Source organism: Mixophyes fleayi, chromosome 6 (genome assembly GCF_038048845.1).
Source record: "Mixophyes fleayi isolate aMixFle1 chromosome 6, aMixFle1.hap1, whole genome shotgun sequence".
In the NCBI taxonomy this organism is placed as follows: domain Eukaryota; kingdom Metazoa; phylum Chordata; class Amphibia; order Anura; family Limnodynastidae; genus Mixophyes; species Mixophyes fleayi.
In genome coordinates, this window is record NC_134407.1 from 84214407 (window position 1) to 84282511 (window position 68105).

Here is a 68105-nt window from a genome sequence, read left to right on the forward strand (position 1 = left end):
GTGGAAATTTTTATGTGGTAGAGTGACACTACCTGCACTTATATGAGGTTCACCACCGGGTGGCAGTAGAGAGTTAGGCTTGCCTGTATTAAGTCAGGAATCCCTGAGAAGCCTCTTTTCAGGCACGATCAGGAACTGGCCCAAATATGCTATAGTCTGTTAAGTTTAGAGAGTGAGGGGGGGCACACACTGGCCCAGCAACCCTTATACACACACCACTTTCTTGTGTCAGGCTGTGACCGGCGGGGCCCGCAGCCGTGGGTGGAGGGAGGCTGGATACCCCTTATACGGCGGCAAGACCTCTTTCCCAGGGGTCCCCAGGCTTTACTATGGGGATAATGAGAGGGTTGTAGAGGCAGGTCCAGCGCCATGGAGCTCTGCGCTGTCCGGCCGGAAGTCCCTCTGCGGGACCGGAAGTGGCGGGGTCTGCTGGGCAGGTCTAAACTTTACCTTGGGGTCTCAACCGGAAGTAGGCCCAAAGGCCCGGTAAATGCATCCCGGGTGGCTGGGACCTCGGCCGGAGATCAGCGGGGTCAACAGGGCTCCTCCGGAGGCAGAGGGGTCTGACAGCCAGGCGCCAGCAAGCCCAGATGTAAGAGGGCACTCGGCGCCAGAACTTCAGCTGGCTGCAGGAGGGCTCCAAAGGTGGGTGACAGCAGAGGCTCCAGTGATCTTCCCACGTCGCCCAGAGTACTCAGGCAGCGTGGAAGCTGAGTTGCAGGTTGGTTTCAGGAACCGGGAACAGGGAGAGCCCAAAGAACGTGACTGTCCGAGATGGCGTCCTAGCCACGCCCTTATGAGTGTATTTTAATTACATTTGTAGCCAAGTAATAAAACAGAGTGTCAATTTGAGAGGACCAGAACTATGTTTTGTCTGTGCTTATCTCAAATACTGTATATCCTTATTATTTACTCTAATTTCTGGCTTACAAGAACAACCATTAAAAGCTATGAATATAATATTTTGGTGGAGTTCACTATTTTATCATTACACCTGTAAATCGCTGCATACTATGATGGTGATATACATATTATATATAAATAATGTACAAGGTTAACGCTGCTCCTCACCTTTATAGATACACACACAAAACACACAAACAAATTTGCTAAAATGTTTGCAAATGACTTTTTTGTGTACTTGAGTATTCATACTGACTAGATTTCCCCACATCTTGGGCTTACTTTGTTTGGTTTATTTCGTTTTTTTGTGTGGCAGTTACCATTTATAACGACCTTTGTTATTCCAAATTGGCTCAATTTTCTAGCCATTCATTTTATTTGCACTCATTGTTACATGAATAGGAATATACTAATTAATTTAAGCAACAAAGTATAGCTGTGAGGCCACCTAAAAGGTAAATGTCTGCTGTGGGAGTAACTGCACAGCAAGAAGCAGCAAAAAAAGAAGAAGAGCGGAATGGGATAAAGCCCGACGACAAACTATGACTGATGACCAAAGAACGTGATCGTCATCGCCATGCACATCTGACTCCTCAGCAAATTGCCCATCGCAGAGAAAACAATCGAAGAGCGAATAGGACAGAGGTAATATCATGTTAACGCTTATAAAATCAGCGAACAAAATGCCATGCCATTCTTCTTTCTTTTTTTCACAAAATAAATTTTTATTGGGTTTTACATAACAAACAAGTCAACCATAATGGACAATGCAAATCACATTACTGGGTGGCTCCTGATATGTACAATTTGGAATAACACCAGGCCATTATAGGAGCATGTGATCAAGTTAGAAAAATGACAAATCAACAACCGACAACATAAGGACAGCGAAGGGTTAGGAGATGGAAGGGGAGAGAGGTCAGGGGAAGGAGAGAGAGGCAGTTCCATTCTGCAGCACCCAGAAGAAGACTCTCTTACGGCCAGAGGCTCCAAATGATGAGTTCCTTGTGTTTAGAGCTATAGTAAGTCTTATATAAGCTGGAGGAGAGGGAGATCTGGTGGACTATTCAGGGGAATCAATAAAGTCCAGCCAGGGACCCCAAATGGCATAGTACACATCAATTTTATCATCAGGAGAGAGAAGCATGTAATCCATAGACCTGTAGAATCCCAGTCTTCTAAACCAGTGTTTCCTAAACTCAGTCCTCAAGTACCACTAACAGTACAGGTTTTCCAGGACACAAGTGAAATAATTAGTACCACCTGTGGATCTTTCACAATGTGTCAGTGATGAGGTGGATTGCTAAAGGGCTGGGATGATTTTGCCTTAGCTGCTGATATGAGGAACTTCAGGAAGGATTTCTTAAAGTCAGACAGTGGCATGTTTGTTTTACTCAGGAACCAGAAGGAGTGGGAATCAGGGATCGACCTTCCCAGGATATTTCAAGAGACAACTACAACTTGAGTCCACAAGGGACATAGCAGAGAACAGTTCCACCATATATGCAGGGAAGTGTCTGGGGCTCAGTTACAGCAACAGGAACTAGGGACCCCATGATAAATTTTAGCCTAGTGTGTGGAGCATCTGTACAATCTAGTGAGAACTTTATATTTAGTCATCTGAAAATTTGCATGCCAAGGACAATCTTCCAGTCCCTAGTAAACTTCGGTAGGAAACTAAAGAGGTTTTTCACCAGCAACTTAAATATGACAGAGAGGTGGGGGGGTACAAGACGACATAACGCACAATGACTCGTAGTCTGTTAGATCTCTAGTGACGTTCCTCCAAGGGAGCCCAGACGTCAAGAAATGTTTTACTTGGAGATATCTCCAGATCTTTCCATCTGGCAACCCCCATTTAGACTGAACATTACTACAGGAGAGTACACCGGTTGAGCTCATCAGCTGGCCAACACAATAAATGCCCATGGCCACAATTTTAAGGCCATCGGTGGGGGTCACAATATTTGATGTTGGTAACTTTGATGAAATAAATTTTAATGCTCATAACTCTGGTCCCAAGAACAGTATTTGTGAATTTTTCCACACTAAGCATTTTGCAGCTGAGCAGCCTTCTCACAAACTATTCAATCAATGCAGCCGTAAAGTCAAATTGGGTGCAAAAGGTCCAACATGATCATACTCTTATTTTTTGCTGTCATTTTGACGGGCTTTCAACTAGTAAATAAATAAATACAAACAGTAATGCAGCATTCATCTGATCCAGACTCCTCCAACAGTCTTTATGTTAGGATTCTGCTTCTGTTATCTGTTTGTCAGGAACCCCTCCAGCCAGTACAACAACACCCGGAGTCTGCTCTGACAGTCTGGTGTTCACTGGAGCCCCTAGTGGTGGGGACAGACTTGGCCGCAGACTACAGAGGGTCGTGTGATTTGTACCAGCTGTGGAGAACCCAGGAGCAGAGGGTTATGGCAGACAGTGAATCCAGAGAACAGGGCAAGGTCAGGGGTCACTAGATAGAATCGTCAGAAAACACGCCAGGGGTCGGGGTCATGAGCAAATCAGCAGAAACGATGGTACAAGCCAAAAGGTCAAGGGCACAGGCAAAAAGACAAATCCAGAGTACAGGCAGGGGTCATACACGACAAACAGAGGTCCAAAAGGTTTAACACCAAAAGCACACAGCAGGCAGCAGCCAGCAACACAGAGGTCTGGAAGCTATAACCGGCAGGGAGGCTAAGCCCTCCCTGCCTTAAATACAGAAATGGACCAATGAGAGCCTAGCTCTCTAATTACACACAGGCTGCCCCATGATTAAATAAATTAGCCCGCAGGCTTGCCACAGGATTGCGCACGCTCCCGGCTGCCCCATAGTGCCGGGACGTGGCGCTGATCAGAGAAGCGTCCGGCCGTTGGCCCCCAGAAGTGACGTCCCGGTCGTCATATCGACGGCTGGGACGCAGGTAGGAGAGTCGCGGCTCGTAACACTGTTGATGTTGCTGTTTTCCTGTGTGTGAGAGCACCTTGCTTTCAATTAGTTTGAGCTGCAATGCAGGTGTGGTACCTTCATGTGTTAGGATTCTGTTGCTAGATGTCAGGTTATCCTGTGTCTGCTTTCTGGTTCAGATCCCTGACTACATCTGAATATGATTCTGGTTCTGATCCCTTGCAACGTTTAACTATGATTTTGGTTCTGATCTCTGGATACGTCTGACTACAATTCTGGTTCTGTTTCCTGGCTCTGTCTGACCATTTGTGTTCCTATTACCTGCCTGACTGCCAAATACTCAGCACTCCATTCCTGGCTGAGGTGACGGTGTCCTGAAAAAGCCGCAACAGCAGATCCATTACCATTTATATGACCAGTTCTGTTTGCTGACGTGTGGTGGTACATCTATCTGGTGTTCAGCTACTCAAAATCCACTCTGGCCTGCATCCTGACTATCAGTTGTGCAGCTCCACTCAATCCAATTGGAGTGGTAAGAATTTACATTGACTTTTATACTGCTTCAAGTGCCATTGTGGTCAACTGTTCTTAGAGACTCTGGGTCTGTCTTAGAATACTTTGGATACTCTGCACTTTGTTATACACTGCTGATAAGTACACTGTGACTTTCCGCTGTACAATGTCTACTGATTTGGGTTAATCTCTTGCTCTAATATTGAGATGTTCTGTACCTTGCACTATTGCCTGTTAATAGCAAACTCATTGGCATATGATCCTGAACCTGATAATCTGCATATGATCCTGAAAATCTGGATATGAGTCTGAATATAATGTGACACCCCTAGAGGTGGGTGTTGAGAGGATCATACCTGGTGCCTGGATGCTCGTTCTTCAGTCACGGCATGGCAGTGGGACAGAGGCCCCCCGAGTCCCCAATACAAGTAAGACACAGTTAGGAACTCCTCCAGCCAGCACAACACAACCCGGAGTCTACTCTGCCAGTCAGGTGTTCACTGGAGCCCCTGATGATGGGGACAGGCTGGGCTGCAGACTGACAGAGGGTCGTGAAGTGTGTACCAGCTGGGGAGAACCCAGGCAAGCGGAGTGAAGTCCAAGCAGAGGTCAAGGGCCGGCAGCAGATAGCAGATCCGATAAACAAGTTGAGGTCAGGGGTCACGAGCAGACAGGGTGGTCGGTATTCAAGCCAAAGGTCAAGGTCACGAGAAACACAGGCAGGGTCCAAATCCAGGCAAGGGGTCATACACGGGTAGTCAATAGAATTTCCAAGAGACAAGAACAAGGCACAGAGCAGGTCAGCAGACTGGCAAACAGAAGCTATAACCGGCAATGAGGCAGCAGACCTCATTGCCTTAAATACAGCCAACAGCCAATCAGAACCTGCCCCCTAGACAGAGCACACTTGCAGCCTAATTGCTAGATATTAAAACCACCAATCAGGGTTTAGCCCTGGAGTCACACTTGCAGGCCAATGCCTGCTAATTCAGCCACAGGCTGAATCTAATTACCTGCCCCCATGCGCGTGCGCGCCCGGCTGCCGGGACGCGGCGCTGAAGAGGCGTCCGGCCGTTGCCTTGGCAACGGTCGGGAGTTGAGGGGAAATGACGTCCTGGTCGTCATGGTGACGGCCGGGACTCTTGAGCGGACAGGAAGCGAGCCACGGCGGCTGTGAGTACCGCCGCGGCTCGTGACAGACACCAAATGAATGAAGTTATGTCAGATTTATTATGCAGGAATAATACATCACTAAAATATTTCTGGACAAAGAATGATTAGCAACAAGTACAATCTGAATACAGTGTTTACAGGCCTGAGCTAATAGAGATGTCAGTTACTGTACTTTATAGTGCATTTACCTATGGGCAACACTATCACTTTCACTTTCAGAACAAAACTGAAAGTAAGTCTGGTTACAACTATGCTTCACAGTGTGCTGAGTACCTTTTGATAACTGTCACATGACCAGAGACTCAACAGCGTTCTGCGCTTTGGCCCTAATACTCTAACCCTGGAATAATTGAGGTCCCATAAACTGTTTAAGAATACAGTTCTAGCCCATAATATTATAAAGAATATTTCAAACAACACACCACAAGCAAATGATATCGCAGTCAATAAATCCCCTTTAAAGAATTCCATCCTCAGCAGAGCTAATTAACATAAGTGTTTTCACTGGACAGACTTTTATAAGTGTCCCCGTTAGAATTGGACAGAAAGCAATTTTATTATAATGGAGACACACAATTATAATGGCAGTCTTGTAACCTTAGTACAGCAATCAAAAACAGCAGTTACTGTATAAAACAATGTAGTGTGTTGCCAGGGCTATTATCATTGTGCTTTAATCTGATCTTACAGAAGAAAATTCAGAAATGATGTTGCTCCTTTCCTAGCATAATTAAGTTATGATGGGTTAAAGGATGCTACAGATACCAGGTTACTAACAGAGTGGGCACTGGTGTTTAAGTCTGTAATTCAGGTATACCTGGGGGTCATGCTGCGTGTAAGGTCAAGCAGGTGGATGAATACTCAGGACTCCAGCGAATGATCTCTCCTTTCTTCCAATCGATGTGGGGATTATGGCATTGAAGCCAAGGGTGCCCAAGAATCAAAGGAGAGGAAGGACATGGGATCAAGTAGAATGAGAGAACCTCAGAATGGAGGACACCGACAGATAACTGAAAGGGTGGAGTCCTGGCAAGAATCCTGCCTCCAATCAAAGGGTTACAGTCCAATCCACAGACGGTGATACCCGAGTCCAACTTAATCAAGAGTCTGGGCCAACTTGAGGTCAAGGAAATTACCTGCTGCCCCACTGTCGAGAAAGGCTGAAACATCAGTGGACTAAGCACTATAGACAGGATGTGCAGGAATCAACACAGAATTTTCTGAAGCGATTATTTGAACACCTAGATCTGGTCTTTTCCCAGCTTGTTAGGCAAGGTACGGAGTAGGCGGCCCTTGTTGGCACAATACATGCCAAGACCCAGGGAACGTCGCCTGGATCTTTCTTCTGAAGAGAGACTATAGGAGCCTAACTGCATGGGCTCCGAAATGTCAAACAGTGCATAGTAAGAGGTTGGCGGAGAGCCAGAAGTGACGGATGTATCTCTCTCCGCTTTCCTTTCTTTAATCCTACGATCAATCTTGATTACCAACTGCATCAGGTTTTCCAAGGAAGTTGCTATAGGGTACTGCACTACTAAAGAATCTTTATTTTGCTCAGAGAGACCTAGACGGAATTGACTCCGGAGTGCCCGGTCGTTCCACTCACTGTCAGTGGATCATCGCCTAACTCTGCACAATATTCTTCAGCGGTGCGTCGCCCTTGAGGCCGCCCTGTCCGGGTCGTCATAGAAGAGACCAAAGGCATTAAAGAAAGCGTCAATTGATTGCAAAGAGAGACTCGTAGGAGGAAGACTGGACGTTCAGGACTGGGGGTCTCCTTGGAGCAGAGTTATTATAATGCCAACCCGTTGCTGATCAAAACCTGAAGAATGTGGTCTTAAGCAAAAATAGAGCTTACAACGCTCTTTAAATTTGTCAAATAAGGCTCTATCACTAGAGAAATGGTCGGGTAAGTTCAATTTGGTCTCCACTGCGGAGTCTAAAGGAGCTTGCTATGTTTGCAAGGTTCTAGAGGATTCTTCTTGCATAGACAACCAATGCCACAGACCTTGGACCATCTGAGATAAGGTTTGAATCTGACCAGCCAGAGCCTGGGCTGCAGAAGGATTTGTTCCACTTTCATCCATGGAAGTGAATTCTTCCAAATTCTTCACTGGCCGGTTATGATGTTAAGGTTCACAACTACTATCATGAGCTTGTAGAGCAGGATGTAGAGGTCTTCACATATAGCAGCCACCTTTCCCATAGAGCTTATTGCGCTCACAGGTACTTCGATGCCGCCAGGTCTTACACTCAGCGTAGTACAAGCTTATGAATGTAGCACAGCGCGAGATAGCGGGTGATGACAAGCAAAGCGTTGTCAGGAACAGGCCATGGTCTAGGGTCCGAAGGAGGTAATTTGGTGAGGTACAGGCAAAAGGTCAAGGCTGGCAGCAGTCAAAGGGAGTCGTGATAACAAAGCAGAGCTCTAGGCAATCTGAAACCCAGGAAAGCAAGCAGAGGGTCATACACAGAGAATCAATCCAAAGTTTTCAGCAAAACAGACAGAAGCAGGCAAGCTAACAGAAAACCGGACACTATAACCAGTAGGGAGACTCAGTCCTCCCTGCCTTAAATACATAGAGCAGCCAATCACATCTGGGAAGGCACACCCAAAGATATTAGTCCCAGGAGGCTGATAATAAATTACTACTACATACACGACAAACTAATCCCCCCACCGGGACTCAGCGAACAAACATCTCAGCATCACGGCCATTGCCCTAGCAACAGCCGGGCCAAAAACCAGAAGTGACATCCCGGTTGTCAAGGAGACGGCTGGACAAAGGCAGCTGAGGAGAGTGAGTCGCACCGACTAGGAGCACTCTCGTGGCTCGTAGCAATAGGGGCCCCAGCAATACAGGATCCAGACAAGCAGCTAAAGACACCAACAGCCACAGGTAGTGAAAGTCACAAGAACAGGTAGGAGAGAGCAGGAGTCTGCCAACTGTCCAAATTTGTTTGACTGTCTTGTTTAGTCAGGATTTCGTCGATTGTACGAACAGTCTGGAGGTATGTCCCACTTCACACTTTACTGCTTGTGAAGGCAGAAGTAGTGCACACAGTATTCTGTGTATTTGTTGAAAATTCATCTAAAATGACAACATATTACATCATGTCTTACGTGGACCAGCCTTCCCCCCCCCCCCCCCCCCAGTTTTAATCCAGCTCTGCTGACAGGCCTCCTGGCTCCATCTCCAGCCACTTAGATTTCTTGAGGTACTATTCATTAATTCACTATTTGTACACTTGTCTCAATCCTTTCCCCTACTACACTCGGAATTTACCCTGGCAAACTTGTATGTTCCCAGTATGATCTTTAATGCAAAGTATATAATTGCTCAGCAGTTTGGAGGGAGGTTTATTTATTGAATTGGAGTACAATTAATTTAATGCCCATGCCTTAACAAAGGCATGGACCGACTTCCATGATCCACTTGTTCAATGGTATATTGTCAGGGGCCTTAGTTTTTTGTGACTGTTACTCCAGGGTTCCCAAAGCAGTGGGACTCCCGATATGGTTGTGGTCCTGTAATAGCCAGCTGTGGCTGGCATGGTACTCTTCCCTGGGGAGCTCAGTCTCTGTGTCATGCTTCACTGCTGTTCCTGGCTGAAGCAATAGGCTTGCTCTGCAGGCAAGTACACCACAACAATAAAGCCACTGACAAGTGAAGTGAATAACACTGATTATCTTATTACAATGGCAGCTGTCAAGGGGAGGGATATATTAGGCTGCAAGTGAACAGTCATCTCTTGAATTTGATGTGTTGGAAGCAGGGAAATGGCAGGTCTTGTGGGGTGTATGCAGTGGTTAGTACCTAATCCAAATTTGTCCAAAGAAGGACAATCCGTAAACCGGTGACAGAGTCATGGGCGCCCAAGGCTAATTGATGCATATCGGGAGTTGAATACACAGTACATCGCAGTTTGCTGCATATGGGGCTGTGTAGCCGTAGACCGGTCAGAGTGCCCATGCTGACCCCTGTCCACTGCTGAATGCGCCTACAATGGGCACGTAAGCACAAAAACTGGACCATGAAGCAATGTAAGAAGGTGGTGTGACGATTATATATTATTGTTATTTTCCCTTAATAATTAGGTATGACAATGTATATTGTATGTAACCTTGTAATGTAATCTCAACATGTGCTTTGCTAGATGACATGAGTCTGAACCTATGCAAGTGTCAATAATATTTTGAAACTAGCAAGGCCAGGGATTGATAAGGATCTCGGAGGAGTTTGAAGCCCCAAAGTTGTAAACCATATTGCCACTCAAGCAGAGCAGAGGTGAGAGATTCTCTGAGATGCCGAAACATATATCTTTGTGATAATTTACTTGAGAAAGCTCTGTGTCATTTTGGGAATCAATCTGACTTAATTGAAAATGTAATTCCTAAGGTGGGGGTGAAGAGCCTGTAAGAAGGGTTTAAAATCTTTTGCTTTAGACATTACAGTGTTCATTTTCATGAGGGGGTCTATCAAGACTGAAATGTCCAATCTTTCTCAATTGTGTTCCCTCAAACACACCTAGGGCTAGATTTACTATCAGGCGTGTTTGTAAACCCGCCGACTTTCGGCCGGTTTAGCGGCGGTTTAGCCATCGCCGGATTTACTAAGGTTAAACCCGCCGTCCAAACGACCAGAAATGATGTTTTCAAACCCACCTCTGTATAAAGCGCCATGACGGTTTCAACAATGTTCTGTAACAGATTCTGGATACTATATTACTAATCTTGATTAGCGCTGGCTTACCTGAGGTGCGGAGTCTAACGATCTCCCCGGTGTTCACCAAGAACCGCCGCAAGGCGGGGTGGGCTTCGCTGCCAGGAGTCGCAGGTCGCGGTCCCCAGGTTCGCCTCAAGATGTAGTACAGCGGAGTGAAGCGGTGGTAGCGGAGTCAACAAGCCGGTTCGGTACACAGGACTGGAGTCAGGCAGAATCAGAAGGCAACTCGGAGTCAACAAGCCAGGTTCGGTACACGGGTCACAAGAATAGGAGAATAGTCAGCAAGCCGGGTCGGTACACAGGGATTAGAGAGCCAGGGAAGTCAAACAGGCAGAGATCAGCACACAGGAGACACTGGAAACAGGAAGACACTGCAATCCACGAAGAGCAGGAGCCAGGAACAGGTAAGTGTTGCTCTGACACTCAGCGAGTGTCAGAGTGAGGTTTTTATACAGAAGGGGATTCAAAATCCCCGCCTCTAGGTTGTGGTCATGTGACCGCCTCCGGGTGCGGTCACATGGTCCTGAATGCGGAAGTGCGGCTGGACGGAGCGGCGGGGATAAGGTAAGTCCGTAACAGTACCCCCTGCCATAAAGGTGGACTCCGAACACCTAATAGGGTTTCAAAGGAAATTTTTTATGGAAGGATTTAAGTAGACGGGGAGCATGTAGGTCAATGGCTCTTACCCATGAGCGCTCCTCAGGGACTCAGCGAACAAACATCTCAGCATCACGGCCATTGCCCTAGCAACAGCCGGGCCAAAAACCAGAAGTGACATCCCGGTTGTCAAGGAGACGGCTGGACAAAGGCAGCTGAGGAGAGTGAGTCGCACCGACTAGGAGCACTCTCGTGGCTCGTAGCAATAGGGGCCCCAGCAATACAGGATCCAGACAAGCAGCTAAAGACACCAACAGCCACAGGTAGTGAAAGTCACAAGAACAGGTAGGAGAGAGCAGGAGTCTGCCAACTGTCCAAATTTGTTTGACTGTCTTGTTTAGTCAGGATTTCGTCGATTGTACGAACAGTCTGGAGGTATGTCCCACTTCACACTTTACTGCTTGTGAAGGCAGAAGTAGTGCACACAGTATTCTGTGTATTTGTCGAAAATTCATCTAAAATGACAACATATTACATCATGTCTTACGTGGACCAGCCCTCCCCCCCCCCCCCCCAGTTTTAATCCAGCTCTGCTGACAGGCCCATTTTTTCTACCAGCTTGAAGGAAGCCTGCACACAAACACTTATAACACCTGCCACAATCCGTTAAGAACTGTATTGTTAGAAGAATTTAGAAATAAAGAGTTAAGCATGATGTATTTGGATGTGACACTGCTGTCAGGCCTATATTTAGACTGAGCCCTATTTTGCATTATAGTTATATGATCTAAGCTGGTGGAAGTACTTTAATCTACTATTTACAGCTCCTGGCTCCATCTCCAGCCACTTAGATTTCTTGAGGTACTATTCATTAATTCACTATTTGTACACTTGTCTCAATCCTTTCCCCTACTACACTCGGAATTTACCCTGGCAAACTTGTATGTTCCCAGTATGATCTTTAATGCAAAGTATATAATTGCTCAGCAGTTTGGAGGGAGGTTTATTTATTGAATTGGAGTACAATTAATTTAATGCCCATGCCTTAACAAAGGCATGGACCGACTTCCATGATCCACTTGTTCAATGGTATATTGTCAGGGGCCTTAGTTTTTTGTGACTGTTACTCCAGGGTTCCCAAAGCAGTGGGACTCCCGATATGGTTGTGGTCCTGTAATAGCCAGCTGTGGCTGGCATGGTACTCTTCCCTGGGGAGCTCAGTCTCTGTGTCATGCTTTACTGCTGTTCCTGGCTGAAGCAATAGGCTTGCTCTGCAGGCAAGTACACCACAACAATAAAGCCACTGACAAGTGAAGTGAATAACACTGATTATCTTATTACAATGGCAGCTGTCAAGGGGAGGGATATATTAGGCTGCAAGTGAACAGTCATCTCTTGAATTTGATGTGTTGGAAGCAGGGAAATGGCAGGTCTTGTGGGGTGTATGCAGTGGTTAGTACCTAATCCAAATTTGTCCAAAGAAGGACAATCCGTAAACCGGTGACAGAGTCATGGGCGCCCAAGGCTAATTGATGCATATCGGGAGTTGAATACACAGTACATCGCAGTTTGCTGCATATGGGGCTGTGTAGCCGTAGACCGGTCAGAGTGCCCATGCTGACCCCTGTCCACTGCTGAATGCGCCTACAATGGGCACGTAAGCACAAAAACTGGACCATGAAGCAATGTAAGAAGGTGGTGTGACGATTATATATTATTGTTATTTTCCCTTAATAATTAGGTATGACAATGTATATTGTATGTAACCTTGTAATGTAATCTCAACATGTGCTTTGCTAGATGACATGAGTCTGAACCTATGCAAGTGTCAATAATATTTTGAAACTAGCAAGGCCAGGGATTGATAAGGATCTCGGAGGAGTTTGAAGCCCCAAAGTTGTAAACCATATTGCCACTCAAGCAGAGCAGAGGTGAGAGATTCTCTGAGATGCCGAAACATATATCTTTGTGATAATTTACTTGAGAAAGCTCTGTGTCATTTTGGGAATCAATCTGACTTAATTGAAAATGTAATTCCTAAGGTGGGGGTGAAGAGCCTGTAAGAAGGGTTTAAAATCTTTTGCTTTAGACATTACAGTGTTCATTTTCATGAGGGGGTCTATCAAGACTGAAATGTCCAATCTTTCTCAATTGTGTTCCCTCAAACACACCTAGGGCTAGATTTACTATCAGGCGTGTTTGTAAACCCGCCGACTTTCGGCCGGTTTAGCGGCGGTTTAGCCATCGCCGGATTTACTAAGGTTAAACCCGCCGTCCAAACGACCAAAAATGATGTTTTCAAACCCGCCTCTGTATAAAGCGCCATGACGGTTTCAACAATGTTCTGTAACAGATTCTGGATACTATATTACTAATCTTGATTAGCGCTGGCTTACCTGAGGTGCGGAGTCTAACGATCTCCCCGGTGTTCACCAAGAACCGCCGCAAGGCGGGGTGGGCTTCGCTGCCAGGAGTCACAGGTCGCGGTCCCCAGGTTCGCCTCAAGATGTAGTACAGCGGAGTGAAGCGGTGGTAGCGGAGTCAACAAGCCGGTTCGGTACACAGGACTGGAGTCAGGCAGAATCAGAAGGCAACTCGGAGTCAACAAGCCAGGTTCGGTACACGGGTCACAAGAATAGGAGAATAGTCAGCAAGCCGGGTCGGTACACAGGGATTAGAGAGCCAGGGAAGTCAAACAGGCAGAGATCAGCACACAGGAGACACTGGAAACAGGAAGACACTGCAATCCACGAAGAGCAGGAGCCAGGAACAGGTAAGTGTTGCTCTGACACTCAGCGAGTGTCAGAGTGAGGTTTTTATACAGAAGGGGATTCAAAATCCCCGCCTCTAGGTTGTGGTCATGTGACCGCCTCCGGGTGCGGTCACATGGTCCTGAATGCGGAAGTGCGGCTGGACGGAGCGGCGGGGATAAGGTAAGTCCGTAACAGTACCCCCTGCCATAAAGGTGGGCTCCGAACACCTAATAGGGTTTCAAAGGAAATTTTTTATGGAAGGATTTAAGTAGACGGGGAGCATGTAGGTCAATGGCTCTTACCCATGAGCGCTCCTCAGGGCCGTAACCCTTCCAATCCACCAAGAACTGTATGGCACCTTGAACTTTACGAGAATCTAGGATAGTTTTAATCTCGTATTCAACTTGATCCCGATCCACAGCAGGAGGAGGAGTTCTGGATGAGGTGGAGAATCTGTTGGTTACCATCGGTTTTAACAAGGAGACATGGAAGACATTGGGTATGCGTAAGGAGGGAGGCAGACTCAATCTAAAGGCTACGGGATTAATAATCTCAGATATAGCAAATGGGCCAATAAACTTGGGAGCAAATTTTTTACTGGGAACCTTTAAACGAATGTTCTGGGTGGATAGCCATACCCTGTCACCAACTGCAAAACTTGGAGTCATTCTTCTCCTTTTATCGTAGAATTTTTTGGAACGAGTAGTTGCTTGTTTTAAGTTTGTCTTGGTTTGTTCCCAAATATCAGAGAAGTTACGAACCAGAGAGTCCACTGCTGGAACTTCAGAAGATGAGACTTGAGAGAAGGTGGGTAATCTAGGATGGCAGCCATACAAAACAAAAAAGGGGGAGTTAGAGATGGCCTCATGAAAATGGTTGTTATGGGCGAACTCGGCCCAAGGGAGAAGGTCCACCCAGTTGTCTTGGTTACTAGAGATAAATATTCTTAGAAACTTCTCTAATTCTTGGTTGGTTCTCTCAGTAGCCCCATTGGACTGGGGATGATATGCGGAAGAGAAGTCAAGCTTAATCCCGGATTTATTGCAAAAAGACCGCCAAAATTTTGATATGAATTGTGATCCCCTATCGGAGACAATATGTTGAGGACAGCCATGGAGGCGAAATATTTCTTTAATAAAAATATCGGCTAAGGAGGAGGAAGAAGGAAGGCCTTTGAGAGCAATAAAGTGAGCTGTTTTAGAGAAGCGATCCGTGACCACAAGCACTACAGTACAGGATTTGGAAGGGGGAAGGTCCGTGATAAAATCCATGGAGATCTGTGACCAAGGGTAATCAGGAATGGGTAATGGGAGCAAGCATCCATAAGGCTTCTTCCTAGAGGTCTTGTGTTGAGCACATTTGGAACAAGCAGCAACAAATCTCTTCACATCCTCCAGCAAGGAAGGCCACCAGTAGCTTCGGGACAATAAGTCCCAGGTCTTGCGAATGCCGGCATGCCCAGAGAAGAGTGAGTGATGAGCCCAGTGAAGGAGCCGGGTGCGTAGATGTGGCAAGATGAATGTTTTGCCTGGAGGACAGCCCTTTTTCAGGTGTGTAGCTGCCAATACTTGACATGGATTTACAATGAATTTCTTATCTTCCGAGGATTCCATGTCAGCTGGATCAAAAGAGCGAGATAAGGCGTCTGCCTTCGTGTTCTTAGATCCTGAATGAAAAGTGATGTTGAAATCAAAGCGTGAGAAGAATAAGGACCACCTTGCTTGTCGAGGATTTAGACATCGGGCAGTGCGTAAGTAAAGCAAATTCTTATGGTCGGTATATATGGTGATAGGGAATTGCGCTCCTTCTAGTAAATGTCTCCATTCGGAGAGAGCCAATTTGATGGCCAGGAGCTCTTTGTCGCCAATCCCATAATTCCTCTCAGCAGGTAAAAAGCGACGGGAAAAGAATCCGCAGGGATGAAGTTTTCCAGAAGGACCTCGCTGTGATAGTACGGCTCCTGTGCCAACAGAAGAGGCATCTACCTCCAGGACAAAGGGACGAGAACAATCTGGCTGTTGAAGAATGGGTGCGGATGAAAAGAGAGACTTTAATAATATAAAGGCTTGGATAGCCTCAGAGGACCAAATACCAGCATCAGCAGATTTGCGGGTCAATGCTGTGATGGGAGCCACGAGAGAGGAGTACCCCTTGATAAATTGGCGATAATAGTTGGAGAATCCTAGGAAGCGTTGAGTGGCTTTAAGGCCTGAAGGTTGGGGCCAGTCAAGTATGGCTTTCAATTTTGTGGGATCCATCTGTAGACCGGTGCCCGAAATAATATATCCCAGGAAGGGAATTTGTCTCTGCTCGAAGGTGCATTTCTCCAATTTGCAAAATAACTGATTTTTTCGGATACGAGAGAGGACCTCCAATACATAAGTACGATGAGATGCTAGATCTTGAGAAAAGATGAGAATGTCATCCAAGTAGATGACTACAGATTGGTACAAGAGGTCTTGAAACAGCTCATTCATAAAGCTCTGAAATATGGCTGGGGCATTGCATAGCCCGAAAGGCATGACCAGATATTCAAAGTGGCCGTCTCGGGTGTTAAACGGCGTCTTCCATTCATCCCCCTCCTTAATGCGTATAAGGTTATACGCTCCTCTGAGGTCAAGTTTAGAAAAGATGGTGGCACCCTTGATCCGGTCAAATAGTTCAGAAATCAGTGGCAATGGATACCGATTTTTAACGGTAATGGCATTCAGGCCTCTGTAATCAATGCAAGGGCGGAGGCCCCCATCTTTCTTTTTTACGAAGAAGAAGCCAGCCCCAGCTGGGGAGGCAGACTTGCGGATGAAGCCCCTGTTTAGATTTTCTTGGATGTACTCCTCCATAGCCTTAGATTCCGGGAGGGAAAGGGGGTAAACACGGCCCCTGGGAATGGGTTTACCAGGTATCAGATCAATGCCACAGTCCCAGATTCTGTGAGGAGGAAGTCTAGTGGCCTCTTGTTGACAGAAAACATCAGAGAAGGTTTGGTATGGCTCAGGCAGGAGAGTCACAGGAAATTCTTGGGTACGCCTGGGACTATTCGGGGGAACCACTCTCTGTAGACAGCGAGAGAAGCAGGACTGTCCCCAGGACAATATGTGACCAGATTTCCAGTCCAAGGTGGGAGAGTGGGCACGAAACCAAGGAAGTCCTAGGATGACTGGGTTGGTAGATCTCTGTATTACTAGAAAAGAAATCTTCTCCCGATGAAGTGCTCCTATCTGAAGTAGAAGAGGAATAGTACGTACCAAGATGGACCCCTCAGGGATTCTTCCCCCATCAATGGCCATCAGAGAGATGGGTTGTTCCAAGGCTTGTGTGGGAATAGCGAATTGTTTAACTACTGTGGCAGAAATGAAATTTCCTGCGGCTCCGGAATCTAGAAGAGCCGACTGCGGGAAGGTCTTTTGTCCTAACTGAAGGGAAATGGGAATAGACAGGCAATCATTACTATTGGGAACTGACTGACACTGAGAAAAGAGGCCCAACGACACAGCTCCAGAACTCGTTAGGCCCTGTCGTTTCCCGAGCGTTTGGGACAAGAACTCAGAAGATGGCCACTCTCTCCACAATATAAACACAACTTGTTCCGAAATCTCCTCTCCCTCTCTTCGGCTGATAGGCGGGTCCTCCCAAGTTGCATGGGCTCTTCAGGGGGAAGAACAGGGGTTTGGAAGTTGGGGGCCAAGCGAATCATGCTACGCCGCGACTGTTCCTTCTCGGAATTACGTTCCTTGAAACGCAAATCAACTTTGACACAGAGGGAGATAATGTCGTCCAAAGACGTAGGGAGTTCCTGGGATACCAACTCGTCTTTGATTCGGTCTGAAAGGCCCTGCCAGAATGTAGCTACTAGAGCCTCATCGTTCCAGCGAAGTTCAGAGGCCATGGTTCTGAAGTGGACCGCATACTGCCCCACAGACTGATTTCCCTGGCGGAGACGTAGTAAGCCGGAAGCGGCATTAGACACCCTTCCTGGCTCATCAAATATTTTCTTGAAGGTGGACAAGAAGAGGTTGAAGTTATGTAGAATGGGGTCGTCCCTCTCCCATAAGGGGGAAGCCCATGCTAAAGCTTGACCGGACAATAACGAAATCACATAGGCCACTTTCGTTTTTCCGGAGGGGAAGTTCCCAGGTAGAAGCTCGAATTGTATGGAGCATTGATTTAAAAATCCTCTGCAATTTTTAGGGTCTCCATCGAACTTAGGTGGGTTAGGTAACCGTAGCTGCGAGGAAGAAGCTGCTGCTGCTGCCTGAGGTACAGGGGCCACTGCCGGCCCAGGTGATCCACCAGCCACTAGGGTGTTCTGGACAACATCCAAGCGAGTGGATAGACTATTGAGGAATTTTAAAAGTTGCTCTTGGTTAGCTTCTTGTTTATCCATCCTTCCTACTAAATGCTCCAACAGATCTTTAGCTGTGGTATCCATGGTCAGAGCAAACTGTAACAGATTCTGGATACTATATTACTAATCTTGATTAGCGCTGGCTTACCTGAGGTGCGGAGTCTAACGATCTCCCCGGTGTTCACCAAGAACCGCCGCAAGGCGGGGTGGGCTTCGCTGCCAGGAGTCGCAGGTCGCGGTCCCCAGGTTCGCCTCAAGATGTAGTACAGCGGAGTGAAGCGGTGGTAGCGGAGTCAACAAGCCGGTTCGGTACACAGGACTGGAGTCAGGCAGAATCAGAAGGCAACTCGGAGTCAACAAGCCAGGTTCGGTACACGGGTCACAAGAATAGGAGAATAGTCAGCAAGCCGGGTCGGTACACAGGGATTAGAGAGCCAGGGAAGTCAAACAGGCAGAGATCAGCACACAGGAGACACTGGAAACAGGAAGACACTGCAATCCACGAAGAGCAGGAGCCAGGAACAGGTAAGTGTTGCTCTGACACTCAGCGAGTGTCAGAGTGAGGTTTTTATACAGAAGGGGATTCAAAATCCCCGCCTCTAGGTTGTGGTCATGTGACCGCCTCCGGGTGCGGTCACATGGTCCTGAATGCGGAAGTGCGGCTGGACGGAGCGGCGGGGATAAGGTAAGTCCGTAACATGTTCAACATACAAACAGCCGGATTTACTATTAGGGGGTGTATAAAGCCGCCGGAAAACCGCCATTCAAAAGACCAAAATGAAAGCGCTGCTTGTGAGCGCCGTGATGGTTCAAACAGTGTGCTGTTTGAGGTATTTTGCCAATCAGACCATAAGAGAAAGGCCTATTTCATGTCCAATGACCCATTAGGACTGTGTATAGAAAATGGGCAAAGTGTCATGAAATTTCAGGCTACTGTTATTTTTTTTTGCATTATTTTTTCACCCAGTATGATTGCATAGTAAAATCTCATTTCACCTTTCCTTTTTTAGTTGTTTTTTACTTTCCAAAAATCCACTAGAATACTGTTGCCTCAAAGAAATTAGGATGGGCAATGTTGCATTACATAGTTAACCCTTATTTTAATGCTAATGCAATCCACATTTGAAAAATGTTTTTTCTGCCTGAAGCAATCACAGACAATCACCGTCTATTGGCCAGCAGTTAATCATGATGCTTACAAAAAGGGCCCCTCATTATTTGGCAGGTGTGGGTTTGTTGGAGAATGGCTTTTGCAGGTAATGTGGTGCATTCTTGCCAGTGTATGTTTGCAGCTTTTTACCTGATGGAGGCAGAGAGGCGCCAGGAGGAGGATGAACAGCAGTTGGCATCTGTTCCGCAGAGCCTGCAAAGACCCTGCACTCCACGTGCATTTCCAGTGCGTTTGAATCTGGAGTCTTTGGCTGATGTGGAGGTAGTACAAATGTTTCGGCTCAATCGTACTAACCTCATGGCACTGTATGAGCAAGTGAAGGATGATTTGGAGCCTACAACCAGCCGCTCTAATGCAGTGTCAGGACTACTCAAACTACTGTGTGCAGTTCACTTTTTGGCAACAGGTTCCTTTCAATCTGTGTCCTCCAGAGTGATTGGTATAACGCAGCCGACATTTTCCAGGCATTTTGGACAGGTCTTTGGTGCCCTTAAAAGAGTGTGCCCTAGCTATATCAGCTTCCCCAGCCAGGAGTCACAGTGGCATGAGCTCAAGGGAGCTTTCTATAAGGTCGCAGGTATCCCTAATGTAATGGGTGCAATAGATTGCACTCATATTGCCCTGAGACCACCTCACCACAGGGCAGAGGTTTTTGTTAATTGCCATCATCACCACTCCCTGAATGTGCAGGTTGTGTGCGATGCTAACCAGCGTATATTGAGTGTTGTTGCAGGCTATCCTGGGTCATGTCATGATGCCTTTATCCTGAGACAGTCTACCCTTTATGCCAAATTTGAAAGTGGTGAAATGCCGGAAGGATGGCTTTTGGGTATGTACTTTGCATGTTTTATATATCCCTTATCATTGCTCAAATGGCCTCACATATGCTAACTGCTGTACAACATGCTCAAATTAAATGGTAGCTAACATTTTACTTTTATTGCAGGAGATTCAGGATATGGGTGTCGCTCCTGGCTCATGACTCCTCTGCTGCATCCTCAGACTCCTGCACAGCACCAATACAATGAGGCACACATAACCACTAGAGGTGTCATAGAACGTACGTTTGGACCCTTAAAAACCAGGTTCAGGTGCCTTGATAAATCTGGTGGGGTGCTTATGTATGCACCTGAAAAGGTATCCGAGATTGTCCTGGCTTGCTGTCTGCTGCATAACCTGGCTTTACATCAACTTACCCCACCGATTATTGCAGTAGACAGTGAAGAAGAAGGGGTCCGTGTCACATCTGGTGATGTGCAGAGCACAGAGGGCAGAAGGGAGATTAGAGACCGTCTCATTACAAACTACTTTACGTGTAAGTACATAGTATGATAAACATTTATTGCTCTAAAATGTGTTTTATGTGAGTGCAATGTTTGTTTTTTATTTAAAATGTTTTGTAAATTGGAACCTTTAAAAAGAGGATAGTGTGTACTCCTCATGTGGTAAATATGAACATCCCTGGAATGTGACAGTCAGAGGTCAATGTTTAAGTGAAATTAGTGCATAGTTTTTAAAACATCAGTATACTCTTGTTTAATGTGCAGAAAAGAAAGACTGACACTATAGAAATTTAACTGCATTTATTGCAGAACACAATAAATAATAACGTATAATGCTTATAGAAACTTTAGAAAACATTAAGCAATAAAAAAACATTGTACTAGCGACGCCTTTTTGCAGGCATATCGCTATGCTTGGTGCCACTCTCTCCCCTCCCTCGCCCACCCCTGGTGCGAGCACCTCTCCTTGGAGGAGTACTCTGTAGAGATGTGGTAGGCGTACTAGCGGCACTGGTGGTGGCTGAAGACATAGGTGCTGGTAAACGGGCTACAATTTCAGAATGTAGTTGCCCTGCCAGCCGGGTGACATTGGCATTCCCCTCACGTACTGTGAAATGTAAGGCCTCCACAGCCCCAGTCATTTGTGCCAGCTGCACATTAGTTTGTTCCAAAGCATTTGCCAGACGGTTGATTCCAGCAGGGATTTGACTATTTGAGCGGTGTATCCGCCTCAAATGGGCCGCAATTTGTGACATGTGTCTCGTTTGGCTGTCCATAAACTGAGACTGTTGTGCCTGGAAATTTGCAATGGATTGGGCCATTTCTCGCCCTGTATCCATCCGAGGAGCTGCAGCTTGTTGCTCGGATGACTGTTCCGCAGGGGCAGTTGCTTGTTCCTGGCGCATAGACACGGGGACATCTACAATCTCTAAAGTGATGACTGTGTCTTCCTGTGTGTCGTCAGGAGGTGACATCTGCGCAGACTGGCGCTGGCCTTGCAGAGATGATGAGGTTCCTGTGGTGAAATAACCAAGGTAAGTATATAGGAACTAACATGTTTGTCAATTGAATTCTGGACACTGTACCAAAAACAAAAACCTTTAACTACTAAAGAATGGTTAACAATGTCTACCTTCCAGATTAGTTGTCCTCTTGCGACCTGCTGAAGGATGCTCCTTATATGTTTTAGGAGTAAAATCTCATTTTGCCTATGCGTTACAGTGAAGGGATCTAAATGTAAATAATTTAAAATGCAAACATTGAGGGTGCTTGTAGCAAAATGCTGCAAGGCCGTGCTTTGGGGTAAGCGAATACTATTTTACTTCTCCCTCTGTGGAGTACATGATGGGGAACATAGACTAAACTGCATGTTTGAAAATGTGGAGATGTTGACTATAGCAAACAATCAGATTTTAGCTGACATTTTGCAGAATGGCCAAAAAAAAAAAAAATGGAATCTGATAGGTTGCTATAGGCAACATCTCAAGGTTTCCAAACCCTCAGTTTAGTAAATCTAGCCCTATGTTCTCATTGGAAAGCATATAAAAATCACTAAATATAACATGGACACCAACATTTGCACAGAAAAACATCTAACTCCATTATTTCTTCCCCAAACAGAGACCACACACCTGCTTGCTCTTCAGAGCCTGAATCTCTAGCTAAAGGTGGAGGTGTAGACCTCGGACTGGGAGTTACCTGCGGTCCTGGCGAATCTGGATGTATTAGAAAAAGCATACAATGTATTTGCAGCAAAAACCAATTTACAAATATACTGTTAATTTCAAAAATGTGTTTGCGAATAAAAAAAAATATTTTTATGAAAAAAAAAAATCCTTTACAAACTAATAGAGTTAAAAATACACTTTTAAAAACTAAAAAAAAAGCAAAACAAATAAAAAAAACTTTTACAAAGAGAAAAGCCTTTCACAAAAGAGAAAAGCAGTTTAAAAAAGAGAAAAGCAGTTTACAAAAGAGAAAAGCATTTAAAAAAAGAGAAAAGCATTTAAAAAAAGAGAAAAGCATTTAAAAAAAGAGAAAAGCATTTAAAAAAAGAGAAAAGCATTTAAAAAAAGAGAAAAGCAGTTTAAAAAAGAGAAAAACATTTAAAAAACTGTTAGGGTAAAAAAAACAAATCACTCACCAACTACTTGGCCAAAAGAGGGCGAATCTGTGTCCTGCACATTTATGCCCTCTACAATTTCAGCTGGCATTATCTGGCGCAGCTCCTCCTCGTACGTGGTGTACTCCATACGATGTGGGGGGCCACCACCCGTGGGCCTTGTAGACCTCCTTTCCTGGGCCATCTTCTCTTTAAGCTTCCTCTTAATATCAGAGAAGCGCTTGCGGCAGTGCGCCACTGTCCGCTTCAGTGGGCCCACAGCGTTCACGGCATCACAGACACGCCCCCACAATTGGTGACGCCGACTTAGAGGAGTCCGGGCTGCCAGGTTGCCTAGGATGACCTTGTAGCAGGGAATGATATTGTGCACAAACACACAATTCTCATCATGTGAGAAGCGCACATTCCTCCCTGTCTTGGTCTTCCTGCCCTGTCCTGTCTCCTCAACCTCTCCCTCTCCCTCCTCTGACCCCTCAACCTCCATCTCCCTCTCCTCAGCCTGTTCTCCCCTCCTATCTCTGGACATTTTTACACAGAAGACAGAAAAACACAAAGCACTGAAGGACTTACAAACACAAAGAACAAACTACACTACCTACAGACACACTCTCCACACAGTCACACACAAGTAACACAGACAAAGGACAAGTCAAATACAAAAAATACAAGACAGAAAATAAATGTACAAAACAGAAAAAAACCACAGGACTACTCACACTTCAATCAGATATCGCTCCACCAATCTCCAACTCTCACCAACTCTCAGCAAACCACTATCCTCCAAACTCCTCTCACAAAACTCCTCAAAACCCTATCAGAGAAAAAAGTGTCAGGCCAGTGGTTTATATAGGGCTTGTGATGTCAAATCTCCTGAGTTTGAAAATAGCCAATAGTAACAGGCCAGGAGACAGGTGTAATTTTCAAAAAAACCGCCTTCACACAAAAGCGCCGTCATTTAAAGCAAAAGCGCCATGTTCTATTCAAAGCCGCCGGCGGCTTTGAGCATTACATCCCGCCGTTACATCGCCGGCGGCTTCAAATTGAAGCTGAAATGCGCCCATTAGTAAATCCGGCTGCAATGCAAACCCGCCGGAAAAACGCCGCGATGCATGGCGGCTTCAAGCCGCCATGCATCACGCCTGATAGTAAATCTAGCCCCTAGTCTTAATTAGTAAGTAGTGACTCTGGTTTTATTTCCTATTTTATTTCCTGAAACTTATTTGTGCAACGTATTGTATGTCATTATTTTTTTTTTTTGTAACGAAGCCTTGGAAACATTTTTGAATTAAAGTACATTTAATCTAGCATATTCTCTGTGTTTCCAGGGAGGCTCATGCTAAATGTGTATGTGATTTAAGTGGGAAACATTAATAAGTGGTTTTGGTGAACGTAAGGACACCATAGTACATCTTTTGAGGTGGCAGAAAAGGTGTATTCATCGCTAAGTGACCAGCTGTTCAGATTACTTTATCTGGGACCGGTTGGTCATTCGTGACAGGTGGCCTGGTCTAATGAATCATGTTTTCTTTTAAATCATGTGGACTGCTGGGTACGTGTGTGGCATTTACCTGGGGAATAGATGGCACCATGATGCTTTATGGGAAGAAGACAAGCCAGCGGAGGCAGCGTGATGCTCTGGACAACGTTTTCCTGAGAAACTTCGGATTCTGGCATTTATGTGGATGTTACTTTAACACGTACCACCTACCTAAACACTGTTGCAGACCAAGTACACTCCTTCATGACAATGGTAGTTCCTGATAGCAGTGGCCACTATCAGTAGGATAATGCGCACAGCCACACTGCAAAAATTGTTTAGGAATAGTTTGAGGAACATGACAGCGCTCAAGGTGTTGACTTGACCTCCAAATTCCGCAGAATCTCAATCCAATCTGTGGGATGTGCTGGAAAAAGTCAGAGCCATGGAGGCCCAACTTAGCAACCTAAGTACTTAAAGGATCTGCTACTAAGGTCTTGGTGCCAGATATGACTTATAGTGATGACTGTCACGGCAGTCTTTATTTTTAAAAATGACACGTGTGTGTCACTAGCTAGCACAGAACATGTGTCTGCAAAAAAAATCAGTGTTCTCCCCAGAAAATTTTACCATCTGGGTGTGGGTAGTAATACTTTGCAATAATAATGAAAAATGTTGGCGTTTATTTTCCACACCTGCAAGACTGGTAGATCAAACGTACACTGCTGGCTGAAGTGCTCACAAAGGGCTTCTTTTAAAGTCGGACACAATGTGCGTCTAAGACTTACTTAAGAAGGAGTTTGAATGTGCCGTATCTTGGTAGGGTATTACGAGTGGCATGCAACCCTAGTTGTGTCCCACTCGCTATACCCTACCAAGCTGCAACCAGTTCATGCAGCTAGCTAACTACTTGCGCCACCTAATTCCTGCTGCACGTTTCCAGTCTTGTTTGACATGTGTTCCGCCTGTGTCTAGATCTGACTACTAATGTTTGACCTGCCTTCTCCACTCCTGATCTCTGCCTGTCTGACTCTGAGTTCTGCCATATACATTCTGGTTGTTCACTACCCATTACTGTGAGCTGTCCACTTCATCAGACAAGTGCCAGACTTCTCTGCATTAATACTTGCCTTTCTAGCTTAAAGTTCTGCTAATATATTGTGGTTGCTCATTACCTCCTACTGTGTTTTGTCCTCTTCACCGGGCAGGTGCTAGATCAACTGCTACTACACAAATTTATGTCTTGGGAGCAACCGAGTATGGTGGAACATAACAAGTTCCTCAGAAGGTGGGTTGCTAAAGGTGAACATCTCGCTAAGCAGTTCTAGCGTTTTAGGATCTTGCGCTACTCTGCCCTTCACAACTTGTTTAGTATTATATGTGTGTGTTGACCTATCTCATGGAAGTTTAGGAGAAAGGTGTGTTTTACATTTGTTGGAGGTCAGGGGTGGTGCAGAGGCTCACATTGTACCATTTGACATGGTTTTTTAAACTCCCTAAAATTTATGATCAATGATGTCGGGCAAATGTGGAAGTGTGTACACACGCACGACCGGCAGTGGAAGCAGATATCTGTACAGAGTCAAGATCTTTATAGCAGATGGTTATGAGATGAGGATCACAGATTGTGTGTGTGTGTATATATATATATATATATATATATATATATCGGCATGCTCATCGGGGCTTTCAGGCGCTGGTAAAATCGTTACAGCAATTGAATCTAAAGTAAGATTGTATAAATGTGTACCCAGCTTTAGTGTTAATATTGTAATTGCTTAGAAGAATGGGGTTTTCCTGACTGACTTCAGCTTGGTGGGAGTCGGTAAGACTGAACCTGCCAGATTTGCAGCAGTTGTAGTAAGAAGTCAGTGTGTTTCTGTGGCAACGGATTGGGGTCTATTGATGCTGCAGACTGTAGTTGTTTTAGCATAAATGTATCTGTATGCATGTATGTCGATACAAATACTTAAATAACCAGGTAAGCTAAATTTCTAATGGGACTCATAGGAGCCGGTTCAATCCTCCAACATGAACCAACGGACACATGGTGTGATAATGTTAGCAATATAGGCACCAGGAAGGAATAAGAAAATTATTATGCAGTATTTGTATGAAAAGCGTCATAGTATAAAGGCAAAATGAAATATCAACAAATGAAAAAAAAAAAAAGTACTTTTGAACAATGCATCTATCAGACTTGAGTACCTTTGTTTTATTCAATAAAAACGGTACAGAACACATTAGATGACATATAGTTGAATTTGCACAAGTATATGTGCAAAAAAAAGTGCTACAACCCACAGAACGCAACTAAATTCTGTCATGTTGCTGGTAGTTTAGAAAACGAAACCAAACATTTGATCGGTTGCTATGGATTACAGCACCTTTTCTGCTTGTGATGTGTGCAAGGTCCCTGTAACACTTCAATGTACCAAGAACTACTAATGTGTTTTATCCCATGAAAATGTGCACGACGGACGTTTCCATTCTTCTTTTGGTTACATGTGTTTTCTTGCCTAGCAAAATATGGGGCTGATAATGAAAACAACATTTAGCTTTTCCCATATCAACAGATTAAAAGCGGAGTCTTATCTCCAACAACCAAATATTACTAGAAGGTAAAAAACAATCTACATCTACCTTAATGTGTTTGTTTTTTTACCTCTTTCTTTCTCTATGTATAACCGTTATGAATGTATAGCATTATTGTTATAACACTGCTCAAATGCATATTTAGCTTCTGAATTTAACATATCAGCATCAAACTTGATGGTCTTATTTAGAGGCAAATCTAACTAAAGGATGCAAATTTGTATCTAGATGAATCATGTAAATTTTCTGGGCATTTTTGCATGTAATACACATAAATACTGGGCAGCTTTATTTTCATACTATCTATCACAGCACCTCTCAAAGAACAAAACGTAGTGTTCTATTTTGTATTTGCATTAACAAACAGTCCTCATGAGGATGATTTACTGACTGGTACCTGGGTGCATTTATTCAACAATTTTTGCAACCCTTCTCCATGTGACATTGGACAGATCACGAAGAGTAATGTGCAAACCACAGTTCAAATACTGTTTTTGTAAGATTGTTATGCTGGAAGGGGCTGGGCAGATCAGGATACTCCATGCTGAGTGCAGGTTAGCTGTAGTAATCCAACTGATTAAATACTAAGATCGTGTGTTGCAGGACATTGGAATTAACCTCAAAAGGTGGAGCGCACACTTAAGCTTAGAGGTGGAGGGTCCTAATTATTGGGGGTTCGCACAGCCCATTAATTTCAACAAAACTTAGTTTTTTACACATACTTTGAAGTGGTAGAGATAAGAGTCAGGCATTACTTTTAATTACGCAGCTCCTTCACTAGTTCTGCGATCTGATGTGATGCAGCTACTTTGGCACCTTCAAGGAGCATCAGCACATTGATATGCCATAAAACCAATGTAGAGAAAATGTAGATATATATGGTGCACAAAATATAAACTGCACCTATGTCCCTTTTACTCTTCTGACTTATTTCAGATATAAATAATGCTCCAATGAGCAGTAATTTAAGAGAAATAAAATGTAAGTTGCAATTAATTAAAGGGGTGGTCTAGGCGGTCAGAAATTGAATTGACAATACTGTTGCTGACGTGCAGCCTTACCATGGACCACACTCCCGCAAATTGCTGTACCAAGTGGAGAGAAATACTGGAATGGGGATGTGAACCTGAGTAAGGACATACTTGGGGAGAAAACTGTACATTGTGAGGCTGCAATTGACCTTTTTGTCCATGTCTTCCAATCATCAGGGTTTAAACTGTAGGGTCAGTTGAACAAATACATTTTATCTAAAAATTCTCTGCAAATACCTGTAAAATTGTATGTGTTATAATAAATATGCATAAAGGCAATTAAAACTGCAAGAAAATTTTGCTTGTTTTGTAGAAATAAGAAAACTTCATTTAAATAATTATTTAAAGAGTTGGTTAAAAACTTGAATAAATATAGCTTAGGGTAAAGGAAGAACATATGTATGAACTCGACAAAAATAAAATAAAAAAAAAAATAGAAAAACCAACATAAGTCCAGGGGACATTTTTTTTTAAAAAAAGTTCTTTTTGAAGTCAGTGTATCGATGGTTTATATTACAATACAGAGTACTGTATTCTACTTTGATTTAAAGTCATAAATAATAGTTTTACGTTTTTTTGCAGGTCCGTTTAAATTCAGGTGACTGTAGTTATTTAGATAAACGGCTGAATTGCGCTGCTGTACAAATTCGGTGTTTACAAAGCTTCTTTTATTATTAATGGACGATTCTCCATATCTGCTAGTTGATGGGCGGGAGTGAAAACTGCTGGCGGAAGTAAGTGGCTTTTCTTGTGACTGACAAGCCATAGTTGTTTGTAAATTGTTTATAATGATTGGGGCTTTATGCTGCTTTACATCTATGGCAGTGGAATGGTTATTACTGCTGTGCAAATTATACTGCTGTGCAGTTTGCACCATTGATGTGGTGGTTAAGTGGTGTTGGGGCAGCCTTTCAACTAGTCTTTTTTTTGTGATGTAGCTTACTTTCCTTTTCGATTCTGGCAGCGAAGCTCGTATTTTCATAGTCGTCATCATTGCTCTAATTTTTTGTATTCCTATTTTCGTTGAGCGGTACCATTCTGAGAACGCGGGATTATAGTTCACATTAGGCGCCAAGTAAAATGGAGAGTCAGGTGCCATCATAGCACCAGGCCTGAAGCTTCTGTATTTTATGTATGCCGTTATTGGGTCTCTCTCTGGTATGTGTGGAGTCGAGTAGATCCTGGGTTTCATTTGTCTTAGATTTTTGCAATTTTCTACAGTTTCTGTTTGGCGATCAGAATATTCTAGGTACTGATTCCCTCTTGGATCAATTTTTAACTTTAGGTCACCCCACTGAAGGTTGTATTGTTCCTTTGTTCGTAGTGCAAAATGAATGCCGTTGTTGAAGAATACTAAGTTTAGTAAGCTCGTTGGGTTATCTAGGGAAAGCGTTCTGCTCTTGTAAAGATTTTCTATGTCGTCATCTGTTAAAGCCTCTTGTCTGATTGGTGGGTTGCTCTCTGCAATTTTTTTGAGAAATTTGATTTTTGCATTTAGTGACTGTTTTGTTAGTGGAAAGTCTTTGCTGTTTCCATAAATTATTGTGTGCGTGTAGCTGTGTTCTTTTAAGTACCGGTCAATGCTTCCTATCATACACCTAAGGGTGTGGGGTTCATACTCGTTGCCATCTTTTCTTTTCACCACAAGAAGAAATTTGGAGAGCAAGGGATCAAGCGCTGTGTGAGGTATTTCTTCAATTTTACGGTTTTCATTCAGTTCACTCAAAAAACTTTGTAGTGTTTGAATATCTGAAGTCGTTTTTCTGACAGTGTTTACGTTTTTTTGTTGTTGTTGTACTGTTTGGACATGTTCTTGAGCAGTGGGTATTCCAAACTGTGTAATCAGTTCTATTTGACAGGAAGGGAAAGTTCTTTTATTCATATTAATGTTGTTTAGTGTTGTTGATCCATTATTAATGTGGCCTTTCAGTAATGCTTGTGGACTGCTTTTATTTGTTAAAGAACTTGCTTTGACCCCAGGCAGAACGTGGAACTGTCAAGAAAGATACAAAGACATTGGAATATTAGTCAGATTTATTTGTGTGCAAGTTTGATTTAAAGTAGTGCAACACCTTCCCAGAATCATACATGAGAAATATAAATAAGATAAATAGAAAAATGTATACATTTACTATGGAGCTAGGATAACAATTATTGGGGTTATTGCTTCCCTTTTCATTTGTCCGAATAGGTTAAAAAAATGTTTCTAAAAAGAAAGGTAGTTGATCTCCTTCACATCTAAAGGACACCACAACATTGTTAAAATATACAGACAACTTCAAGTGGCAAGAAAACTATTGGCGAGTCATCAGATGTACATTTTGATGTATACAGAAACGGTACATGTGAAGTTTATTTTTGAATTCAGGCCTGACATTAAGCACAGATCATAAACATTTATCTGTGTGTTATATTATTCTTGAACATAATAATTTTTAATATTTAGACACCTTTTATCAACAACTGTGTGAGACTGCAAATGAGCGCTCTTTGCTAATGTTTTATGGGTAGCTGGGATTTTATTTATTTCTTTTACTTTGAGAATAATTTATTATACAAAAAGGTATACAACATTTTAATCATCTTTTTATGCAAAATATTTATAACAATGAGTATAATAATAATGTTACAAATAATATTTGAGTTTTTAGATCTGCTTTTAGAAGGGAAGTCCAATAAAGTGGATACTAAGACTTTTACTAAATCATTAGATAACAATAGCTATTTACATTTTAAAACAGCTGCCTTTTGTAGATATGCAAAACGAATATTCCATTCTCACAATTTCCCCAGATTAAAAGGAATTGCAGGTATATCAACTGTTAACAAAGTATACCCACAGTTTAAACAGACAGAGGGGACACAGAGAAAAGTGTTGGTGATGCCATAAAAAAAAGGAGTAAAACAATGGATAGAAATTTGTTATTCGAATATAAAGATAAAATCCTTAAGAATGAATGAATTCAATTTATTACACAATATAACTGTAGTGAAAATTGTATTTGTGAGATTTTGAAGCATCATTGGGACATTATATTAATGGACCTAATATTGGCCAACTTGCTCCCACAAAAGCCTCATATGGTTTGAAGAAGGCTAGAAGATTCAAGGACATAATAGCATCTAGTACGTTTACAATTACAGCTAGACCAGAAACTAGTGCTCGAGAAACAAATGTTTTGGAATATTTGAAAGGTCGTTAGATCTGCCAATAAATATTTTACAGGTTGCAATTAAACCGGTACATTTCAGGTCAAACTTTTGATGAATTGTCTAGCAACATCAGTGATCCAACTACTATAATGTAATTGTGTGCTGCAATATGTACGCAAGACCAAATTCCCTTCGATATTTAGAATCCAAGAACATATACGATATAGCAGGAATAGATTTGATTCTCGTGCAGTATCCAGGACATAACTCAGATCCATAATTCCTTATTTTTAAAATAGAACATGTTACTCTGGGAGAAAGAGGTGAGATATACAGAAGAAACTATCCCAGAGGATGTTGTTTTGGATCTATACGCTTAAAACTGTTTCCACATGTGGTTTGAATGAAGTTTACAAATAGCATTCAAACCTCTCTAGACGGACCTTTCATTTCATATTTTGAATTTATTTCCCTCCCAGCTCTACGTTCAAAGTAGGCGTACACAATCTGGGCATAATGCTGAATTATATTCTCTAGTTTGAGCAGTTAAATAATAACTGATTGATTTTATGAAATTGAATATATTAATCTAATCTAATGCTGATCTTAATCTTTTAGCGTACAGAAATTAGTAGACTATATATGGTCTTATAGCAAATCTCTCTCTTATTTATGTAGTGTGTGTGTGTGTGTGTGTGTATATATATATATATATATATATATATATATATATATATATATATATATATCAGTAAACTTCTATTAGACTTTATTGTCTGTCATTTATGTTTGCATATATTTAATTTATGCTATAATAGCTTATAGTTTGTTTTTTACAGTACATTTTACTGTACGTGAAGAATCTCCATTTGAGATATCCCCTTTTCTCTGACCTCAAGTCTTAACAGTATTTTCTCTCTAGTAAATGTCTATGTGGACACATGCGCAGTATGACTATCCAGGTCTGGCCGGTTCCAGCTATTGACTACCTGCATATTTAAACTATAAACTGGAAATGAGGTCTTGGAGTATGCACTGTGAATGGCTTATGCCACCCACACATGCACAGTAGATAATAATATTGGAGATGCCTGTTATTTAAAAATAAAATGGAAGGGTAGTTTAGTTATGGCAATAGTCCACAGAGGAAGTCCCTGTAGAGGACGAATTGCATAGAGACCTACTAACAAACTGTTTTCTGGAGAACACATTATCCAAAACTGTAAGCTTTCATACCTGGAAAGGACGTATAACAACTGTGACTCTATATAAGTATTTCATATAAGCTCACTAGGTTTTTATTTGATGTACATGTATTTTTTTTATTATTTATCAAAAGACATCATATTTACTACACTATATGCTGCTTTTTGCCATTTCTGATTATTGTACTTTGCATCCTCGAGACGCTGAGCAGTAGGAGGGGACCTACACTGGTAATGTGCATACTTAGATGTCAAACAGATAAGCTTACATCCTTGTTTATTTGATACACAGCCATGCTGGATTTAAGCATATTAACATACAACAACATTAGGGCACCATCTCTTTATATTATTAGTTTACCTGCCAACAACAGGTGCATCCAAGTGAAGACTTCTGCCTCTGATCAAAGAGAAAGTTACTGTTATTATTAATCTGCATGGAGTCTTGTGCCAATCTTGCACTCCATTTTGGCTTGAAATCCACTGGCAGTTTAGTCACGGACTTATTTTATTCCTCATGTTATCTTTAAAACTTTAGAACGCCTTCACATTTTGAAAAATGTAGGATTCTGTCTCTAAAATTCCAATTCTCTTTTCTGTATCTGTCTAGCTGCATGAGTTGACATTTGTTTTCATCTGAAAGCCATAAGCATTGCAGTAATGCAGGAATGACAGATCCCTGCTTCGGTCTCATGCTAACAAATGGTAACATATCATGAGCGATCAGAAGGTAAATTGATATTAACAGATTCACTGCTCAGCCCACCAAAGAGTCATCATAGACATTGTATAAGCATCATCAGCTATTTATATAGTGCCACTAATTCCACAGCGCTGTACAGAGTACATGCAATGTAATGCACACTCACATTAGTCCCTGCCCCACTGGAGCTTAGTCTAAATTCTCTAATATACACACACACACACTCACAGACTAGGGTCAATTTGATAGCAGTCAATTAACCTACTAGTATGTTTTTGGAGTGTGGGAGGAAACCGGAGCTTCCGGGAGAAAACCCACGCAACATGGGGAGAACATACAAACTCCACACAGATAAGGCAATGGTCGGGAATCGAACTCATAAACCCAGTGCTGTGAGGCAGAAGTGCTAACCACTAAGCCACTGCACTGCCAAACATCAGAACATCCCCTGTCATATCATAGTATTTGCATAAACCTCAAGGATTTTTCTCCACACAGTTTCTTAGGAGAGCAGAGTAAATTGATATTCACACAAGAATGGTCACAGTCAACTATGTTCGTGCCTTCATACATTTTTGTAATGGGTGTTCTACCTGATAATCCTGTGATACGTCGTTATTTCCTTTATATCGAGGATAAAAAGCAAGAGGACATTCCTCTGTAGTATTTCTGTTATAGGATCCACCTGTAAAACAAACAGTGACTGTATATATAGTTTATACAGTATTTCAGAGGATGTATATACAGTCAAAAAGTATAAAAGTAAAAAAAAACACACAAATCTTCAAGTGACATAAAGGTAACACACAATAAAATTATATGTATCAATTGTGTTTTTCTTTTTAAGCATCTCGCTCCAGCATGTACAATGTCTAAAAATGGTGGACTTTCAAAACTGCAAAGTAAAATAGAATGACAACTTAAGAAAATAAATAAATAAATAAAACTTGTCTTTCTATCTGGTGAACATGTCCAGCTCTGTATACTGAACTACAGGAATGCCAATAAAAACTACTGAAAAGCAATATGTCTGAGTAATGTGTGTGGTGTAAAATGCATGAATAGGGAGTTTAAAACATCAAGGAAATGGGTCCATTGAAATGCACTAGGAAATGAGGGAACAAGGAATAAAAACGAAGTGTAAATTCCAAACACAGGGAATGTAAAATAGGGGTTTAATTCTATAAATGATAAATTTGCACAAGGTATCTACATGGACCCTTCCCCTGAACATTCTCATGATCTTTCACAATGAGTTCTGACTCTCTCATTCTAAATATCATGTCACAAGATATTCAATAAGGAGAACTTCCTCTACTGAAAGCGTATAGCACTCACCTGTGCCGATACCTTCATGAACAGTTTCCTCCTTGTGTTGATGTTCACCCCACAAAAATGTCTCTTCCTCCCACTCATCATCTGACAAAATCTCAATTTTCACATCTTTCAGTAGTTCCTCCTAAGTCACACAATGAAACAAATTCAATTAAAACATGGTTGGGTGAGGATCATGGGAGATGTTGTTCATAAACAATAAGTGTGCCAATGGCAGTCAATAAATGGTGTAGCCCTATCTACCTCATAATACTGTGAGACCACATCTTCTTCCTGTTTACAATCCTTTAGCATATTACCATCTTCTCGTTTACAGTATTTTGAGATAGTGTCAAGGTCCTCTTTACCATCTTGTTGTATATGATCATCTTCCTCCTCACTATCTTGTAGTATATTGTCATCTTCCTCTTTATCATCTTGTGGAATAGTGTCATCTTCCTCTGTACTATCTTGTAGGACATCATCATCTTCCTCTCTACCATCTTGTGGGCTATTATCATCCTTCTCTTTGCCATCTTGTGGGATTTGGTCATCTTCCGCTCTACTATTTTGTGGGATTCTGTACTGTGATTCATCATTGCCTTGCTCTGTACAATCTTGGGAACAATGAGGACTGGGGCATCTGTCTGTTATATTTCTGCTATTTAATCCATCTGTAGGAAACCAACACAGTAAAGGTCCCATTATTTATAGTTTATATATGTTTTGCAAAATGTTTATAGTACTCATCTACCATGCTACACAGAACATGTTCTAATGAGCTAGAGAGATTTTGTGGCGTTGTGGTGTCTTTTAGATGCTGCCAACTCTATTTACTTCAAGTGCAGATTACCACTACATGCCAAAAGCGACCACGTTTGACACACAGCGTGACTGGCGTTTTTCCCAACGCTTGTAGGTAACCAGCGTATCATAACAATCCAAGGATAGCATAGCAGGAGCTAGGCCTGAAAAGACAGAAATACCCCCCACAAGAAGCATTACTAGCCAAATGTAGCTTAAATTACTGGGTTAGCTTGATAAAGCCAATTGATATTCCACTCCATACACTTGAATCAGCCCAAAATCTAACATCAGGTATCCTGTGACAGTAGCTATGATTGCTCACACCTATGCATTATGTTTTTGCAGAAAAGCAAGTGAAGACATATTAAAAATGAACATGTGTTTAGGAGTGTTTTCTTATGTGCTCTGTAATGAAACCCTACAAGTATGCTTTGTAGCTGAGAATAGATACTCTTGTAAGAAAGAAAGATTAGAAAATTATAATAATTAATTAGAGCCCAATGCACTAGGCTGAGGACTAACCCAAGTCCCATGGTGCAAAAAGGAGTCATGCAGGATAATGAGATCCATTAGGTTTAGGTCACATCACACCCATGTGACCAGGGACTCCAAACCTCCTTGTGGTTAGGGCAATAGGACAATAAAAAAACATGGGCCTGGTTCTGGAATTTCAGACCCAGGTCTTCTAGGGAGTTGTGAAGACTAATGCAACCAAGAATTATGGAAAGACAGTTGCTAAAATATTAGCCTTAAAGTCCCTCTAAACGTGAAGAAAAAGAAGGTGACAAAAACACTTCACTACTTCTTTTCCACGTGAAAGAAAAAAGGTGTGGTTAAGCGAGCCACATGGCCAAAACGCAAAAACAGCAGCAAAAAAACAGGGTTATTAAGGTAAGGGGACTGAATGATCCCACTGAGGGAACACTGTTCCCAGACTGCTCAGCCAGTCTGTCAAATAACCAACACTAAGTACCAAGTCAGCAAGGGGAGATGGTGCCAAACATGAGTGCACAAGCCTCCTATACACAGGCCACTCTCCCTGAACAATAAGGCAGTAGAGCACTCAAGGAAGTGAAATAAATGTTGGAATGTGGATAGGTAATTAACACATCATATGGGCTGCAGAAATTTTGTATATACAATGGTTTCCTCTAGTAGAGCTAATGAGAGATCGAATACAAGACCAAACTAATATACATATATAATGTGGTCTTAAATTCTCAAGCCATACCATGAGGGAATCTCCAATTAAATGGTTAGCACTGGTTTGAACACAAATTTTTTTTTACTTTATTAAAAACACTTCCAGGTGATAATACACCACTCATAAATAATAAAGTTAAAATAATAATTACAAAAGAGTTTTTGTGACAATGGTTTAGCAAAGTAACTGAACTAGCCGAATGATGCATAACCATTGTATGGTATGGGTTGGTGATCAGATATCTGCTAGTAGTAGATTAGGGTAGAAAGTGTACTTAATGTTTGCCCTATGTGTGAATTATCATTAAGGATCCACCTAGGTTTAGCTGAATTAAGATTAAAACGTTACAAATTTTACTAATTGTGCAACACTGAAAAAAAGTAACCACATTAATAATAGTTAATGTAGTAAAAAAGTACTGCATAAATGTATAGGGTTCGCGTTAAATAAATAAAATATTGGCAGGCACACAAAGCACTCAAAATAGAAAGAGAACACTGATCTAGGATGACCATGGTCTTGAAATGGTGCATAGGTGGAAGCTTTTCATTGAAAGTGTTTTCAATAATGAAAACAAAGTTTTAGTAATGATTTGTACAAAATTCCATACAAAAGCCGTGATGTACCTGAAATGTATGAACAGACTTTACAAGCACTAATCTGTAGAGTAAAAAACCATAAAAGAAAAAAAGAACCACCAACCAGAATACCCCTAACTATCCCATACATGGCATGATATAGGCTAAGAGATACATCAATAAGCAATAACAAACTCCAGTAACCTGGATAAGTAGGTTCTGAATTCTCCTAAGTATAGGGAGAAGAGTCTGTAACTAAGAAAGGTATTTCTCCATAGAGGCTAGGTGCATTGCCTACCAATAAGGGTAGTGTCAACCCATAACACGAGCCAAGCTCACCAGGATGGACAATGAAAGTTTTTCCTTTATAAAGGATGGATGCAGTTGTAGAGGAGGGCTTACATACCATGAGCACACTAAAAGCTCAAATGGCACCCAATGAGATAGTAGCATATTTCACCAATGACAGCGCAACCCTACAAGTCAGTGGAGCCCAAGGGCCTCTCTACCTGCTTAAGCAGCTGCTCAACAAAATGTTGTTTCCGACATACTTATAATGCTGAAAGCATGACGTAAGGAACACATTTTTATAATACCATCTGTTTAAGCACACGTAAATACAATGCATTTTTTTTTAAACAATTCTAATAGCTCTAAAGCCATCACTTGACGTAAGAATATTACCTTCTTTGGTGGGACATTCCTCATTACAACTATTGCAGTGAAGAACAGTTTTCGAAGACAAGGACGAATCGGTCTTTCCCTTACTGACAAGGGATGTTATGTTGTTCACTGAAATTATATTATTATAAGTCTGTTAACATAATATTATGCTTTCACATTTCTTTGTGCATACTGCAAGTCACATTAGAACATTTGAACTCCACTTTTGTTGATTTAATGAGGCTGAATGCTGCACCCAAAACTAGAGAAGTAGAGATAATGTGGACATATGTGAATATCCTGGGCACTTGAAGCTATGATGTGTCCAGTGCAGAGGATAATGTTTCATACTATATAAAGTTGTTGTTTACAATGAAATCAAATTAAACTTTTGCATGAAGATCTGTCTTTGTTTTGGTTACATTTAATCCAATGTTAGAAAATTTGTCTCTGACAAAAAATGTTTTGGTGACAGGAACGCCAAAAGGGACACCTAATACTTCTATAAATCAGACTATCCAAAATCTAAAGGGGTGAATTATAACAAAGCATGATAATTATAGATTTGAACATATCTAATCGTTACAGGGTTTTATTACAGATTACACTCGATACTTTCATGCATTTAGAGTAACATATACATATATATATATATATATCTACACACACACACGCACCATAATGTATTCTACAGTACAGATTTCTTACACTTAGTTTAATTTCCAAAATACGGAGTGAATTGTATTCAAGCTCATTATGAGGCATTGGAAAAGATAGTATGTCCCATGCCTTCATTCTCAGTTCTGCCGTGTGTGTGTGTGTGTGTGTGTGGGGGACTAGGCAATTATAATAAGATTTTATTTTTATATAATGGTTTAGAGACATCATCTACAGTCACTGGATCTGACACGATTGTATGGTGTAATGTAACATAATCAAAAGCATGGACAGGTGAAACACAAATTTGGTAGACCGCAGCTACTAGTCTAAAGATATTACCAAACTGTATGCATCTCCCCATAATAAGCACAATTTAGCAAATTCACTTTTCTAGGGTTAGAGATAGCACTTAGTTGAACAGTAATTATGAATACAAAGTCAAAAAACCCGACACCGTGTCAATATGTAAACCTTTACTTATAGGCATTTTAAGCTTAGTTATCCGTTAATGTTTTATTTGTACTTTAGTTTTATGTAGAGGGGGGGGGGGGGAAAAAAAAAAAAAAAAAAAGACTCTTACTGAGAGGTAATTCAAGGTGGCGATTCTCCATCATGACATCCTTGTACAGATCCTCATGTCCCTCTAAATACTCCCACTCCTCCATGGAGAAATAGACAGTGACATCCTGACACCTTATAGGAACCTGCCACACACAATGATACAGTCATCACCCAGACACATCCCTTGGTGTTACTGTATAATGTCACATTCCCAGCAGTGCTCACCTCTCCAGTCAGTAGCTGAATGATCTTGTTGGTGAGTTCTAGAATATTCTGGTCATTGTCTCTTTTATGTACCGGTGAGTGAGGTGGAGGCTCCATAATAGAACTCTGGCTGCCCCTGGGGGTCACACACTCACCAGACTTCTTCACTGGCAAATAATCCTAAATAATGATATGCATAGTAAAATACATAAATACATAGACATTAGTCACTAATCTATAGTGCACTGTAGGTCCATGTTTCAGAAAATAAAAGTAATGATGTCACTATGATGTTCTCAGATTCCCTCACCTCTCCTGTCAGCAAGTAGATGATTTCCAAGGTGTACTTTAATATTCTCTCAGTCACATGATCCCGGTCCTTGTCCATCCTTAGTAGTGTCCGGATGCACCTTGACCCAACTATGAGACGACCTCTATAGACATGACATTTAAAAGTGATCTGAGAGTAAACAATAATTATACAACATATATGATTCAGGAGGTGATGGAAAGATCAACTATGTGATAAGATTCAAGAAGTACATAAACCTGCTTCTTGTTTCTAAAATTACATACACTTATTTTCTTTCTACAACTTTTAATTGTCCTATGCTCTGCATAACAGTGTACAATTATGTTACAGTGTCAGAAAATATATAAATGCTGTAGCAAAGTATACTGAGGTAGAGATGATAGACCAGATTAGAGTCTCAAGTCAACAGACTCATCGGATCAATGCCTAAAGCTGGGACCACACAATGCAAACAATGGATATGTGGCTAATTTGGTCACAAATGTCTGTTGAACTGGCCTCAACAGCTGCATCAAATGGGTGCCTATTTGTGCAGTTAACTGGACCCACACACAGATTTCAGGCTAATTTGGTCTAAACTGGCTGCCCAGGTACAGGCCAATAGCCATGTGATGACCACTATAAAAGATATGCAAAATAAAAATCTGACCGGATTACACCGGACATTGTCCTTCGTGTCCTGTATATTAGGCCAAATTGTTGCCAATATTGGAGTTTGACAAAGCATATAGTATAGTGTGGGGGGTGTAGTAAATATCTATGCAAATGGAAAAAGTATTTGGTTTTGCTATAGCTTCTATAGAGACTGACCATCAGACACCAATGGCCCCAGATAGGTTTTTTCACTGTGCTCTTCAGTGTGTTCCTGAAATAAATTACAATACCTGGGTATAGTGATGTCAACCGCTTCCCCTCCCCCAATGTACTTCCTTGACAAAAATATCTTCCTGTTCCTAGACTTCGTAAAGTCCCCATCACAGTAGTTAGTAGAATAAATCCCATTAAAATAAGATAGACATGTAAACTGCTAATAAAGTAAATTGCTAATTTTGCAATTACTTTCTTACATATTGAACTTGGTCCCAAGATTTGTCTCCTTTAAGAGCAACAACGCCTCTACATTTTCTATTGCATGGAGTTTTTATTAGAATAGTGCAGGCATCATGAATGCTTTAGCATTTTTTGACTTAAGAAATGTGACACTTGATCAGAGCCATCAAATGTCGAATGTCAAATCTCCGATGCCCGCCAAAACATGCTATGGAGTAGGTAAAGATAATATGAGCAATCCTAGTTGGCACTAAGTACCCACAGTATAAAGAAAGCTGGGTCATGTGACGTTTGGTCGAACTGGAAGAGATCACATACCAGTCATCACCTTAAGCAGGCATTACCAAAACCAACTCTAATTTAGACACATATGTGAGAAGCACTCTAAGTGACCCTTAACGGAGCCAAGAGTATAACAGGAACATGATACTGGATGAATGGAGCTATTCAAAGATATTAAGTGACATAATTGAAGGATAATCTTTAACAATCGAGTTTTAATATGTTTAATCTGTTTTGGAATCTTCTTCCTACTTTGTGCTGTAAACAATGCAGTGAAAAATAAGTTAATGAAATACTCAATACAGACTACTCCCTGCACATGACAGGGAGTGTGTGATAAGTGTGCCCTCAAGTATATTTGGGACACCTAAGCTACCCCTCAATTTATACCTAATAGATGCTAGATCTATTAATAAGGGGGTCTGATATTGTCCCAAATAAAAAACACCTTGTTTTGAAAAGTAATGAGGACACACTCCAATATAAATACCAGTAGAATTCCAAAGATACATAAAATGCTTGAGAGAAGGCTCACTTAAGAGAACTATATAATATAATAAAGAATTTACTTGGCCCACTCATGATATAGAATCTCCTGGGGCCCTCTAAGTTTTCAAAGACAAAGGCTAGTTAGACAAACAAAAGTTTAGAATGCATCCATTGTAAATTGCAGCTCAATCTAGCATTGTGATACAACAGAGATTTGTTTTTACCCTCGGCATATACCCCACCAGCCTAGAGTTTGGGCAAGGATGTCAGCAGTCTGGCAAGAAAAACAGAATAGCATTTGTTAATGAGCAGAGTTAGTGGCAACCACCAGCCACATCCATACCCCTAATATTGTCATGCACTTTAAATAGTGAGGTTAAGAGTTCTACTGTGAATATGAGAAATGGGGAAAGAACACCTGTTTTGTGTCCCACCTATATCTGAGATGGGAGATAGTTTTTTAAGTGAGGTTCTGCATTGCTGTAGAACATGGAGACCAATTTAATTAAACTTCCCATTTACTGAAACATTTGGATTATTCTTACCACTAATTCAGTTTCAATTAATCCTTCATGAACACACCACCAATAAAATTGTCCTTACCTGCCTAATAGGGACAGGAAGAAAAATAGGTTAAAAGCCCTCCAACCCCCAGGTGCCCCAGTAAATTAAAATAACAACACTTACTTAAAATGCATAGGGAAGTTAAATATGGCAACTTCTGTGTATTTTTTCTGTGTTGGTGAATTGCAAACTGTGTTAAAAACTACAAACTTAAGTATCTTCTCAACCTGTAATTGCTGAATTATCCTACTTGCTAATTATAAAGATAAACATTTTTTTATACCTGTCTCACTGCCTTATTTAATAGGCCTGATGGTCTTCGATAAGTGAGGTATAAAAGGTCAGTATCATGGAAGATTCATGGAAACTAAATTATCGGTAAAATGCATACAGACATTCCACTTCCCTTCACTAACAGCAATACCAGGCGTTAATAAAAAACAATCAATAATTCTGGAGGGACTGCAACTTGGACGACTTTATATTCAACGGCTAAATACTGATAAAGACATGATCGACAATTCAGGAAGTTTTCAATATATGTGTATACTGGCCTAAGTGGCTACTTTCAATGCTGACTTTCTGACCAGGTGACCAAAAGAACCGTCCTGTAGTGGGCTTAGGGACCATCAGGAGCAGTTTTATGGATTGCCTTGTAACTCTCACAAATGGCTTGTTTGACCAATCTAGCAATCGCTCCTTTTGACACATTTGGACAAGTTCTGGCTATATTACCTGCCTCCCACATATATAAATTGGGTCCACTACTTCTCAGTACAATGAACAGGAGTTCATCCATGCATCTTCATTATAGTTCCTCAAAAGAAACCCCTTATTAAGTTTTCTGGGAGAGACATGGACGAACTCCCTCTTGAAAAATCATTTGGATCCAGGATCCACGTTTGACATAATTTATTCCCAGTTTACGAAAGGGGTACTGCCAATATTACAAAACAATAACACGTCCTTCATTTAAGCTGATATCTAACTTGTTCAGTGTGAAATATACATTCTCCCACAAACATAATTCCACATGGCTTGGCTATTGATGAAGCATCAACAGGCCAAGTATTTAAGATAGAGAGGATACCTGACTGTGTTTAAAAGGGCTGCTGATTTAGCTGCAATACTTACAGATCCTGTTAATGCACCGGATATTAAAAAGTTAGTAAATCCACAATATGACATTGATATACACCGATCAGCCACAACACTAAAACAACCTGCCTAATATTGTGTAGATTCCCCTCATGCCGCGAAAACAGCTTTGACCCGTCAGGGCATGACCTCTGAAGGGGTCATGCGGTATCTGGAACAAAGATGCCGGCAGCAGACCCTGTAAGTCCTGTAAGTGGCAAGGTGGGGCCTCCATGGCTCAAACTTGTTTTTTAGCACATTGCCCAGATGTGTAGTCTGCAGACACAGCCACATACACGCAAGCTGTGATGCACTGTGTGTTCTAACACCTTTCTATCATAGCCAGCATTAACTTTTTCAGCAATTTGTGCTACAGTAGCTCTTCTGTGGGAATGAACCAGACGGGATAGCCTTCGCTCCCCACGCACATCAATGAGCCTTGGGTGCCCATGTCACTAGTTCACTGGTTGTCCTTCCTTAGAACACTTATAGGCGATACTAACCACTGCATAACGGGAACACCCCCACAAGACCTGCCATTTTGGAGATTGCTCTGACCCAGTTGTCTAGCCATCACAATTTGGCCATTGTCAAAGTTGCTCAGATCCTTACACTTCATTTTCCTGCTTCCAACACAACAACTTCAAGAACTGACTGTTCACTTGCTGCCTAATATATCCCACCCCTTGACAGATGCCATTGTAACAAGATAATCAATGTTATTCACTTCACTTGTCAGTGGCTTTAATGTTGTGTATGATCAGTGTATATATGTCAAAACCTATACATTGCCAAGCTGAATAATTGGAATGTTTAAACTTGGACTAAATAAGTCCACCATCCTCTCTTTTCTCTGCAGCAAGTTATCACGTCAGAAGGGAGGTGCTTCTCTAACATGGTAAACATAGAACGACTGACTGTGTTCCAGAATTGTTGTGCAGAAATGCACTGTATGGATTGGTAAAGTTATACACAGGGTTAAGCTAATGAGGTCACACTAACTCAAATTACTGTATTACAACTTTTTGACCTGCATAAGATATCATTAGGACACTATGCTAAAGATATGGAACTTCACAAGATATGGTTCTTCAGCAGTCTGTGATGGAATAGACAGTCATACTTTAAGTTTTAACAGAGCTACAGTGAAATTTCATAATGACACTGTCATTTGGAAAACCATTCCTGTAATATACTGACTTTGGCATTTAATTTATGGTTTTCAGAAATTTGTGAAAAACATGTATCTGGATAAAATATGCCATAGCTATATACTAAATAATGTATTAAACCAACAATATGTTTCATTTATAAACCATGCAGAGTTGTATTCTCTCAAATGTACCATATTCAGCAAAATAATAAAGATTAAAGGAGAATAAAATTACCAATGGCTTCCTGTAAATAATGTCCATTGAATGTAATGGACAGGAAAAAGCTCATCTGTCCTCTACGAACAGATCTAGCCAATCAATGCAAATGAAAGAAATACATCTCTTATTCCTGTATCTAGTATCCTGTCACTGTGAATGGAAGAAAAACCAATTTCCTTCATAAATTGTATGAATAGAGTGTGAATAAAATAAATTATCCAATCTATAGAATATCCATACAATGTGAAATATAGGAATAAAACCACATGTCACCAATATAATATACAGTCCACGTGAATAAAAGTTAAAAACAGACGTCAGATATGCAATATCCAATCAAGAGTAATGAAAGGGAGAAATGCATACTAACAAAAAAAAATATTATATATATATATATATATATATATATATATATATATATATATATATATAGACACACACACACACATACATACATACATATACACACACACACACACACATAGAGACACACTACATGATGGCTAACCCATCTAATTAGTGACTATGGCCATTTCAGCCACATCCATTGGTACCAGGTGCTTACAATCAAGCATATAGCCATGAAATCTACATGGACAAGGATTAGCAGTACAATGGGTCATGCTGAAGTGCTAAATGGCTTTCAGCATGGCAATGTCATAGGATGCCACCTTTCCAACAAGCTAGTTTGGCAAATTTCTGCCCTGCTAGGTATGTCTCGGTCAACAGTAATTGCTGAAGTAAAAACGTTTAGGAGCAACAACTGCTCAGCAACAAAGTGGTAGGCCACACAAACTCACAAAACAGACGCACGTAAAAATCATGAGTCCTCGGTTGAACACTCACTACCAGGTTCAAACTGCCTCTTGAAGCAAAAGAGCTGGATTGGGTAATAATAATAATAATAATAATAATAATAATAATAATAATAATGCCACATGGCTGGAAAACTTTTAGGGCACATGGAAGATGAATACCCACTCAGGCTGATTGCAGTCATCCACAATCAAATTTTATGAGCATACATGATACAGATCAGACCGATTAAAATTGTATCATCACAAGGTGTCGTGTTAATTTTAAAGCCACATGAGGTAATGTTTCAGTATATGTACAGCCAACATCATAGACAGCTGGTGCAAAAATAATTTATGTAGGACACAAATATGCTTCTTTGAACAACTGAATCTTCAGAGTGTTCAAACACTTGAAGGATGAAGCAGAGTCTGGTAGTGAAGGGTTGATAGTTCAAAAGATAGGGATGTGTGTGGGAGACTTTTTGTAGTCTTGCTTGGTATGAAGTTATGAGAGATGAAAACATTAGAAGGTCACTGTGGAGATTAGGATTGTATTTATGGGTGAGTTCAGAGATAAAGGTGAGAAAAATAGTTGAAGGAATCTGTAGGCAAGGGTGAATAATCAATTTTATTCTGAAAGTTATGGGAAGGAAATGTAGGGATTGATAAAGTGAATTTGCTGGAGTATGACAGGATATGTAGAGGACTCCAGCAGCAGAATTCATAATTGATTGTGTGGGGGATCGTCTAATCATTGGGAGGCCATACAGAAGGAGTATGCCATGGTCAAGAATGGAAGTCATAAGAGTGCAAAATTAGAAGATTTGTGGAATATTCTGTAAGGAAGGGACACATTCTAGAGATCTCCCACAAGACAACGTGCCAGGAACTCAAGATAGCCTGTCAGTGTTACAGGGTTGGAACAGCCCTGCAGAGCAAGCGCAACAGAAGAAGGAAGTGGATCTACTGACAGCCTTGAAGTGAAGTATGTGTGTTTCTGAGGACTGGTACCAGTCAGATCCTAATTTTTATTTATCTGCCACAGTTAACTGAAAATGAAAGCAAATGTCTAATTGGTTGCTATAAGCAGGGCTGTGTAACTAGCAACTTGGACAGAATAAGGAATTCTAGAATCACAATTTCTGTGTGAATGTTCTTCATGCTGACTGCTTAGTTTTTTAGATTCTTATGGGAGTTACATAAATAAACCCATCTGTGATCTATAAAATGCCAATTCAATATAAGTTCCAAAGATAAACATCAATATAGCATTCACTATTTCATCTGATGCCTATATTATAGTAAAATATTCATTTGATGTGAATGATAGGTATCAGCCTATCGCTAAACTATTTAACATCCAGTCTAAGAGAAGGGCAGGAATAAAGTAAGGAAACATTGCATTTATTGTGAGTAGTGGTAATAACCCCATCTGCCCCCTATATAATATCGATCCATTTTTAATGCAAGGAATGCAGCTATACATCATCTATATTAAATCTCCTTAATGCGAGTGATAAAAAAAACAAACCTTTGCTAAATAAAAATGCATTCATTTTATGTGGCAGGAATAACCCCATCTGATACATGTACAATATTTATCTAATGTAAATGGCAGGGATAAACCAACTATACAATATCCAATTATTGTAAATGACACACAATAGCCATTCAATGTGAGTGATAAGAATAAGCTCATATACTCCCTACATTACTCCCATTCAAAGTAAACGTCAAGAATAAAATGCATCTGCCTTTATAGAATAGCCATACAAAGTGAGTAACAGGAATACACACATCTGTCACCTATATGACAGTCATACAATGTGAATGGCAGGAACAATCCACAATAAACAAAAACATCTATTGACTGACCAAATACACTAATTTGCCGTCTATACGATATATAGTCAATGTGAATGAAACTCACCTAAATATAATGATCTTCAGTCTAAGCTAAATTACATTACATTAAATGGACCTCGAATAGCTCCAGCCTTTTGCAGAAGTTAAACACCGGAAATTAGCTTTATAATAAACTTCCTGTCTGCGGTTCAAGCCTCTGTGTCACTGACAGCTGCTAAATGTCTCCAAATACTAGAACCTTGCTGATTCCCGCTATTGTAGAAACATTACTCTTTCACCAAGTAGAGCAATATGCGTCAGCCATTTTACCGAAGACTGAAGGCTTTACGGTACATAAAATAGGAACCGAACCAGAACATGATTATTGAAAGAGGAAATAAAGTGTTGTTCCTCAGTGTCTTAATTAGAGGGGCTCCAGCGCCATTTTGGCAAAGATATTTCACTGAATATCCTGCTAGTTTTAAACGTCAATTGAATGTCACGGACACCTTATTTTTAGTCCACAGTCAAATAAGGACCAATAAAATACTGTGTTGTCTGCAAAATGGAGATAACTTACAATTAAAAAGATGTGGCACAATGTATATATTTGAATTCAGGAAAAGATGTTAACACAATCTAGATGTAATGTTTAATTCAGTTACATAACTTTTAAGTTTGATTGCTTTACACCCAAGAGCCAAAGCATAATCAGCTTTCTCTCACTGACATTAAATCACGTTTACAAACAACAGCGGTGACACTGTAGACGTGTATACTCAAATATGTCTCCATCCCTGCACATTGAACTCAAACATGGGCGCCATTTTTACAGTAAAATGATTTTCATTGAGACAAATGTAAGTGGTTCGCCATCATGGCTCCGGTAATGGGGACACATCGTGCGGGTTGTTATTTGTTTTATACTTATTATAGTTCTTCCAGATGGATCGCATAGCTCTTTATATTAAGAAACATATATCATTTAAATGTAGTTGGTTGTTATATGATGTGCATTTGTTTCTTGTGCTATGATGTATGAAGTGTAGAGATAGAAAACTACAAGTCCCACAATCCTGCGAGGTATCGCTTCCTGTGTGGTGTTTCAGGGTGATTTCCTTAAGTGTTATGGAGGTGTCTGGATTTCTGCTCTGTAACCAATGTCTGCTTGGAAGGTAAGAAATGAGCTGTCCTGTATATAAGTTAACGTCGATTAGTAATAACGTATATCCTTAGCGTATAAGGGAATTGTCTTTTGATATGTCACATATATAAACTGTGTGTATGACATATGGCTCTATGATAGAGCAATTGTTTTAATGCATGTTCACATTCTGCCAGGAAGGTTCATTATTATATTGATGCATCAGTTATATAGGTAATGCATTTTATATCTGTACCCAATAGAGACTGAACTGTCATATGCATTGTATCAGTATTACAGAGGCTCAATATGTGTTTAGCTTCAAACAATAAGTCAGTAATCTGTAACATACATGGGATAATGTTGACCTTCTGTGAAATATAAGGATATTAGTAGTCACCAAGATCCTTTACCATATAAAATCACAAGGCCACATGTTTTACACAGGTTGTGAAATGCTGTGGTGATCTCTTATAGCCTTACAAGTTAACCCGTGCATGATACTCATGCATTCTAGTCAAATCAAGATACTTAGGGGGGTATTCAATTGTTTCTTTTAACACGCTAAAACCAAAAAAAACGAGCGCTCTAAAAAAACTTCATATTATACGGTAATTTTGCGCGCGTAAACAGTTAATACGGTACTTACTCGCTCAGGGAGCTGCGAGATGAAATTTAGCGAGTAATTACCGTATTAACGGTAATATTTTTAGAGCGCTCGTTTTTTTTTGTTTTAGCGCGTTAAAACAAACAATTGAATACCCCCCGTAAGGTCTTAAAAAGGTTCTTGTCATGCATTTGGACCTAGCCCAGGCCTCCTCAGGGGAAGATCGTTACTTCCCGACACAAGTGCCCTTTTTAATGTGTGTTCATGAGGTAAAATTACCTCACGAAAATGAGTTTGACCCCTCAACTCGTAAATTTAGCCTTTACTACCCCTCCCACGGAGGGAAGGGGGGATGATGGAAGTTAACTGACTTGACTATTCTAATTTTTTTGTCAAATAATGTCAGTATACCAAATTTCAGGTCAATTGGATGAGCCCTTTCTGAGAAAATAGTTTTTTTTCACACACACACACACACACTAACGCACGCCTCTACACATGTGTGTTCATGAAGTAAAATTACCTCACGAAAATGAGTTTGAGCCCTACCAAATTTCAGCCCTTTTTGAATTTTTTTTCCCACACACACTAAGAATTTAGTAGCTCAGTGTATAACTCTGCCCAGCAGGTGGCGCTGCAACTTGTTTGGTTTTTTTTCCACACACAGACAGACGCCACTAAGCATTTATATATTAGATGTTTCAAAGTGGGGTATATTATTAATTTTAATAGAAGAGTAATAGTGTTTTAGAAAATAAACATTGTATTATTTTTTATTAAAGCTAAACTGCCATAGTAGAAAATGTGATCCTTCCCTTCCATAGCTGGAGAGCACTTTTCTGGGGCTCTGTCAGTTCTGTAATACAGAACCATCAAATCAATGCTGTTTGCCACTTTGAAAGATTGGCAGATGAGGTGCTTGTGCAGGAGAACCAATCACAAGATCCAATCTCTTGATTGCTGCTTTTGATTGGTCCCCTGCTTACCCTACCAGTTTTCAGCCAGGGATGTGAGAGGAACAGAGGATCTCCTGGAAATATGGCTGTATATAGCAGCCTTCAGGGCTTGGGCTGGGGTAAGCACATTAATAAAAGAAAATATGTCAATAGGTGGTAGTGCAGCTTTAACATTGTATTCAATTATTTTTATATTATTTTTAGTTTTAATATATAACAAATAATTTTGTTATACTTTTTAATAAGAGAAAAGAAAGTTGCCTATATGGTGGGGCTAGTTAGAAGGGTTGTAATTATACTTGCTATTCCTATTCCTGGATATATTATATGCAGTGTAATCTCTGATTGAGGTAATGTGGCTAAAGAGGGGACAAAAGTAGGAGATATTGTTTAAACACAGAAGGCCTCATTTAGAGTTCGTGGTACAAACACTCGGATGATTTCTTTCTCCCAATGCACATTAGGGTGTCCACCTACTTTCCTTTTTATGGGAGATTTCTCCGCAAAGTAGAAGCGCACCTATCTGTGAGGAGAGGTGGGAACACCTCAAGAGGTGGTCTGTGCAAAAGTTGTGTTATATTTATAAGAAAAATGACAATTACGGTAGTGATAATCATGCTCATTTTTGCAAGCACCCTTATGAGACGTGAGCAAAAATGAGTGATCATCACTTAAACATTTTGCATGATCATTTTACTGTTTAATCCCATTTGTAAACTGCTGCAGATCATGCTGACCCTATATAAATAAATGATAAAATGAAAGAATATTTTAATGTCTGCAGGGCACTGCTTACAAATAAGGACATGTTTGCTCATCCCATTTGCATTTGGAAATGTATATCAATCTGACAGTATCTGCAAATCAAGCTTTATTTTTTTTCCTGCCTCCAAATCTGCACTGTGAAATCGCTACCAGCTAGGACAGGCCATACCAATCTGTGGCTCTCCAGGAATTGTGAAACTACATGTTTCAGCATTTCCTGCCAGCCATCGACTGACTATGTACTGCCAAAGCATGCTGGGGCTTGTAGTTTCACAACACCTGAAGAGCCACAGGTTGGCAGGACTGCGCTATGGTGCCCAATTTTGTACCTTGACAAAACCATGTTGCACTGTGGGGCAGGCAAATTTAAAATGTGTTGACATTTAACAGCGTTTATGGAGGAGCCTTAGCCAACTCTAGATCACAGTGCTAAAATAAGACTGCCCATTATTTGTATGCTGCATGCAAAAAGCATGCGGTATTTCTTCTTGACATAAATAAAATTTCAAATAACTTTACTCCTTGCATTACAACACGGTTTGCACATATTCGCACCCTGTAGTTGCCGCCCCTAAATCCGAATGACGCCCATTGTGCCTCCTCATTCCTGATGCTTTTGAACTAAAAGGGCAATAAGCGACAAAATGGCTGCTAGATCAAAAGACAAGAATAGGGCGAGTCCCTAAATAACATTAGTTTTCCTGTTTCTGTGAAAGTGGCAGTGTCCACTTGTGACAGAATTGTTCTTACTCTTGTGAGAGCTTTACTGTCCTACTTGTACAGGAATTGTTGTCACTCTCTGAATCAGTATTGTAGATAGTCTTACATACATGTGTTTTCATTACACAAATTTTGCTTTGAATACATGTTGGGGAAATAAAGGGTAGCAATATATGAACATCTTTTCTTAAGAATGTTATTTCCATCATTCTAAAGAAGCTGTTTCAAGACTTTTAATTTTTTCCAGTCATTTTAATTTTTTTTAAACCCAAAAGGAATGAGGGTGTGTGCGAGAACTAATATATATATATATATATCTATCACAAAGTATGAAAAACTTTTGAATATATTGTTACATTTTTTAGTTTCTGGCTTAATAGGTCACTAAAGATAAAGATATCTTCCACAGTTCTTTATATGAATATTCACACTACTGTGAAATCCAGGTTATATAGCACCAAGGAATAATGTGATTATGTGAAAGCATGAGACCGCACACTGTACACATTTATGGCCAAATCTGAAAGAAGGTAGTTTGTGTGATTAGATATTGGAGGTATGCACAGTCAGAACATGTCTTTGCCAACTGAATGCCCAGCCTTTCAGGCTGATCCGGTTCGGAAGTTGATCAGGATATGTAAGTTTTTTGACCCCATGCATAAATTGCTTTGATTGGCTGGCAAAATTGCAATGTGTATGAAAACCTTTAGCTCTCTATGTACTAATATACATAGAAGGCCAGTTATCCGGTTTTGAAACAGAGCAGCACCATTTCTTATGAAAAAGAGCAGAGGTTGCTGAAATTTTGGCCCAAGGAGGAGGGGAGAAAGTAGTGCAACGGCCTATTCATCCTCCAGCCAGGTCACACAAAGGCAAATGTGGATGAAAAAGTGGAATCTGCCGCTCTCTCTCATGTTCGCCTTGATACATAGAACCCTTAGGGCTAGATTTACTAAGCTGCGGGTTTGAAAAAGTGGAGATGTTGCCTATAGCAACCAATCAGATTCTAGCTGTCATTTATTTAGTACTTTCTACAAAATGAGAGCTAGAATCTGATTGGTTGCTATAGGCAACATCCCCACTTTTTCAAACCCGCAGCTTAGTAAATCTGGCCCTTAGTCTTTAAGACACATACATGCATCATTTTATAAAATTGTATCTTTTACATGTTTATATTCAAGACTTAATGAAGAAGTATATGCCTGCATTTTAGTCGATATAGTTGATTGCCATTTACAGTTTTTCTTAACTTTTCCTTGTAGATTTTGATTGCCTTGGAGTCACTGAGTAAAATATTCCATCCTTCTACTACAAGGTCTTGAGTTTAACCTCAGAGTACCTGACACATCTACTCACGATGGACAAGGATCACATGACTGAGAGGATATTGAATCTTACCATGGAGATCATCTATCTACTGACTAGAGAGGTGAGGAATACTGGGAAGACTGCATATTGACATAGCTGATTTTAACATGAAACTCAATGACCGTTTTAGAGGGCAAATTGGAAGTAAAGTTTCCATTTTCAAACCACCAAAATAAACTATTTGAACCCTAATTTATCACATGGTGCAAGAGGCACATATCAATCATTTTCATTAGTTTTACATGTATTGGAGTGATGAAAGTTGACCTGTGACTAGTTTGGTAGCAGACAGTGAGACCATTTTTGCAAGTCCTAATCATTTATCTCTTACTGAATAAACAAGGACAAACCCATGTCCAAGATATGGTTTAATTTAAAGGCTAATGTGCAGTAAAGCATAAAAAAAACTTTTTCTGTCCTTTGAGTGGAGCACAACCCTAATGATCAATCGGTGTAAGGCAAAATGGTTCCCAAACTTTTTCAGTTCGCGGCACCCTTACAGTCTCCATAATGTTTTCAAGGCACCCCTCCAGAATAATTACCGAGCAGTCCCGTTTATAAGTAGTTGGGTCAAAATAACGTAATAAGTATTTAGGTCGGTACAGAAATACTTAGCAAGTTGTTTGCAAAAAATAATACACATATTCAAGGGAAAAGGATATTTTTATATATTTTCAATTATATTTCTGTCTAAGAATAATTTACAGCTAATATTAAGAGGAATAAGATCAAACAAAATAAAACAACAACATATACATTAATCATCACACTGTGCTCCTTCACGATCACACTGCGTGCCCTCCTTCACGATCGCACTGCGTGCCCTCCTTCAGGATCACACTGCGTGCCCTCCTTCAGGATCACACTGCGTGCCCTCCTTCAGGATCACACTGCGTGCCCTCCTTCATCCACACACTGTGTGCTCCTCCTTCATTTTTTTGCCCCTCCATTGCTGTTTCCTATCACCACCATTTCTTACTTACTTACCATACTTGGCCTTCTTTTTTTTCTATTTCTTCTGTCTTTTCTTCTGTCTTCTTACCAATCTGGCAGTGCCCGGGACCCAGCATCCTCCTCCTTCCTGCTGCTTTTTACTAAATATGTCGGACGGGATGACGTTACACCTGACATTCAGTGAGAAGCGAGGAGGGAGGAGGATGCTGGGTCCCCGGTGCCGCCAGATTGGTAAGTTTTTTGTTTTGTTTGTTTTTTTTTTGTCCTGGCCACGGCACCCCTGTGACAGCTCTGTGGCCCCCTGAAGCCGCAGCGCACACTTTGGGAACCGCTGGTGTAAGGGATATAGCAGTTGCCAATGCAAATATATAAAGACTATGCTATATGACTTTTGCCCATAGTTCTAATGAACTTTATTGAAATACAGTTAAAATTGTACTTTTATAAGAAGAAACAAATTTCCTTTTTAATTGTTTAATATCTACACCGCAAAGATCACATTCATTTTGTTTTGTAGAACTTTGTAATGTTTAGTGTTAAGTGTGTATGTTTGTTTTTTGAAGCAACCTGACAGTCATTATGTCTTAAGATGACTTCATGCATGATACAAACTAATCTTCACCGTGTCATGTATTAAATTCAGAAACAAGAACATTTTGTACAAAAAAACACTGTCTTGTACAGCTACAATACTCACAACCCCCGCTCCTAAGAATCAAGTCCTTATTATCCCAAGTACCGTAAGTTGAAAACATCTTTAGAACACATACCAATATTTTTAAAGGGAAATCCTTACTTTAATCTTACAATAATTGATCCATGTGAAAGATGGCTAATTAACATTTAATTTCCCCTTCCTTTTATGTAATTCAAAGCACAGTCATTAATTAAATGTCTACATTCATGAGTTCATTATTTCGCTTACATTTAACTCCTTCAGAATAGATGGACAAATCATTGTGTTTTATCTCAGCATAAAATGTCAAATATATACCTTGTTGATTTAATTTCATTACCCATTATATACAAATAAAATTTAAAAATCAAATATAATCCCGTAATCCACGACTTGTAAAACATAGTATTTGAGAATGTTTCAAACCACATTTCTAAACCCCAACAGTTATGTTAAAGCAGTAAGGTAGTGGCATTATGTAGGATCAAAAATGTTATTCCTTAGTTGTCAGGTATAAAAGGTACTTACCATTGGTGTACATCCCTACCCTGTTTGTCAGCAGAAAACTCAAAGCTGTCTCCCAATATCCCAGATTAAAGATGCAGTTCTGCAATATTACAGTATTGAACATATTTTATATTTAGGTAAAATATTGTTCTCAGGTTGACTGATCTTTTAACATTAAAACTTTATTGCTCAAACAGACAGGTGGGCTATTTCTAGCTAAGACCATGCAACTAAGTGTGGTACATTGTGTGTACATGCAGTCATCGATTTATACGATCAGTGTTCATGGGCTTAGTTTACTGTTGATCTCCACTGAACATGCAGTTTCTGGTCAGGTGGGGGGGAATGTCTTGTAGTTAATTTTAGACTTATTTCTATCACATTGATGGTTGCCTGTGATTAATTGTATTGCATTGGTCTTCTATTGTCTGTGTGTGTGTTATTCTGAGAGGTGGAGAGAACGATTCAAAGTTTGGATTTTGGACCTTTACCCTGAATGTCCCCACTTAACACTGAAACAATTCTAACTGATGTATTAATCTAAGTTGTTGTTTTTTTGCCATCACTATCCTGTATTTTTGAGGATAATACATATAGAGTTGTTCTCTTGTCTTTCAAAATATTGTGCATAAATAGTTGTCTTCTTTAAAGTTTTCTTTCGGGCCAACAGTGGTATTAAGAGGCACATTGCAAAATGAAAACTTGAGGTATTCGTTTTATATTATGATCAAAACATCTAAGCCTGCATCCCAGCATCAAGGGTACCTATTTGTTTGCTAGTCCTACACGAACATATATGCTTCGAACACAATTAAAATACAGTACAAATTGGATGCACTCCCCTCCATATATAGGGGCTTATCTAACAAGGGCTGGCTTGTAAACCACACCCGAAAAAACATTAAATAGGCATGTCAGACAGCAGCCAATGCTACATTAGGCAGTATTTGGAAACTAAAAACAGAGAACAAATAAGCCAGTGGTTAAATAATCCAATATTAGACATGGTACAAGCTGCACTTCAATATTCTCTACAGGTAATGGAACAAAAATGGAAACCCCAATATAAAGTTGCTTAATAGGACAGTGCAGTGGCATTGAGTACCAATGTCTGGAATTGTGCAAGAGGGATGCTGCACCTGTCGTCCACTCATTCAAAGGTAGTACAAAAAACAGTCAATGGTGTTTTTTCTGTATATTACGTAAATGCTTAATTTGGGTTCAGATGTGGAGACTTAATAATCAAATAATTGAGTAACCACACTGCTCTGTGAAGGGGGTATTCTCATCTTGGAATGTCATCTGCATCAGAACCCAATCCAACATTTATGGGGTATTATGGAATGACTCCTGAAGCAGTGTTAATCACCACCATCACCAAGGCATTAGTTGAGTGGCTTTTTTTCGGGTGGATGGTGCTGTATCCCTCCTGCACAATTCCAAACATTAATAGACTTGATACCACAGTACATACATGCCGTACATTCATTGCATGTATCTTTACATGTGAAATCTAGACTGCTTGGATTGGATAAGCATCAATGTGGGGTCCCATGTTATAGCTCCTTTATGCCCCAGTTCAGACAACCTTTAAAAATCTTCTGTTATTGACTCAAAGTAGTCAAGTGCCAACTGTCCTTCTCAAAATACGCAGATGAAAAAACATACATGCTATACAGACATGCTATGCAGCATTTAGGCTACTTGGGGCTATCCTGCTCGGTGGTAGTCAAATTCCTGATGTTGTAACTCCCGACAAGAGTTACAGCAACATTTTACTGACAATGTTTATGTCTCCTACAAACTATTAATCCTGAATGTTTAAAAAACTTACTTGTAGTAAACGCGATTCTTTACACAGTCCGGCAGCACATAATGACGTCGCTCTGTACACCGACAGTAATATTAGTACAGTTAAGGGGGCAGTTGTGCAATTGCTTAAGGCTACATTATGTAACCCTTACTAATAAACATTGCACAGAGGGCGCCTCTTTTAACTGTACTAATATTGCTGTTGGCGTACAGAGCTGCGTGATTATGTGCTGCCGGGCTGAGTAATGAATCGCGTTTACTCCAAGTAAGTTTTTAACCATTCGGGATTAATAGTATGTAGGGGACATAACCATTGGCAGTAAAGATGTTGCTGTAACTCTTGTCGGGAGTTACAGCATCGTCTTTTAGTACCCAACCCGTCCTGCTGTTGCAGAGCTACAAGCCTCAGCATCATGGGACTTGTAGTTCCACAACAGATGGACAGCCACCTATTGCCTAACAGTGTTCTATAGAATCTTGCTAAGTTAAGCTGTAGCTCTCCAGCAGTTTTGGGACTGCAAATCCATCCATGCTGGGACTTGTAGCTCTACATTAACTGAATAGCCACAAGTTTTCTATGCAGCAGTTTATATAAATCACTATTAGATAACTTGTGGTTCTCCACAAGTTTCCTACTCCTCTGGGCTTTAACCTTACTCCAAACACCTCACATCCCACTCCGCAGCCAGCCACACAGACAGCGGTAGTGTCAAGATGTGAGGAATGGAGGTAAACAGGAAGTCATATCTTACTTAGTGAAAGAACTAGTGTAGTGAGGATCCTATCACACTGTTGCAGGAAGATTGTGATGAAAAACGCATCAAAACAAAGTCCATACATCCAACTTGTTTCACATTGTTTTAACTTCTGACCTTTTACATATATTAAGCATTCTTTCTCTAGGTTTACACAGTTGTGAAAAAATCGGATGGGCCTGTGACACCCAGCAGCAGTAGTCCCCATGTGTCAGAAGGATTGAGCAGGTCTCCGATCATGGAGCTTCCACCTCACTCACTGATACATGAGAGAAACAATGACCAGAAGATTCTAGAACTCACCAACAAGATCATTCAGCTACTGACTGGAGAGGTGAGCACTGCTGGGAATGTGACATTATACAGTAACACCAAGGGATGTGTCTGGGTGATGACTGTATCATTGTGTGTGGCAGGTTCCAATAAGGTGTCAGGATGTCACTGTCTATTTCTCCATGGAGGAGTGGGAGTATTTAGAGGGACACAAGGAGCTGTACAAGGACATCATGATGGAGAATTACCGTTCTCCCTGTTCAAAAGGTAAGATCAAGTTTAATCATCATCATCTTTGTGTAGCACATAATGATATAATGACCAGATCAGAGATGGATATTTGGGACTATCTTGTAGGCTGGACACTTAAAGAAAAAAATAAGCAAAACAAAAAACATCTCCTAAGACATTATATTATTGTAATAGTAACAGACAAAGTACCAAGGCAATAGGCCCTTTTCAAAAATGTCTTCTTTGTATGTTATGGTGAAAAAGGTTGGTCATGGAATGTTCAGTACACAGGAGCCTATATATGAATTAAAGGGATTATTTACCTAAAACGTATCCTCAGAGCATCAGCATCTTATTTTAATATTGATTACCAAACATACTTTTACAAACTTATACCTGTGGTTAATGATAACGTCAATCATTTCAGGCTTTGCACTGCTCCTGGGTCTTGGCAAAAGCATGTTTGCTTGCAGTGTTTAACAGAGTTCCTCTAGTCCTGTTCCCCCCCAGATCCCTTGCCATCTCTAGCTGGTTTTAATGTGCTATACTTTGATAGTACATTACTATATTGCTAATAATATATATGTTTTAAGTCAGTGTACATAAAATACGTCCTGTCATCCCAATCTCATATTCCACATATATTTATTTGCCAAAATCTAAACATTTACAATTTAATGCCCCATAAAACAAACTGCACAAACCCAGCAGGTAGTTGCTTGAGTGCTCCTAAAGGCATTCAAAGATTGATAAGGGGAGAAAAGATTGAGAAGGGGAGATGAGGACGGTGTACAAAAGGGGCTTTTACCATCTCTTATTATAATATACAAAGTTAGTCCCTCTTTAAATGAAAAACGGGGACACCCATATGACTTGAAGTTTGCTCAAGCTGTAAAATCCCCCCTCCTCATTTTCTTTTTAGGTCCCAAATAAGGTAGAACAGTTATAGGAATCCATTCCCACCTCTCTTATTAATGAGGTGCATCAGGAGTCTGAATTAAGGGAAATAAGCATTATGAGTTAATCATATCTTTTGGAGAAAAAAAAAGTTTGTGTCCTGGAAAAATCTGAACACAAGGGAATGCCGGGTTTGTTTTATCTCTTCAAGAAAAAAATTATACTAGGCTCTTAGAGGATATACACTAAAACTGTTAATGCTACACAATTAGGGCTTCATTTACAGTAAACATAAGCTAGAAGGAGCAATTTTGCACCTTGACCAGACCATGTTGAGCTGCAGGAGATTACATGTAAGATGTGTTGGGAGGGGGTGCATCCAATCATACCTCTAAATTCAATTGTAAAAATAAAGCTGTCCAGTATTTGTGTGCTACATGCAGAGGTCGGCAGTATGTTCGCTGACAAAGAAATGAAAAGTAAAACTTCCATGTGCACCCCTTCAATGCAAATATGCACCCTTTAGTTGTATTTGCTTCTACTCCTAAATGAGGCGTGCATTTTGCAAATTTGCTCTACAAAATAATTTACTAATGTACCTTTTCAGAACAATAAAAAAAAAATAGTATTTGATGCATGCTCTTCAAATTCTAACCAATGTGCAATTTTTTCCAGATCTCTCAAGCTCCAAAAACAGTTCAGTGGCACTTAATTTGCATACGTTATCACCTGATTGCATATGCGAAGATGAAAACTTAACAGCATTTGATCCAAAAGCAGAGAACAGTGTCAATAAGGTTGCTCAAGAATTCGACTCATGTGAAGAACCACTCCAAGTCACTAATATTTCTACGTCTGTAAAATATACACAGACAGAAGCTACACACGCTGAAGAGGAGGAATGCTCTTTTCATGAAAGAGACCATACTCTGATGAAAGAAACGTCTGAAACTTCCAAATCATTTGATGAAGGAAATCATACAGGCTCTGACTTCTACACACTGAGAGAACAGATACAAACTACATCTACTCAACCAGGAAGTGAGATGGACTCATGTGAAAAAGACCATCTCACAGGCAACAATACTTACACACCTGCAGGACCCAAATCTGCTAATACTGCAGACAAGTCAAATTTATGGGACACAAACTTAACAGACCCAAAAAGTAATACACCCACAAGTCATACAGAGACCCAATATACATCTACTTGTATTATAGAAGTCTCAACCTTATGTGATAAAGGTAATGTCACCTGTACAGACATTTATGCACCCATAGAGCATAGACAGAAACCATATACAACGGACAAAACCGCAGACCTACCCACATCATGGGGCAAAAATGTAATGTACACCAACATTTATACACCCACAGAATTAACACAAGCAGATTTAAATAATATTAAGAAGGAACTGGTTTCATGGGAAGATGGGAGCCTGGCACTCAAAAATATGTATGTACCTCCAAAAAATATGCAGAGAAAAATAACACCCTCTACTGGTAAATGCAACACAACACCGTGGGACAGAAGTCTAACTCACAGAGATAATTATCCACAAACACCCTTTACCACTTCTCATATTAAGACAGAGTGGGAAGAAGGGAATTTTGCAGATATCTGTACACCTCCAGAGCATACACCGACAGCATATGCCACTATTAACATAGAAGACTACAATAAAGACACCAGTAATATAGAAAAAATTAATACAAACCTATCTATAATAAGTTGCACTTCATACGATGAGAACTTTAACAGTAGACTAACCTATGCTACACCCCAAATAATCCAGATGTATAATTGTCCTGTTTGTAAGAAATGTTTTTCTAGTAGCTCAAATTTAGCCAAGCACAGATTAATATGTAAAGGTAGAAAACCACATGTATGCTCTGGATGTGGGAAATGTTTTGCTAGCGCCTCCTATCTTGTAATACATGAGAGAATTCACACAGGAGAAAAACCCTACTCATGTTCACACTGTGGGAAAAGCTTTACTAGAAAACCAGATCTAATCCGACATGAGAGAATACACACTGGTGAGAAGCCATTTGCATGTCCTGAATGTGGGAAATGTTTTACCAGCGTCTCGAATATATTTATGCACAGGCGAATTCACTCAGGAGAAAAGCCATTTCCTTGTTCTGAATGTGGGAAGCGCTTCATTAAGAAGTCTGATCTGGTTCGACATGAGAAAATTCACATGCCTCAAAAACCTTTGCCTTGTACAGAATGTGGCAAATTTTTTGGTTCAAAGACCATTCTAAATAAGCATATGCTGGTCCATGCAGGAGAGAAGCAGATGACTTTTCATGAAGGCAGATGATTTTCTTCCCCTACATATTGTGCAAAATATAAATAAAATTGCAATTCATTGTATTTAAAATAAAATGCAAAAGTTTTGCACTGAGATTATATATATATATGTGTATATATATATTCATATTCATTGACTCCTTTTGAGCATTTCATAATCTGAAAGTAGTATATAGTTATGGCTCCAGGAATTTTGCAGGATAGTCAGAGAGCTCCATCCATACCATGTATTTAACAGTAGATCTCATTCTCCCAAACTAATGTTGAAGGTCAGATGTATCTCTGCTTTTATGCTGCAGCTGGCATCAGACTTCTCCAATTATGTTATGTGTGGGAATGTGAGATGGGAGTTACTGTAATATATTTGGCGTGGTACAGATAATTTCTAATTCACAGATCTTTACTTTTGACAATATTCTAGTATTCACAGTTTAGCAAGACCAGTAGATCTACTGCATTTTTTTTATCCAAGGATGAGGGAACCTTTATAGACAGAGCAAACTCATGGACCAGGAGAATTCAGTTTTCCTATTTTAAAATTACGGAAGATAAACATTTCTGTGAAATTAAGCACCTCTCCCTATATCCACATAGAGGTTTGAACGGATCCATTCTGCACAATCACTAAACGTCTGGATCTGTGGGAATCAAGGCTTTCACAGGTCTGGTTGTTCCGACTGCCAAAGGGCAGTTTATGTAGGTGCATGTGTATCTACTTTATACAACGATCAGCCACAACATTAAAACCACTGACAAGTGAAGTGAATAACATTGGTTAACTTGAGACAGTGGCATCTGTCAAGGGTTGGGATATATCAGGCAGCAAGTGAATTGTCAGTTCTTGAAGTTGATGTTTGGGAAGAAGAAAAAATGGGCAAGCGTAAGGATCTGAGCAACTTTCACAATGGCCAAATTGTGATAGCTAGATAACTACGTCAGAGCATCTCCAAGACGGTAGAACTTGTGGGGTGTTTCTGGTATGCAGTGGGTAATATCTATCAAAAGTGGTTCAAGGAGGGATAACGGACAACAGGGTCATGAACGCCCAAGGCTCATTGATGCATGTGGGGAGTGAAGACTTCTGGTCCAATCCCACAGAAGAGTTAATGTTGTACAAATTGATGAAAAAGTTAATGCTGGCTAGAAAGGTGTTGCAATACAGTGCAGCTGCGCAACCTCATAAAAGACAGTGAACATGCTGATCCCTGTCCATCACCGAAAGTGCTTACAATGGGCTCGTTATCGCCGGAACTGGACCATGTAGAAAGAAGGTGGCCTAGTCTGATGGACCATGTTTTCTTTTACAGCATGTGGCTGACCGAGTGCGTGTGCATCATTTACCCGGGGAAGAGATGACAGCAGGATGCACTATGGGAAGGAGGCAATGTGATGCAGGGAAACCTTGGGTCCTGGCATTCATGTGGATGTTACTTTTGACACATACCCACCCACCTAAGCATTGTTGCAGACTTAATACACCACTTCATGGCAGTGGTATTCCCTGATGGCAGTGCCTCTTTCTGCAGGATAATGTGCCCTGCCATACTGGCATGTTCCTGAAACCATTCCTGAACAAATTTTGCATAGAGTTCAAGGTGTTGACTTGTCCTCTAAATTCCCCAGATCTCATTTTGATCAAGCTTTTGTGTGATGTGCTGGAAAAACAAGTCTGAGCCATGTAGGCCTACCTTGCAACTCACAAGACTTGGAAGGATCTGCTTCTAACATCTTGGTGCCAGATACCACAGAACACATTCAGAGGTCTTATGGAGTCCATGTCTCAAAGAACCAGAGCTGTTTTGGTGGTATGAGGGGGACCTACACAATATTAGACAGGTGGTTTTAATGTTTTGGCTGAACAATTTTACATATATGCACGCACACACAATCATTTAAAAAAGTTGGCTCCTATGGTGGTCAGCATTACATTTTCTGCTTTGGTCTCAGTAAGCAAATAGGCTGATAAGATCTAGCAGTGTGTGGTGGGAATATTAAAAATGAAGGCTGTGAGCTTTGGAGTCAACTAGTGTCTTGTGCTGGCTTCCTATTGGCTGACTGCTATTTATGAAATTGCTCCCAGTCGTCTCTTTTCAGGAGAAAAGGTGAAACAAACGGCGAGGTTCTTATCCAAAACAAAGTATTTCTTACAGAAGTGAAAAGTCTATAAAAATAGTCAGTGGTGTGAACAGAAATTAATCCATTTGTCTATATGTTAAACTAAGGCGATAACATGTTTTATAAGTTGGTTTGAAAGATTTTTTTTTTTTCCACTACCACCTTTTTATAGTACACCAGAAACATATAAGTAATATTAATTATGTCTATTTTAGTGAATATTAAATTGTTGTTTTCTTTTCATTGTATGCCGCATGAATTTAAGAGTTTTTCTTTTTTATATGGAAAATAAAAATAGACATACTATTTCACTTTTCTCACATGGCTCCATAGGTGACTTGCTCTGAAATTAAAATAGTCTCTCTAGTTTTTAAGTTATTTCATTTATTCTTTTATACTAGTGGATGGACACTACAGTAAGGAAAATGTTACATAGACTAAGTGAACTTTTTTTATTGAAAGTGAAAATGTTGCACTTACATATGCCAGGAATTAACAAGCAGCTCATATGGTGTTCCTTCCAATGCAATGTGGACCAGGTTAATTATGTCCAGTGTTCTTCCTACATGTTTCTGGAATCTTACTTTTAACACATGATGCGGTATGTAATTGGGTCCTATTTATATTAATATTCCACTAATCTGTAAAAATGCAATCTAACCACTACTACAAATTGCACATATGAATATGTTATACATAATATTCTTCTATTTCGACACGTCTTCTTAATTTCCAAACTTTTTGGTATGTTGTAAATTCATGTTGGTTAGGTATCATCTTTACTTTCCAATAGTTTGACAGTCTTCTGCATATATATTGCTCTTACAAGGTAAAGAATAGCAAGTCACTCTATTTCTGAAGCAATGATTTTTGGATATGCATACACAGTGTGATACTATACCATACCCATTACCTTCTGGGGATCATATAGTCACTCAGAGAAATGCAGTTAGAAAGGTGAACCAGCACCTTTATTATAATAAAAACGCTACCATTTTCTGTCCCTTACCCCACTAGCATAAGCAGTTACAGTCACCTGGATGTCCTGACTTGCTGAATCCTGGCCACTCAGCCTGACAATCTCTCCTGTAGCAGTGTAGTAGGGGTCAAGCCCTCAGTCATCCTGATTCCTCAGAGTTCTTCTGAGCTGCAGGTGTACCAGCAGGATGCTCAGTCCAGCAGAAGCCTGGACTTCAACACTGGAGTTCTTCCCAGGATGAAAACAAAATCGGCAACACACCTCTCCTGGGTCTCACTCTATCCTCTATACCATGTAGTTTTCCCACACTGAGCTGGGTCAAGAGTGGCATTAGATAGTGGGATTATCTGAGGATAGCTGTCAAAATGGGCTGATACAGGGTTATCCCTTCTCATCGCAATAATACATCCCTTGGTCCCCTGATGGGTTGACACCAAGGTGTCTGGTTAGAGACAACGGACATATATAGGTTAATTAAGGGGCAATGCCAAGACGATTACGGGATACTCCCAGTATTAACCCTTTATAAGCTTTTTCAGCCAGAACTAGCTCTCAGCTTATCTGGTCTTCCTGTAGAGAAAGGAGACGGGTATGAATGCCCCCTCACCTGTATCCTGGAACTTAACCCCACACAAACTTTACCCATAACACACCTGGCTTCAAGTTATGAAAATGTATAAAGGTATCTTTGTAATATCAACAATATACATTTTTACAATGGTTAACACAAAGGGGAAAAGTCACCTATCTATGCATGACTACAATGTCCCTTTATCCCCATGTAATAAGAGAATGCACTTGCACTCCGGTGAGCTGGGGAACACTAACAGGACTATAAAAGTATGTTATGCTCCACATTTAATGAGAAATGGGGGACAGACAGGTTAAGGTGATATCAAACTTGCTTCATCATACTGAGACAGGAATATCGTTTAAGAACCAGAGGGCCTGATTCATCAAGGAACGGATCTGCCATTTTTTTGCGGATGTTACACAATTCGTCACTGCGCATGCCCAGAAACGTAAGATAAGTCTGTAAATCCATTATAATCCGTTGCGTAAGCTAAGATTCTCTTAAGTTTAAGTGAAATTCTATCGTAACTGCACTTAAGAAGTCTTCTGACCACTTTAGAAAAAAAGTTTGGGAATGGGCGGAGATATTAAATAAGTTAAGAAGAGTAGGCGTTATTTGTACTGATTTGAGAAGAGTAGGCGTTACCTCTGGATCTGTCGGATAGTTAAGTTGTGTTTTATCTTAACTCCTTGCTGAAATTTAAGTAAGCTCAGGGTCATGTTTAAATCCAAACCAGCTAGCTAAATAACAACAATTAAACTGTTCTAAAAGCATAGTTCGTTTAAAACACTCACTAAATATGCACAACATACATCTTCTTAATACACTTCACATAAAATAAAATATTTTTTTTTTGGAAATTTTATTTTATATTTATATCAAACATTAAACATTGTGTACATTTTTTTTAAAAGGAACCTCTTTTTAATTACAACCACAATTGTAATAAATTGCAATGTAAAGTGGTTGATGTGTCAACAGTTAGGTGCTGATATTTGGGGATTAGGTTAAACCCGTAACTATCAGAATGCCGAAACGCCGGAATGAGTCAGCTTACTATAGCACTCTCTGCTGCTTGGTGTCTTGAGTAAAGCTTGCTGTGTTTTCTATGCCTGTATAGTGCATTTTGTTCTGTTGCACAGATATGTTCTCTGTAATATGTGGAACAACTATTACACATATTATATTGCATATATATTGTTACCTCGCTCATCTCTTCAACCTATCACTCTCCTCTGGCGTTGTCCCATCCTCATTCAAACACGCTCTTATCTCCCCTATCCTCAAGAAACCCAATCTTGACCCCACCTCTCTTCCTAACTACCGCCCTATTTCTCTTCTCCCTTATGCCTCCAAATTACTTGAGCGGATTGTCTGCAGCCGCCTCACCAGACACCTCTCTGACAACTCCCTCCTTGACCCTCTCCAATCCGGCTACCGCCCCCTCCACTCCCCTGAAACAGCCCTGGCTAAAGTTACTAATGATCTCCTATCAGCCAAATCCAAGGGTCACTACTCCATACTCATCCTCCTCGACCTCTCCGCGGCCTTCGACACCGTGGACCACCCCCTCCTGCTGCATACTCTTCTCTCTCTCGGCCTCTCTGGCTCTGTTAATGCCTGGTTCACCTCATACCTTGCTAACCGCTCCTCTGTATCCACGTCTGGTTCTTCCTCCACCCCCTCCCCTCTCCCTGTTGGAGTCCCTCAGGGCTATGTTCTTGGCCCTTTACTCTTTTCGCTCTATACTTCCTCCCTTGGAGCTCTCATCTCTTCGTTCGGTCTTCAGTATCACCTATATGCTGACGATATTCAACTCTACTTCTCTTCTCCTGATCTTTCCTCCTCCCTCCTATCTCGTGTAACTGACTGCCTCTCAGCCATCTCCTCCTGGATGTCTTCACGCTTTCTTAAAATTAACATCTCCAAAACTGAACTCATTGTCTTTCCCCCACCCAGACGCCCTTCCCACTATGACCTCTCTATAACTGTTAACAACTTCACTATCTCCTCTAACACCCAACTCCGCTGCCTAGGAGTCACTCTTGACTTCTCTCTCTCTCTTGCCCCCAACATTCAATCCCTTGCCCAAGCCTGTCGCTTCCAACTCCGTAACATTGCCCGCATCCGTCCTTTCCTCTCTCAAGATGCCACCAAAACTGTCATCCATGCTCTCATCATCTCCCGCCTCGACTACTGCAATCTCCTCCTTACTGGCCTCCCCTGCTCCCACCTCGCCCCCCTCCGCTCTATACTTAATGTGGCTGCGAGACTCATCTTCCTCACACGCCGCTCCTCCTCTGCCTCCCCTCTCTGTCTTGCCTTACACTGGCTCCCCTTCCCCTACAGAATCCTTTTCAAACTCCTCACCACCACCTACAAGGCTCTCTCCCAGTCTACTGCCCCTTATATCTCTAACCTCCTCTCCATCCACACTCCCGCCCGCTCCCTGCGCTCAACCAATGATCGCCGCCTCTCCTCCACTCTGATTACTTCTTCCCACTCTATTATTATTATTATTATTATTTATTTATAGGGCACCACTAGGTATCCGTAGCGCCGTACAGGGACAGACAGAAATACAGTACAGGGTGAGACATCACGGAACAGTTAACAAAAAGCACAGTAACTCAGAAGCTCAAAGTACAGCTAGATGACAGGCGAGAGCCCCAGCGTGGTAGCTAGAGGGGTAGAAGGGCCTCACGGAAGAGACAAGGAGCTGGAGAGCAGAGTTAAGGTGGTGGAGAACAGGAGGAGAGCACTCTAGAATACAAGACTTCTCCCGAGCTGCCCCCCTTCACTGGAACGACCTCCCTCGCTCCATCCGTCTCTCACCCAATCTGTGCTCCTTCAAGCGGGCACTTAAAACTCACCTGTTCCTTAAGGCCTACCAACCATCCACTTAACCTCTCACCTCTTCTGTTTCTCACTGGCTCCTTTTTCTCTCCCCTTTGCTTCACTGGCTCCCTCTTGTGCCTGATTTTGTCTACCCTCCCTTAGGATGTAAGCTCGTATGAGCAGGGCCCCTCTCCCCTCCTGTCTCCAGACCTGTTCTTCCGATCCGTCTTTACAATATTTGCCTGCCTGGAGTTTCTGAAGTTCTGGTACTTTGTGTTTATTGTTCTGTATTGTTTTACCCTGTATAGTCAACTGTTTGTACCATGTACGGTGCTGCGGATACCTTGTGGCGCCTAACAAATAAACGATAATAATAATAATAATAATATATCCCAGCTATATATTCTAGTTATCGTTCTACCTGCATTCCTTTCCGGCTGCCGGAATGGAGCACTGAGTACATTCCCCATCCATTCCGGCAGCCGGGATGGATGGGGATTGCACTCAGCGCTCCATTCCAGCTGGACCGCTGAGTGCATTCCCCATCTATTCCGGCTAAGGTACTGGCAGACCAATTCCAGCAGCCGGAATAAAATTACAAAATATTTTATATTGAGCTCAAACATTAAATGTGTATTTTATTTTTTATTTTTTTATTACAACAATTGTAATAAATCGCAATGTATGGCTAATGTGTCAACAGGTCATTGCTAGTGTATGTAACCAAACATCTAACAATATGCTAGTAATAACATTAAAAAATAAGTTATGAGAAATAAACGGATGATTTGTGTGAACTTAAACCAAGCATACTTTGGACATCCACACAAATATGGGAAGGATATTATTGATCCCACAGAGACAAGAGCGTTGGTGAGGATTCGAACGCAGGTTTGCACTGTTGCAAGGTGGATTGTCTAACCGCTTCGCCAATATGCAAGTGGTGAAAACAGTATGTTAATGATATAGAATAGACTGACAAGCTGAGCAGCAACATCTGTCATAACAAGCTTTTTTCCTGATTAAATTTTAATTAATATCAATACTTTGAAATATTATAGACAGAAATCATTGGCACATGCACAGTTTACATTTGTGGATATGGAAATTCAGTCA

The 68105-nt window shown here is 40.9% G+C and overlaps 2 protein-coding genes across 3 annotated transcripts; one reads left to right on the forward strand and one right to left on the reverse strand.

The window, feature by feature from the left end:
• Positions 1 to 26165: 26165 nt before the first annotated feature.
• LOC142161403 (uncharacterized) lies at positions 26166 to 46743 on the reverse strand. 2 transcript variants are annotated; one of them, XM_075216983.1, is made up of 9 exons: positions 46587 to 46743; positions 38962 to 39085; positions 38673 to 38831; positions 38467 to 38590; positions 37248 to 37355; positions 34239 to 34648; positions 33999 to 34119; positions 33254 to 33345; positions 26166 to 29592 (listed from the first exon to the last, which is right to left on the reverse strand). In XM_075216983.1, exons 2-9 carry the CDS (start codon positions 39037 to 39039, stop codon positions 28135 to 28137), a joined length of 2550 nt encoding a protein of 849 aa, XP_075073084.1. In that variant the 5' UTR covers positions 39040 to 39085; positions 46587 to 46743; the 3' UTR covers positions 26166 to 28134. The 2 variants fall into 2 exon arrangements, with proteins under 2 accessions (XP_075073084.1, XP_075073083.1); XM_075216982.1 differs by having other exon boundaries at positions 38962 to 39111.
• Positions 46744 to 47370: 627 nt separating this feature from the next.
• LOC142161404 (uncharacterized) lies at positions 47371 to 60577 on the forward strand. Its single transcript, XM_075216984.1, has 5 exons — positions 47371 to 47676; positions 51956 to 52122; positions 56914 to 57099; positions 57182 to 57305; positions 58842 to 60577. Exons 2-5 carry the CDS (start codon positions 52051 to 52053, stop codon positions 60491 to 60493), a joined length of 2034 nt encoding a protein of 677 aa, XP_075073085.1. The 5' UTR covers positions 47371 to 47676; positions 51956 to 52050; the 3' UTR covers positions 60494 to 60577.
• The last annotated feature ends 7528 nt before the right edge of the window (positions 60578 to 68105 follow it).

Bases quoted from the DNA above. Each gene is read 5' to 3' on its own strand.
- LOC142161403 (XM_075216983.1), bottom strand. From the start codon at position 39,039: ATGGACAAGGACCGGGATCATGTGACTGAGAGAATATTAAAGTACACC. The intron at 38,591-38,672 runs GTGAGCACTGCT...TGTGTGTGGCAG, and splicing joins TTCAGCTACTGACTGGAGAG to GTTCCTATAAGGTGTCAGGA. The intron at 29,593-33,253 runs GTAGAACACCCA...CTTTCTTGACAG, and splicing joins ACGTATCACAGGATTATCAG to TTCCACGTTCTGCCTGGGGT.
- LOC142161404 (XM_075216984.1), top strand. From the start codon at position 52,051: ATGGACAAGGATCACATGACTGAGAGGATATTGAATCTTACCATGGAG. The intron at 57,100-57,181 runs GTGAGCACTGCT...TGTGTGTGGCAG, and splicing joins TTCAGCTACTGACTGGAGAG to GTTCCAATAAGGTGTCAGGA. The intron at 57,306-58,841 runs GTAAGATCAAGT...AATTTTTTCCAG, and splicing joins CCGTTCTCCCTGTTCAAAAG to ATCTCTCAAGCTCCAAAAAC.